This window comes from Dromiciops gliroides, chromosome X (assembly GCF_019393635.1).
Source record: "Dromiciops gliroides isolate mDroGli1 chromosome X, mDroGli1.pri, whole genome shotgun sequence".
NCBI lineage: Eukaryota > Metazoa > Chordata > Mammalia > Microbiotheria > Microbiotheriidae > Dromiciops > Dromiciops gliroides.
The window spans coordinates 69,093,518-69,165,606 of record NC_057867.1 but is presented as its reverse complement, the minus strand read 5'-3'; the positions used below and the strand labels follow the sequence as shown (position 1 = coordinate 69,165,606).

General features: G+C 42.4%; 1 protein-coding gene across 2 annotated transcripts; it reads left to right on the top strand.

Moving 5' to 3' along the window:
- The first annotated feature begins 42,178 nt into the window (after nucleotides 1-42,178).
- On the top strand, nucleotides 42,179-51,652 carry HMGN5 (high mobility group nucleosome binding domain 5). 2 transcript variants are annotated; one of them, XM_043974443.1, is made up of 6 exons: nucleotides 42,179-42,384; nucleotides 44,107-44,136; nucleotides 46,789-46,818; nucleotides 47,120-47,173; nucleotides 49,866-49,997; nucleotides 50,994-51,652. In XM_043974443.1, exons 1-6 carry the CDS (start codon nucleotides 42,370-42,372, stop codon nucleotides 51,039-51,041), a joined length of 309 nt encoding a protein of 102 aa, XP_043830378.1. In that variant the 5' UTR covers nucleotides 42,179-42,369; the 3' UTR covers nucleotides 51,042-51,652. The 2 variants fall into 2 exon arrangements, 1 of the variants encoding a protein (XP_043830378.1); XR_006353949.1 differs by lacking the exon at nucleotides 42,179-42,384 and adding an exon at nucleotides 43,682-43,846.
- The last annotated feature ends 20,437 nt before the right edge of the window (nucleotides 51,653-72,089 follow it).

Sequence of the window (72,089 nt, the reverse complement as noted above, 5' to 3'; positions counted from 1 at the left end):
TGCTTCCATATACATTCACTAACAACAGGGAGCAAACTTCAAGTCACAGGACAAGGGATAAAAAAGAAAAAATCCCTTGAGAATCCTCTGGCCCATGGCCACAGAAGACCAGCCCTATCCATCATTCTAATAGTTGATAGAGCATATTAAAGAATCCCAAGTTCTCTGTTGGCCCTACTCATCTTCTTGTGGCCCAGCTGGTGGCTAGTGGCAGACTCCTTAGTACCCTGGCCCTGGAGTCAAGAAGACTTGGGTTCGAATCCCACCTCCGACACTTCTTAGCTGTGGGACCGTGGGCAAAGCACTTAATATGCCTGTGCCTCAGATTCTCCATCTGTAAAATGAAGGGGTCGGATTCTTTGGTCTTCTAAGTTCCCTTCCAGCTCTGACTCTATGAACCTCAGACCCTAGGTGAGTCACTTTACCTCTATAAAAATGGGGGGAGGTGGTGATATAAAGACTATATAGTGCCCACCTCATGGAGCTAGGGAGAGGCTCAATGAGATAACATAAGTAAGACGTTTTGCACATTTGAAAGTCCTAAAGTGGCAGCTATTATTTCCGAGAGCTGAGCATCACTGTGATCCATTAAGGCCTCCAGGGGTAAGAGTGGAGCATCCCTTTGATTAGAACAATATCTAACCCAGTAGAGGGTTTAACAACTGTCATCATCAGTAGTTCTTTCATTCGAACATGGCCCTGTTCTTGATTGGGACTTTAAATCTATTTTGGCTTCTATTTCTTAGTGAAGAGAAAAGAGTTCACCACCACCCTTTCGATAATTGTCTTTCAGATGTTGAAGCCTATTATTAAGTCATCCTCCAGGCCTGCCTAAGCCATCTTGATTCTTTTAACCATTTCCCATTGGTCTCAGTTCCCAACCCTTTCATCACCCCCAATGCTCTTCTCAGAACCTAGTTATGAGTACTCAAAAGGGAGAGCGGGAAAATGGCTTGTCAGCTGGATGCTGCCTGAACATCTTGCACCTGCTCTGGCTGACAATGAAAACAAGGTCTTTAATGAGCCAGATGCCGCCACCATGGAAGCCACTACCTGTGTGAGCAGCCCTCAAGGGCGCAGACTTCTGACAGGATGGTACAACTGGGAATCCAGCCTCCTTCAGAATAGTGATGCTCTGCATGACCCATAGACTAACAGAACAACAACAGAAAGGACAGGAGAATGAAGCCAACATCGCAGGAATGGTCTCCAAGGAAAATTAATGGCAAATCAGAAGAAATGAACAAGTGAAAGAGAGGCCCAGATACATTAAACAAACATTCCGAGGCAAAAACAATGAGACCCCACAAAACCAAAACAACAAGGAAGCTCCAAAAAGAAGGAAGGAGAATGCATGTACACTAACTGCTGCCCTAGAGAGCAAGTGTCCATTTGGATGGGCCTACTCTCTTGTGCAGAGGAAACAGGGCATACTTAGGCTGCTGGTGCTCTAAGCTTCCAGGACCATGAGAATTGATCCAGCCTGCTTTGACAGGGTAGTCTAACCTGGTTGGATAGCTTTAGAAACCACATTGACTCTTCCAGTAAGTATGCTGGGTTATTATTTAGTATAATCATGTCCTCAGGTGGGGAAAGGGGGTAGATACTTCCATATACAAAATGGTGTAACTTTTTCTTAGAAAGAAAAAAAATAGTTTCTATTTAGCTAGAGGGGATTTAAATTTCTAGTACCTACTTTTTTGGAAGGCAGTTAGGTAGCATAGTGGATAGAGTGCTGGTCCTGGAGTCAGAGAGACTTGAGTTCAAATCTGTCCTCAGATACTTCCCAGATGTGTGACCCTGGACAGGTCACTTCACCCTGTTTGCCTCAGTTTGCTCATCTGTAAAATGAGCTGGAGAAGGAAATGGCCAACCGCTCCAGTATCTTTGCCAAGAGAACCCCCAATGGGGTCACAGAGAGTTGAGCATGAATGAACAATGACCACCTTTCTTCCTAAGGTTATTCTCCATCTATTCTGTATGTATCTTATAAACACAAACACACACACACACACACACACACGTTACTACCCCAATTAGAATGTAAGATCCTTGAGGATGGGGACAGTCTCGGCTTGTTCTGTATATCCCAGAGGATAGCACAGTGCCCAGCACCTAGTTAGCACTTAATAAATGCTTTCTAATTGTTTGGTTGATCTAATCTAACCTCCTTATTTTATAAGTCATAGAATCACAAAGAGAATATAAACTGGAAGGGGCCTCAGTAATTATTTCAACAAAGTTACACATTTTATAGATGAAGAAACTGAGGCCCAGAGAAGTTCGGTGATTTGGTGAGTCAGCTAGTGAGCATCAAATCCAGGGATCTGCTGCGTCATGATTTCACACTGCCACTCAGAGAAGGCAGTAGAAGTAAGGAGGAAACAAGGACAGGGTGCCTCGGCCTTCTGAAGAAGGTAGGATCTGAACTGAGTCTTGAAGGAAACCAGAGAAGTTTGAAGACAGAAGCTAGGAAGAAGAGCATTCTGGGTATAAGGGACATCCAGAGAAAAGGCATGGAGTTGGGAGATGGAGATACAAGGCCAGGGCCACTGGATTGAAGAATATTTGGAGGGGAGAAAGTGTAAGAAGACTGGAAAGGTAGGAGGGGCCAAGTTATAAAGGGCTTTAAAATCCACACAGAGGACTTTATATTTGATCCTGGAGGTAACTGGGAACCACTAAAGCTTAATAATAACAGCTCATGGCTATATTGCCAGGTACTGTGCCAAGTACTTTATGATTATTATTTCATTTGATCATCACAAGCTTGTGAGATAGATGCTATTATTACCCCCATTTTACAGAGGAAGAAACTGAGGCAAACAGAGGCTAAGTGACTTGCCCAGGGACATACAGCTAGTAAGTACATGAGGCTAGATTTGAATCCAGCTCTTCTTGATTCCAAGCCCAGCATTCTAATCCACTGCACCACCTAGCTCCCACTACCACTGTATTGAGGAAGAAGGTAGCATGGGCAGATTTGAGCTTTAGGGAGATCAGTTTGCTAGAAGAGTGGAGGATCGACTGGAATGGGGAGAAGTTTGAGGCAGGGGGACAACCGGCAAGCTAGTGTCATTGTCTAAGTGTGAGGTGATGATGGCCTTCAGCAGGGTGATGGCAGTGTCAGAGAAGAGAAGGGTACATATACAAGACATGTTGTAAAGGTAGAGATGAAAATACTTGACAAGAGCAAGGTGTTGAGGGCCTGCACCAAGCAGCAGCTGTGGGAAAAGAGAGAAAGCGGACATATAGGAAAGATTTGGTGAAGGTAGAAACACCTAGAAGTGGCCACAGGTTGGATATGTGGGGGGTGGCAGTGAGGAATCAAGGATGACACTAAGGTTATGAGCCTGGGTGAGTAGGAAGATGGTGGGATGGTGGTACCCTCAATAATAATAGAAAATTAGGAAGAGAAGAAGGCTGGGGGGTATGTAATGAATTCAGTTTTGAACATGTTGAGTTTGAGATGTCTACAGGACATCTATCTTGAGACTGCCAAAAAGACAGTTGGAAGTGCAAGACTGAAAGTCAGGAGAGAGGTTAGAGATATAGATGCAGACACACATATGTACACACACACACACACACACACACACACACACACACACACACACATAGAAATGATAACTGAACCCGTGGGAGCTGATGAGATCATCAAACAGAATAGTATAAAGGAAGAATAGAAGAGAGCTTAGGCCAGAGCCCTGGGGGATACCTAGCGTTGGTGGAGGAAGCTCCAGTAAAGGAGTATGGGAAGGTGGAGACAGGTTAGAGCAGAAACAGGAAAGAACAATGTCATAAAAACATGGAGAGTGACATTGACAGTGTCAAAGGCTTAGGGGATTAGGTTTGGCATTCATCCATAACTTTAGTTTTTGGTTTGGTTTTTTTTTTTTGGCCGGGCAGTTGGGGTTAAGTGACTTGCCCAGGGTCACACAGCTAGTAAGTATTAAGTGTCTGAGGCCAGATTTGAATTCAGGTCCTCCTGAATCCAGGGCCAGTGCTCTATCCACTGCGCCACCTAGCTGCCCCCCATCCATAACTTTATAGAGAGGGCAGTTTCAGTGCAATGAAGAGGTCAGAGGCCAGACTGCAGAGGATTTAGAAGAGAGAGGAAGTGGAGGCACCCACTGGAGGCTGCCTTCTCAACAAGTTTAGCCACAAAAGAGAAGAGAGATATGTATGGGGTGATAGCTAGGAGGGATGGACAGATAAAGTGAGGATTTTTTAAGGATGGGGAAGACGAGTGTGCTTATAGGCAACATGGAAGCTGCCAATAAATAAGACGATACTGAAGATTAGTGAGAGAATGGAGAGGACAGACCACTTCCCTACTGGAGAGGGGCAGATAGGTGGTGCAGTGGATAGAGCAGTGGCACTGAAGTTGGGAGGAACTGAGTTCAAATCTTATCTCAGATACTAGCTGTGTGACCCTGGCTAAGTCACTTAAACCCAATTGCCTTAAACATCCAGGGCCATCTCCAGTCATTCTGATATCTATCTTGCCGCTGGACTCAGATGGCTCTGGAGGAGAGAGTGAGGCTGGTGACCTTGCACAGCCCTCCCTCATTTCAATCCAATTCACTGCAAGTCATGACATCACCTCACCCTGTTATGGTCCTCTTCAAGAAAGGACAAAACGACAACTGGAGAAGATGGTAGGAGAGGGTGGAGACACAGGTGCCACTGGGAAGCTCCACTATTTTATCATCTACTCCTATGTTGTGGTTGACTGCTTTGGGGTTTTTTCTTGATATATGTGGGGGGGGGGATCTTCAGTTTGTATTTTAGATAAAATCTGTCAGAGACACATTTATTAATGTACAGTATGTTCTCCTCCTACTCGTCTCATTGCTCTTTCTCAGTCTTCTGCTCCTCAAAGCTCTTTCTAGGCTTCCTCTTCTTTTCTCTAAACCATCTCCCTGGGTGACCTAATCAGTTCCCATGGGCTAACAATCATGTCTATGCCTATGACTCCCAGATCTATCTCTCTAACTCCAATCTGTCTCCTGAGTTTTCAGTCCCATATCCCCACTCTCAAACTTAATGTCATGGACGAATAGCACATTCCCCATGAACAAAATGGAACTCATCATCTTCCCCCCCCCCCCCGCCCAGTTTCCCTTTTACAAATTACTTCAATTGAAGGCATCACCATCCCTCTATTCTCCCTAGTTCATGATATCAATTCCTCATGCTCCCTCACCCCAACATGCAATCTGTTACTACAGCTCTCCCATCTATTCTCTTCTCTTTTCTCTACCCCCCTCCAGATGCCACCTTGGTTCGGGCTTTCATCAGCTTTTGCCTTGATTATTAGACTAGCCTTCAAATAGATTTCCCAGCGACGTTTCTCCCCACTTAAGTCTGTCCTCCACGCTGCTGCCAAACAGATTTTCCTTAAGCACAGACCACATCACCCCCTCTTCAATAAACTCCAGTGGTCTCCTATTGTCTCCAGAATCAAATACAATTTTCTCTGTTTAGCTTTTAAAGCTTTTCACAACCTTGACCCTAACCTATCTTCCCAGCTTCATATATTAATACTCCTCTCATAATCTGCAATTCAGTCGACCTGATCTGCTCTCGGTTTCTCACAAATAACACCGCCTCCATCTCCGTCTCCATCCCCACCCCTTTGCCTTTTCACTGGCTGCCCCCATGCCTGTAATACACTCCTTCATCACCTTTGCCCCGCAGAATCCCTATTTGACTTCAATACATACCTCAAGCACCACTTGCTCATGATCCTTTTTCCTGGTCTCCTCAATTGATAATGCTTTCCTTTTCAAACTCCCTTGCAATTATCTATACTGGACTTCTTTTCTTTCTATTTATTCTGTTCATACTTATAAATGTCCTTGTCGTCTTCCCTTTTAAGATATAAGATGTTTGCAAAATGATGTCATTCTTTGCACCTGTATCCCTAGTGCCTAGCACAGTGCCTGGACAGACAGTAAATGCTTAATAAATATGTGTTGATTGAGAATATGGCCAACTCCATTCCTTCCACTAATCTCAGAATCCTCTGAGTCAAGCAATGTTGTTTGTTTGTCTTTCATCTTCAAAGAGGACCAATGACATCATGGAGCAATGTCTTAACTTGCCCGGCAATTGGAGCTGTGAGGCACAGTTGCACAAAGTGTCAGCCTCACTCTCTCTTCCAGAGTCTTCCAAATCCAGTGGCAGGACAAAAGTCTAGATGCCTGGTGATGGTCCAGGATGCAGTGGATGACCTTGGCATGTTTGATGCCTGACCAAGCTTGAAGCACTCCACAGTGCCTGCTTCAGCCACCTTCATGACCATAGGAAGACATTGTTCTCATCTGCCCATTCTGCCGGAGAAAGTCTTTACATGCTTGGGACATCCCCCAACTCAACAACAGGTCTGAAGCCTGTGGTTACCCTCCATCTTTTAGCCCCTCTGCTGAGACAGTTTTACCAGGTGTGGGTCATGTGCATACTTCAGCCTCTTGGAGCCACAGGTCAAAACTGGGGTGAATCGGGTAGACACCAAAGGTAGGTGAACAGTCCTGAACAGGGCTCGGCAGCCAATGCCCTCACACATAAGGTGCTAGTAATGCCCCATCCACCCTTGACATAAACGATAGTCAAGTCACATTTTATAGTCATTATAGAACACGGATAGAGAAATTTCACAGCGATAAAAGAACAAAAGGACATCTTTTCAGTCTGGCATTTAGCTTATGTATTTACCAAGGGCACCAATAATTTGGGCACACCCTTGGAGAAGACTGGACTCCTTGGTACACTCCAACCACTCCCTCTCTGCATTTGGCCTGTCATTTTACTCCCACTCTCCAAGGTCTCCACCCTGGGCCTTTCTTTTTTTTTTTTTTTACATATAAGGTATTTTATTTTTTCCATGACATGTAAAGATAGTTTTCAACTTTTGTTTATACAAGCTTTACAATTTCAGATTTTTCTCCCTCCCACCCCTCCCTCCCCCCCTCCCCTAGACAGCAGGTAATCTGATATAGGTTATATCTACATATCTATATACATATACATATATATATATACACACACACATATATATCCATAATAACATTAATCCTATTTCTGCATTAATCCTGTTATAAGAGAAAAAATCAGGGCAGTGATGCAAAACCTCAAAATAGAAAAAAAAAATAACAGCACCCAAAACAAAAGAAATAGTGTGGTTCAATCAGCATCTATACTCCACAGTTCTTTTTTTTCCCTTGGATTTGGAGATCCTCTTCTATCATGAGTTCCCTGGAACTCTTCTGTACCATTGCATTGGTGAGAAGAATATAGTGCATCACAGTAGGTCAACACTCAATGTTGATGATACTGTGTACAATGTTCTTCTGGTTCTGGTCATCTCACTCATCATCAGCTCACGTAAGACCCTCCAGGTTTCTCTGAACTCCTCCTGCTCATCATTTCTTACAGCACAATAGTATTCCATTGTATTCATATACCACAACTTGTCCAGCCATTCCCCAATGGATGGGCACCCCCTCAACTTCCAATTCCTTGCTACCACGTAAAGAGCAGCTATAAATATTTTTGTACATGTGGGTCCCTTTCCCCTTTCCATGATTTCTTTGGGAAAAAGACCTAAAAGTGGAATTGCTGGGTCAAAGGGTATGCACAGCTTTATCGCCCTTTGGGCATAATTCCAAATTGCTCTCCAGAATGGTTGGATCAGTTCACAGCTCCACCAACAATGGATTAGTGTTCCAATTTTCCCACAGCTTCTCCAACATTTATTATCTTCTTTTTTTGTCATTTTAGCCAATCTGATAGGTGTCAGGTGGTACCTCAGAGTTGTTTTAATTTGCATCTCTCTAATCATTAGAGATTTAGAGCATTTTTTCATATGGGAATAGATAGCTTTGGTTTCTTCATCAGAAAACTGCCTGTTCATATCACCCTGGGCCTTTCTAATCTTCTATCTCTGGGGCCCTCCACTCTCACTACCTCCAGACACAGAGCCCAGCAAGCTCAGCAGCTTCTGGGGCTGCTGTTGGCTCCCCTTCCTATAGTTCTGTGGTGGAAGAAGTCATTTTACTGTTGTTTCTCATTGAATTTCTTAATTATTCTTAGGTTTGGTAAAATGTCAGATTTTTGTTGGAGGAGGGGGTATATGGGAGTTGGCAGTCTATAGTTATTTGGTAGTTCGTAGTCATTATCTTGGTCAGAAATCCCCACTCAGTTTCCAAAGTGATTTTCCTAAGGTGACCATGTCACTCCCCTACTCAATAAACTCTAGTGGCTCCCCATTACCTCTAGAATGAAATAGCAAATGTTCCATTTGGCATTTAAAGCCCCTCACAACCTTTCCAGTTTTCTTCACATTTGACTCTCCCCAACATAGTCAATGAGGCAACAACACTGGCCTTTTTGCCATTCCTCACACATCCTCCTTCTCCCATCCCTGTCCCTTTGTGCTGTCTGCTATGCTTTTGCTATTCACAGCCCTGGCTTTCTTCAAGACCCAGCTCAAATCCCACTTTCTGTAGGAGGTCTTTCCTGGTCCTCCCTACCGCTAATTTCTTCCCTCTGAGATTGCCTTTCATCTATTCGGTATATACCTTGTATATATCCAGTTATTTGTATATTATTTCCCCAATGAGAATGTCACCTCCTCGAGGACAGGGAGAGTGTTTTTGCCTTTCTTCGTATTCCTAGTGCTTAACCAGTGTCTGCCTCAGTTTCATCATCTGTGAAATGGTGATGATCATCATAGCACCTACTTCTCAGTGTTATTGGGAGGATAAAATGAGATAATATTTGTAAAGTGTTTTGTAAACCTCAAAACACCATATAAATGCTAGTTGAATCATCATCATCACTGTTTCTGGAAGATAGCAAGCATTTAATAAATGCTTGTTAATTGACTGATTGCATCAAGGGACCTATTATAACATTAATCCTAGGATAAGGGGAGTGAATATTACATATGTCCAGACTCAATTAACACAATAACTAACAAGATGCCCTACCCCCTGATCATCTTTATCATGCCTTTATCAAGTGAATTACAAAACTAAGCACTCATCAGACACGTAAAATAGGTGTGAACGATTCCTAGCCACTGCTACTGAATCCATCAAGTAAAGGCAGAAACTAGATGCAAACAACCTAGTTATACATGAGTAGTCATGGAAAACATCTCCACATAAGCTAGGTTGTGAGAGAAAAAAAGATAAAAACAAAACTTCAGATTAAGGCATTGTCAAAAGAAAAAAATTATGCTTCAATCTGTTTTCAGATACCATCAGTTCTTTCTCCGTAGATGGATTGCAATTTTCATAAGTCCTTCAGCATTGCTGAAAATAACCATGTGCTTCCCAGCATATCATCTTACACTATTGCTGTTATTTTGGTAAATACCCCTTTCTAAAAGCAAATTAACTCTGACAGGCTAATTGATAATCAATAGGGAACACACCAGTGGGGGCTCAGGAGCAACATTACTGGAAGACTGCCCTTACCCCCCTCTAGGTTACCTCTAGAATGCCCTTTGGAGACTCAACTTGCCTATAGGAAGACAAATTGAGAAAGTAAACCCAGAGAGAATTGAATTGAATTTTAATTTAACTTAATTTTTGCAACATGATTAAGAACCTAGTGCTGTAGGCTTCCAAATGTACATATAAATATAGAATATGTATATTTATATACATACATGTATATGTATTATCTGTGTGTAGGCATATATGATATACACCTAAACACACACACACATATGTATGTATGAACATACGTGTGTATCTCAAAATGAGGCAGAATCAGACCAAAGCCAGACAAAATAAACCCCAAAGCCCAAACGTCATTATGTACAACAGTTTGAAATGACCTAAAGCTTTCCTGGAATGACCTCAACTCTCAAGGTGGCCTGAAGACAAGCTAAATAAATAGAGTCAAGGAGGACTGTGAATGCTGCTCTCTGTCTGCTCTTACAGTCCATATTTCAAGGACATGTACAACCAGCTCTGGCAACTAATTATTTAATTAAAAGCTGGGAAAATTTTCAGTCAAAAAAAGGCAATTACTAGGAGTTCCCAAGAGTCTTCCAATGTTTTAACAGAAATAACTACAGTATCTGCTTGTACGGCACTTGGCCAACAACCCAAAAGTTGGCGAATCGGTTTCCTTCCTGAGCTTCAGATTTTCCTAGGGAAATTAAGAATACTACGTTGGCTGGCTTTTTCTTCCCTCCCTGGTCCAAGGCCTCAGGGATATGAATTCTAATACTAATCGCTTCCAGCTTTCAAAGCCCCATCACATATATTATCTCATCTGAGGCTCTCAAAAGCCCCCAAAGCTAGACAGGAACGGAAACCCAACTGGCTTATTTGCACCAAGAAGCAGCCCCAGAGTTGGTGGATAATATGCTGGGTTTGGAATCCAGGAGATATGGGCTCTGGATTTGGAGTTAGAAGGGACCTTTAAAGGTTATCGAGGACAATTCCTTCATTTAACAAATGAGGAAACTGAGGCACAGAGCAGTTAACTAACTTGTCTTGGGTCACACAGTTAATAAGTGTCAGAGGTGGAATTTGAACCCAGGTGTTCCTGACTCTATGTCCAGGGCCAAATTCACTGCACCATTCTGAGGATCAAATGAAATGATGTGTGTAAAGCACTTTGACCCTTTAAAGAACTATATAAATGTGAGGTCTTATTTAATAACCAAGAAAAACCCAGCAAAACAGAGAAATTCAATCAACTTATTATTTTGTCTGTTGTTTTGTTATTTGTTTATGTCCGACTAATGGTAACCCCATTTGGGGTTTTCTTGGCAAAGATACTGGCATGGTCTGTCATTTCTTTCTCCAGCTTATTTTACAAATGAGGAAACTGAGGCAAACAGGGTTAAGTGACTTGTTCAGGGTCACACAACTGTCTGAGGCCAGATTTGAACTCAGGAGGAGTCTTCCTGACTCCAGGTCTGGCACTGTATCCACTGCAGTGCCACCTGGCTGTTTTGTCTACCATATTGTTAAAGAAAATGTATTTGAGTGACTTTTTATTTTGAACAACAATAAAAAAAGTACTAAGCTTTTACAATATGCCAAGCACTGTGCTAAGTGCTGGGGAAACAAATACAAAACCAGACCAGTCCTTGCCCTCAGGAGGCTAACATTCTAATAGGGGGAGACCACACTTACAAGTGAGCCAGTGGCAAGGAAAGAGTTGTGGTCTGGGAAGTCCCAGGGATGGGGAGTAGAACAATGGGCAATCCACTCACACACCCTTTTCAGAGGTAACAGTAGTGGTGATTTAATTACAGTCATTGCAAGGCACTAAAGTTTAATGGATGTCTTTTGTTTTTACAATCCATTTCCCAACATCTCCCCAACCAATGAATCCTCCTGTAGAGGTCTGGCAAAGCAATCTCAACAGCTTTCCAGTCACCCACAGTCCCTCACCTCTCCACAGAGAAGAGGAAAGGGTTTCTCATCTATTCTCCCCAACCAAGGTTATAATTAATCAGGCAGCATTGCCAATTCCTTGTACTTGGCAGGTGTTTAATAAATGTTTGTTGAACTAAATTGGCCCAAATTTAGTCTCCTCTTGGCATTGTTTGCCTTTGTGTCACTGTAATCATTGTGTAGTTTTTGCCTGATTCCCTCTGCTTTGGCCTTCAAGTGTTCCCATGCTTCTCTGGGTACCTTACACTCATCTTTTCTTAGGGCATGGTAGTATTTCATTACATTCATGTCAGTCAAGAAATAAACATTTATTAAGTGCCAACTATGTGCCAGGCACTGTGTGTGCTAAGGGCATATGCATAGCACAATTTGTCTGGCCATCCCTAAATCAGTAGGCAGCCACACTATTTCCGGTTTTCTCTCTATGAATATTTTGGCATTTTTAAGACTTTTCCTTCTATCTTTGACCTTCTTGAGATACATACGCCCAAGAGTGGGATCACTGCACAAAAGGCTATGAACAATTTACTGTTTCTTCTCATGTGATTCCAAATTGTTTCCAGGGATCAGTCCGACCAATTGATTTGACTGACTTAAAATACAAACAACCCAACAGCTGAATTTGCTACTTGTCTTGCTAAGGTTACATTGACATGTTTAGACACAATCTTTAGTTTAAAAGCATTATAGGCCCTAGATGGCGCAGTGGTTAAAGCACTGGCCCTGGATTCAGGAGTACCTGAGTTCAAATCCAGCCTTGGACACTTGACACTTACTAGCTGTTTGACCCTGGGCAAGTCACTTAACCCCCATTGCCCCGCAAAAAAAAAAAAAAAGCATTATAGGCCTCAAAGGTGACTCACAGGGGAATGGGAAGTTACATGATGAATGGAAGTATATTCCTAATGATGATATACACAGGAAAAGGGGCATGAGGCATAGTAACATCAAGGACATGAATGAATGACCAGGGGCAGGGTGTGTGTGTGTGTGTGTGTGTGTGTGTGTGTGTGTGTGTGTGTGTGTGTATGTATGTATGTATGTAATAACTTCACAAGAGTAAACAGTATGAGGGCTACATCATCATTCATGAAATTGAGGAAACCACCATGGTATCCTATAGAATCTCCAGTGAGGCAATTAAGTGGTGTGGTGGACAGAGTGTTGAAGTTGGAATCAAAAAGATCTGAATTCAAATACTACCCCAAACACTTCCAAACTGTGTGACTTTGAACAAATAATTTATCTATGCCTCAATTTTCTCATCTATAAAATGGGAGATAATAATAATAATAATAATAATAATAATAATAATAATAATAATAACAGCTTCCACCTCATAGGGTTTTTGTGATGATGATATGAGATGCTACACATAAAGGGCTTCCCAACATTAAAGGGCTACATAATGTTAGCTATTAGTATGATCCTGTGGAGGGGATTTGTGGACATATTTAAAAATCATGCCTATTGGGGCGGCTAGGTGGCGCAGTGGATAGAGCACTGGCCCTGGAGTCAGGAGTACCTGAGTTCAAATCTGGCCTCCGACACTTAACACTTACTAGCTGTGTGACCCTGGGCAAGTCACTTAACCCCAATTGCCTCACTAAAAAAAAAAAATCATGCCTATCATATGAGCTGCAATCTGTATAGGCAGAGAGAGTCTTCATGCCAATGAGATCCCAGAACTACTCAAATATGGAACTATAATTTAAGGCACAAGCTTTCCAGGTAAGGGCCCAGTGAAATTTATCTTTATAATTCAATGGAACTTGGGACATGATGGCCACAGTCAGAAAAAGTAATTAGCCTTAGAAATGTAGCAAGATACTCAATAAGAATAGGGCAGCAATGTGTAATCTAGACATTAATTACTTTCACTTTGTAGTAGTCATGACCTTGGTCTTGGTAGAAGATTTCCAGATATACAAATTACTTAGCTTGTGTGGTTTTAAAGACTATATCAGAACTGAGTACCTTTTTAAAGGAAGGAACCCCTTATCTATTTTATACAGTATGATTACTATGCTTGCTTACATCTTTGGGGCAGCTGGGTGGCACAGTGGACCGGGCACTGGTCCTAGAGTCAGGGAGACCTGAGTTCAAATCTGGCTTCGGACACTAGCTGTGTGACCCTGGGCAAGTCACTTCACCCTGTTTGCCTCAGTTTCCTCACCTATAAAATGAGCTGGAGAAGGAAATGGCGAACCACTCCAGGATCTTTGCCAAGAAAAGCCCAAATGGGCTCATGAAGAGTCAGACATGACAGACCTTCTCCAGGTGAAACAAGCCAATGATATTGAAGCTCACAGTAAATTGAGAACTGAAATAGAAAATAAATTCAGAAAGGAGAAAATAATAACTCTCTTTTCCTTTCAATTTAAATCCACTAAAGCAAAAGACCTGGGTTCAAATCCTTATTGCATTCTTTATGGCCAAAGTGATCTTAGATAAGTCACCTAAATCTCTTTGGGTTGCAGTTTTCCTATCTGTTAAATGGGGGAGTTGGATTAATTACCTCCAAGGAAGCTTTCAGATCTAAATTCTATGATTCTTATGAGCCTAAGGATTCCAGTCAATGAGTCCTCATATACAATAGATGAATCACTGTAGTATCCAATGGTGTAGACTGTGATGTTTAAAATCTAAATTGTGGTCGCCTTAAATTAGAAGCTTTAGCACCAGTCCTTGGGCATTAAACATTTATTAAAGCATACAGATTTTCCCATGGAGTTCAGAAAGTTAAGAAAAAAGCCTATTTAGCCTAGAGTTCCAGCCTGGTCTGGTCTGGTCTGGTCTGGTCTGGTCTGGTCTGGTCTGGTCTGGTGTGGTTCTTCCTCAAGTCCTCTGCCACAAGCCTGCTTCAATCACGAACTCTCTCCAGCAAACTAATTGTGGAAGCTTTTTATAGGTCTGGAACAGAGGTGGTCCTTACACACTGCTTCAAGCTGATTGGTTGGCATCATCCAAATCCATTGGTTCTGAAGGTGTTCTCAAGGTGTGATTACAATCCAGTTAACTTGAAGTAGGCTAATCAGCAGTTAATCACTCTCACTTGATTCAATCAGTCTAGATTAATCTCCAGGTGGGCCTTTGAGTATCTGCTAAATCTCATTCTTTCATCACAAGAGCAAGGGTGTCAAACTCAAATAGAAACAGATCCTTGAGGGTTTCAGATTGACTTAGAAAACTATAAATTATCATTATCTGTGTCATATTGTATTTTTATTTATTTTGTTAAACTATATCCAATTATAATTTAATCTGGTTCTGATTCCACTCGGGAGTTTTGCAGGGGTTGTGAGTTTGACGCCTCTGTATAGACTATTGTTTTGGGGGTCTGTGGTTTCATTGGTGTGGGAAATTCCCCATGTAAAAATTCTCTCTACCAATGCAGCTCAGCAGCTCGGTCTGCAACCAATACATAATCTTTTTTTTTTCCCTCTTAATTTTTTTTTTTAATGTATGAGGTATTTTATTTTTTCCATTACATGTAAAGATAGTTCTCAACTTTTGTTTATACATGCTTTACAATTTCAGATTTTTCTCCCTCCCACCCCTCCCTCCCCCCTCCCCTAGACAGCAGGTAATCTGATATAAGTTATATCTATATATCTCTATACATATACATATATATACACATAATAACATTAATCCTATTTCTGCATTAATCCTGTTACAAGAGAAAGAATCAGAGCAGTGATGCAAAACCTCAAAATAGAAAGAAAAAAAAAAAAACCAACAGCACCCAAAACAAAAGAAATAATATGGTTCAATCAGCATCTATACTCCACAGTTCTTTCTTTCTTTTTTTTTTTCTTGGATTTGGAGATCCTCTTCTATTATGAGTTCCCTGGAACTCTTCTGTACCATTGCATTGGTGAGAAGAATATAGTCCATCACAGTAGGTCAACACTCAATGTTGATGATACTGTGTACAATGTTCTTCTGGTTCTGGTCATCTCACTCATCATCAGCTCACGTAAGACCCTCCAGGTTTCTCTGAACTCTTCCTGCTCATCATTTCTTACGGCACAATAGTATTCCATTGTATTCATATACCACAACTTGTCCAGCCATTCCCCAATGGATGGGCACCCCCTCAACTTCCAATTCCTTGCTACCACGTAAAGAGCAGCTATAAATATTTTTGTACATGTGGGTCCCTTTCCCCCTTCCATGATTTCTTTGGGAAAAAGACCTAAAAGTGGGATTGCTGGGTCAAAGGGTATGCACAGCTTTATCGCCCTTTGGGCATAATTCCAAATTGCTCTCCAGAATGGTTGGATCAGCTCACAGCTCCACCAACAGTGCATTAGTGTTCCAATTTTCCCACAGCCTCTCCAACATTTATTATCTTCCTTTTTTGTCATTTTAGCCAATCTGATAGGTGTCAGGTGGTACCTCAGAGTTGTTTTAATTTGCATCTCTCTAATCATTAGAGATTTAGAGCATTTTTTCATATGGGAATAGATAGCTTTGGTTTCTTCATCAGAAAACTGCCTGTTCATATCCTTTGACCATTTCTCAATTGGGGAATGACTTGGATTCTTATAAATTTGATTTAATTCCCTATATATTTTAGAGATGAGGCCTTTATCAGAAGCACTGGCCTCAAAAATTGTTTCCCAGCTTTCTGCCTCCCTTCCAATTTTGGATGCATTGCTTCTGTTTGTACAAAAATTTTTTAATTTAATATAATAAAAATCATCCATTTTGCATTTTATAATATACTCTATCTCTTGTTTGGTCAAAAACTGTTTTCCTTTCCAAAGATCTGATAGGTACACTATTCCTTTCTCTCCTAATTTACCTATGGTATCACCTCTTATGTCTAAATCATGTATCCATTTTGACCTTATTTTAGTATAAGGTGTAAGATGTTGGTCTATGCCTAATTTCTGCCATACTCTCTTCCAGTTTTCCCAGCAGTTTTTGTCAAATACTGAGTTCCTATTCCAGAAGCTGGAGTCTTTGGGTTTATCAAACACTATATTACTAGTGTCATTTACTACTGCATTTCCTGAGCCTAGCCTATTCCATTGATCTACCACTCTATTTTTTAGCCAGTACCAGATAGTTTTGATGACTGCCGCTTTATAGTAAAGCTCCAGGTTTGGTACCGCTAACCCACCTTCCTGTGAATTTTTTTTCATTATTTCCCTGGATATTCTTGATTTTTTGTTTTTCCAGATGAATTTTGTTATTATTTTTTCTAGCTGTATAAAATAATTTTTAGGTAGTCTGATTGGTATGGCACTGAATAAGTATATTAATTTAGGCAGACCAATACATAATCTTAGAGAGTTGTTTGGGGCACTAAACAGAGAGGTTGTGAGATGTCCTTGGCAGACAGCCAGGCTAGGTCAGAGACAGAACTTTAACCCAGATTCTCTTGACTCTGAGACTGGGCCTACCTACCATAGCATACAGTCTCTCTATGAAAACTATCAAGCCAACATATTGATCAAAATATCAATTGTCCCATTTGCACCAGGAAATTTAACGCTGAAGTCAAAGGGTTGATCCTCTTGATACCAAAGATATGTGTGCTAGTCAAAATAAGGAAGAACCATAAAAAGTTTCTATTCTCTGGCACTGACACTTGTCCTGAGCACCTTGGCTTACCCATTTCCCCTAGTGACTACTTGCGTCAATATCCAGGGTGTCCCAAAAGTCTTAGTGCAGTATGATTGCACTAACGATTGTCAACAAGAGAGATGTCCAACTCCCTTTTGGGATCCCCTGTATACAGTACTTTCCCAGGTTTTAGATACAAAAGAAGGGGGTAGAGGTGGAGAAGAAGTGGCCTATGTTCAAATTGTGTCTTGTTCTAGTGCCCCTGACCACCACCACCCCCTTCTAGTCAGGATGGTAAATTTATAAGCTAACAAGAACAAGAAGTGAGATTGCAAAGGGGAACCCCAAAGTCAAGTCCAGACTGGCCCAAAGATCAAATCTGTAAACTGTATCTCATATTAACCAAAACTCATCTCCTGAAAATCTGTGCTAAAGCAAGGGAAGCCATCCAGGGCTTGATGCCAGGGCCTTTTGGCCCAATCCTATCGACATCTCAGAGAAGCTTCAGACATCCACAGGAAGACCAGCAGAAAAACAAATGTAACTGATAACTCTGAGGTGATTTGGATATGTTAATGAACTAACCCTAAGGTGGCATGAATAAGAATTAGTCCATGCCCCCAAAACCCTATAAAAATGAAACCTTCAACCCTAGCCCAACCTCCCACCTCTTAAAGGCCCATGCTGCTCAAGGGCTCCCAACTCTGATCAGTAACTTTCCCCCTCCCCACAGCTGCCACACTGTCTGCTTCTGGATCCCCTACCTTCAGCCACCCTTTGCCCCCTTGTGCTCAGTGCCTTCTCAAAGGGTGACTGAACCTTCATTCCCTGATGCCACTCCAGTCTTTCCTGTGTGCTGTCCCATTTCATGATTCCATAATTCCTGGGACAATGGCCATCTGTTCTCCTGGATACAGACTGAACCTGATCCTGGCTGGGATCCCTTCCCCATGGAATCCTCCTTCCTCATGTGCTACACTATCTACTGTCTCACCTTCCTCGCTGTCCCTTTTTGTAGCCCTACCCTTTATTTTTCAAACATTTTGGGGTCCAGCAAACTTTGAATAAGCATTCACTATGTGCAGAACCCACTGCTAGGGTCTGGGGAAGAGCAGAAGTTTGGCTCGGTCCTTGTCCTCATGAAGCTTATCATACAAAAACAGGTAGTAACTATGGATGGTAGCCTGGGAGAATTTGCTTTGCCTATTATTTTAGTGGTCTAGGGAATCCCTCTGTAAAGGAACGTTCTTTACCTATATACTGAGGTCCTCACCTTCTCTGCAACTTAATCTTAGAGAATTGTCTAAGGCACTGAGAGGGTAAGTGACTTATCTGAGGTCACACAGTCAGTACATGTTAGGTGTGGAACTTGAACCCAGATCTTCCTGACTCTGAGGCCAGCTTTCTATCCAACAGGGCACTCTGCCTCTCCTTGCCCTTTCATCCCTCTAAATGATGTTCTCTTTTGTGCCTGGAGAGAAGATTACTGGGAAAAAAGGTTGTCAGAACCATTTCTGATGATCTTGGCACAGGAGAATGGTTACCTTTGCCCCCTCACCTAGAGTTTTGGGGGCAACTTGTCATACAGTAGGAAAAAAAGGATGGCAGCTTGCCATATGTTTCAATGCCCTTTTTATCTTCCTCTCTTTCTTCCTCTGCCAAGAGGGAGGCCAAAGGGGCTAGGAACGACCGGGGACCATGTAAAGAGACACAGGCACCAAGATCAGTGTCAGTCAGAAGACTGGGCATCATGAGAAAAGCTTCAAAGCCTGGAATGACAGACATAGTCTATCCAGGGTCTAACATAACATAGTCTAACCAGTCCATGATCCAGAGAATGGGGCAAGTGGTTAGGATTCCTCCTGGCTACACCAAGGAGGAAGGAAGAAAGTGAGAGGGCAGCTAGGAAAGGGTTGAAGGTGTATGTTGCCATGTAGGAGTCTTTGTTATAGTTTTCACTTAACTTAATTCTATGCACAATAAACTGTGTGATCATAGCTTGCTAAGTCTCTGAATACTCACCAGTGGGTGATTGAGTGGATACCAAATAGAGTAAGAACTAGACACAGACAGCAAATCCCATGATTTCATATTTAAAAATGTTTAACAATACTTCATTGCATCTCCAAGACTAATTTTGAAGCCAGAAAGGGGTTAATCAGAATTGTTTGAAACCAGTATGGTACACGGGACAGAATGATGGATTTTGAAGCAGTGGACCTGGGTTCAAGTCCTGCCTCTGCTTGGTAATGCCTTGTGACCTTGGGAAAGTCACTTAATCTCTCTAGGGTTCAGTTTCTTCAGCTAAATGAGGGGGAATGCTAAAAGGAGAAGGATGAACTAGCTGGTGTAGAAGGTCTCTTCCATCTCTAAATCTATGATCCTAAAGCCAGATGCCTCCTTTTGGAGGGGAGGAATGGGAAAAGGGGCACCCAAATGAAAAGCAACTTAGGCATGATCTTAGTACCCTCTGCTGACCTGGTTCCTATGAGAAATTGATCTAGTATGATGTAGTTAGTACATGAGCCAGAGAACTATCAAGATGATGCAAGTAGAGTGCTCCCTGGTGGTCAATTCCGATATTGCACTCAGGTAATGAACTGACTCGGCTCCATCATTTAAGTGACACACTGACTTTCTGTAGGATTAAGGCTCTCAGCACCATAAGTTTAGAACTAGACAAGACCTTCAAAGTTATTATCATAGATATCCCTGCACCTTTTGTGGCTAAACTCCTTGAGAAGGCCATCTACAGTAGGGGTCTCTCTTCTCTCTTCTAAACACTCTGGAGTCTGGCTTTGAATTTCATTACTTAACAGAAACTATCCCCTGGGAAGTTATCCAAGTTATCCAAGACCCCTTGATTGCCCAATATAATGACCTTTTGCATTCCTCATCCTTCATGATCTCTCCACAGCCTTTGATACTGCTGATTACCTTCTCTCCCTTGGATACTCTCTTCTACCTAGGTTTTCATTACACTTCTCTCTCCTGGTTCCTCTCCTTTCCACCAGTCCTCCTTCTAAGTCTTCTTTTCTGGTTATTTATCCATACCATCCATAGCCACTAAGGATTGGTGTCCATTAAGACCCTCTGCTCTTTTTCAATTTTATTTTCTTACTTGGTAACCTCATCAGCTCCCATGGATGCAATGATCATCTCTATATCATCCATATGATTTACATATCCAGCTCTAGTTTCTCTCCTGAGCTACACTCATGAATCATCAATAGCCTATTAATCTCAAATTGTTTGCCCTCTAGGCATCAAAATTAACATGACCAAAACAAAACTCTTTATCTTCCCTTCCACCAAACCAAATCTGACCCAAACGTCCCCCTTGTTATTGAGGGCACTACCCAAAATATCATCCTGGCATCTTCCCAGTCACCTAGGCTCATAACCTCAGTGTCATCCTCAACTCCTCATTCACAATCACCCAACAAAGCTTACCTGTTGTCAGATCTTGTCATTCTCTGTCACAGATATCCCATATTCTTCACTCACAGTTACCACCCTAGGTCAGGCCCTTATCACCTCTGACCTGAATTATTACAGCTTTCTTCCTTCCTCAGGCCTGTCTTCATACAAATCCATTCCCCACTCTGGGGCTAAAGTGAATTTCTTAAAGTACAAATGTGACCACGTCACTCCCCTACTCAATAAACTCCAGTGGCTCCCTCTGATCACCAGGATCAAACAGAAATATTCTTTGGCATTTTAAACGTAAGCCCTTCACACACCTTTCTAGCCTATACTTTACTCCCCTCTATGCACCATATGAATCAGCTACTCTGACCTACTAGCTGTTCCTAACATACAACACTCCATCTCTTTTCTCCATGCCTTTGTACCCACTATCCCCCAGGCCTAGAATGCTCTGCCTCCACCTCTTAGTTTCTCCAAATTCCTTCAAGACTCAAAGTCCACCTTATTTAGGAGGTCTTTCCCTATTCCCTCTACCCCTCCACTGCAAGGGTCTTCTCTCTAAAATTACTTCCCATTTCCCCTGTATAGATCTTGTATGTACATCGTTCTTTGCATGTTGTCTCCCATATTAGAATGTAAGTTCGCTGAGGTCAGAGACTATGTTTTTGCCTTTCTCTGTATCCCTAGTGCACAGAGCCTGGCAAACTGTAGGTGCTTAGTAAATGTTTTGGGGTTTTTTTGTGAGGCAATTGGGGTTAAGTGACTTGCCCAGGGTCACACAGCTAGTAAGTGTCAAGGGTCTGAGGCAGGATTTGAACTCAGGTCCTCCTGAATCCAGGGCTGGTGCTCTATCCACTGTGCCACCTAGCTGCCCCAGTAAATTCTTCTTGACCAGATGATCTAGTAAACCCCCTCCCGTTTGATGAAGGCAGTGCTCAAACCACACAGTGAAAGGCATCCCATGTCAGGGGATAAAATTTCATGATAAAATATATAATATTATGTGTTAAATGTGTTAGCAATACAGTAATGATAATCAACTGAGAAAGATTTAGCTAATCTGATCAAGACAATGATTCAAGACAATCCCAAAGATCCCATGATAAAAAATGCCATCCATCCATCCATCCACTTCTAGAGAGAGAACTGATAAACTCAGTACAGATTGAAGCATATTTTTTCACTTTATTTTTCTTGCTTTGTTTATCCTGCAACATGGTTAATATGGAAATATGTTTTGCATAACTTCATATGTATAATGGGTATTGTATTTCTTGCCTTCTCAATGGGTGGGAAAAGGGCTGCAGGAAAAGAGAATTTGAAACCAAAAACAAAAAATTGATTAATATTTTAAAAATAAAGTATATTCCATTACTTATAAAATACATCTTAGAGAGTTGCAAAACAAAGTACTATGTGAGGCCTGAAGAGAGGGAGTTGTTGCAAACAAGGAACATGAGGGAAGGTTTCACAGAGGAGTTGGGTTTTAAAGGAATGGTAGAAATTCACCAGGTGAAGAGGGGCAGGGAAAGAAAGACATTCCAGGCACAGGGAAAACCTTCAGCAAAGGTCTGGAGATGAATAAATGCACGGTCAGGAAGTCATAGAACCTGGCCGGAGCTTTGAGTATATGGAAGAGAAAAACATGAGATAAGGTCATAATCACAGTGTGTCAGAATGAAGATGGACCCACCCTTGGGGGGCATCTGCTTCAACCTGTACCTGAGCAGGATTCCACTAGGTCTTCCCATGATATATGATCATCTGGCCTTGGACGGAACACCTCCAATAATGGGAAAACTAACCACCTACCCAGGCAGCCTATTCTGAATTTGAACAGCTCATGTCATCATAAAGTTGTGTCTGACATAAAACAGAAATCTGAAAGACGGAGATGTGTCACTAGATTGTGAAAGCCCTTGAACACTGGTCAACTCAGCTTGGCTTTTTAAGTCAGGGAGCAAAAGGGAGCCAATGACGATGTCTAAGCAGTCACTCAACAAGTATTTAGTCGGAGTGACATAACCAGTTCTATTCATAAGGAATACCGGTTTGTTGGCTATTATGAAAGATAAATTAGAGAATTTGAGAAAATCCAGCATGAGTGGCAAGAGCACTGAATTCAGAGTCAGAGGATCTGGGTTCAAGTCTCAGTTCTGCTGCTCATGTGACCTTGAATAAATGGATTTTATTTCTCTAGGCCTCAGGAAGGGCCCTTCCTATTTTAAATCTATGATTCTATGTCCTGTTAGAAGGCCATTACAATAGTTCAGGAAAATGCCTGTTGGCCCTTGAATTTCCCTATGCTGCCCCTACCTCTGTGCTGATCCCCAACTGCCTCAGACATCTCAAACAGGATGGCCACTATGCATCTTCAATTTACCATGTCCAAAACAGAACTCACACTCTTTCTTTCAGATCTCTCCCCAACTCCTACCCTCCTATTACTGTAGAGGATAATACCATCTTCTCAGTCCCTTGGGCTTGAAACCTAGGAGTTACTCTCACATCTACACTATCTTTCATCCCCTCCCCATCTAAGCTATTGCCAAGGCCTGGCGATCTCACTTTTAGAACATCTCTCATGGTCCTCTTCAAGAACGAAGGAAAAAACAACAACATCCCTTGAGTAGCCCCTCTGACACTGCCACCACTCTGGGACAAGCTTTCATCACCTCCCTCCTGCATGGTTGAAATCGCCAGCTGGTGGATCTACTGGCCTTAATTCTCTCCTCACTCCAATCCAGCCTCCATTTAGCCACCGAAGTGACTTTCCTCAAGGACAGGTCTGATTATGTCACCACATATACATGTATACATACATGCAAACATACATACATGAACACACTCACTCACTTACTAAACTCCAGGGGTTCCTTAGGGACTCCGGAATCAAATACAAAATCATCTCCTTGATATTCAAAGTCTTTCTAACCTAGCACTTCCTACTTTTCTCCTCTTCTTACACCTCACTCCCATCCAGTGGCATTGGCCTCAGCGATCCCATGAACAAGACTCGCCATCTTTTGGATCTAGGCATTTTCTCTGGCTCCTGTCTTGCTTTTAAGACCCAACTCAAATCCTCTCTTCTAAAGGTAGCCTTTCCCAACCCCTCTTAAAGCACTATAATAGTGCTTTCCCTCTGTTCATTATTTCCTGTATATCCTATATATAGCTTGTTTGTACATATTTGTTTACTTGTTCTTTCCACCATTAGATTGTGAGCTCCTTGAGGGCAGGTCCTGTCTTTTGCCTCTTTTTGTGTCCCCAGCACTTAGCACAGTACTTGGCATTTTGTAGGTGCTTAATAAATGTCTATCAATTGTTTCATTTCTTCTTATAGGATAAACAGGTCATAGATTTTGAGCTGGAAGGGACCTTGGAGGCTCCTCATTTTACAGAAGATGAAACTCAAGCACAGAGGTTAAGGGACTTGCCCAGGGTTATAAAGTTAATATGTATCTTAGAGGGGATTCAAACCCAATTTTTCCTTACTCCAAGGCCAGTGCTTCTCAAATTAGTAAAGATGTCATTTTCCTAAAATAAGAAAATATACTCGGTTCATTTCCACTGCACTACAAAACAAATATCTAATAGGAAACAACTCACTGAGGTGCATACTATGTGAAAAAGCACTGTACAGGGTGATATGGATTTAAAGATGAAATGTGACAGAGTACCTGCCCTCAAGAAACTCCCAGTTTAGTAGTATGGATTCAACCTGAGGATTGGGTTAAAATTGTCAAGCATTGTAGTGTCATTTGTCTACATAATACAAAATGTTGTTATAACAAATACCTCTGGTAAAGGTCAAGTGAAAAAGTATAAACACAGAAGGTAGTTCTTTTCAACTAAAGATGCATCATACAATCCAAAATTTTACTAATCAAACTGACTGTCTCTCTGCCGGTGTTGACATATAGTTAACAAACTAGGGGAGGAAGTCTATGTATGAGATAAGGCCCAGAGTCAAAGATTAGGGGAAAAGTCAGGCAGAGAAAAATTTTATAATCGATTTTGAGCTATAGATAGGAATTATAACAAAATAGACATTCAATAGCTACAATCTAATCATTTATGTTAAATAGAGTTCTACCTACCGAGTTTGGAACCTTTGAAAACTCTTTACTAGTAAATGGTGACACCTACTGGCACAGTTAGAAATCTCCAAACGACGTGTAGCCTGATGAGGTCATTAACCAGTAGTTCCATTTGAAGGTTATGCTCTAGCAAATGGAAGAAGAGAATGGAGACAATTATTGGGGTGCTTCAAAGTCTAATCATCACTTTTCCCTTTAGTCAAGAATGAGTTACTCAGATGAAGGTTTCCATCTCCCCGAATTTTCAAGTGGTGGAAACATGCTTACATTTATTGGGATCGTGGCTAAAAGTATGCAGTTTGGCCAGACCAGCAAGATAGTGCCATACTGAATACAGGAGAATGAAAATAGAATGAGTTTCTTTTAGAGACACTAACAAAACTGAATGGTTTTAGAGGAGGTGAGGGACTCAAAACCATAGCACTGATTGATTCATTGTTGGTGGAGCTATGAAAAGATCTAACCATTCTAGAATTCAATTTATGATGATGCAAGAAGAGCGGCTGGTCCATTCCCTTTGACCTTGAAATCCCACCCTTGGGCAGTTCCTTCCCCAAGGAAGTCAAAGATAGCAACAGAGGTCCAACATATACCAAAATATTCATCACGGCACTGTTGGTGCTGGCAAAGAATTGGAAACAAAGTAGAGGCCCACTGACTAGAGAATGGCTGCAAAAAACTATATGAATGTAATGGAATATCGTTATATGTGATGAACATGAGGAATTTAGAGAAAAGTGGAAAGTTTATTATATCAACTGATTTGAAGTGAAGACCCAAGAGAATAAAGCACATGGAGATTACAACAATGTAAGTGAAAAGATCTCTGAAAGGAAATTGAACTCAGTAATGAGAAATACATGAAGACCCTAGAGAAGAGATAACAAGGCATACTTTCCTCCTCATGGCAGATGAGTGGTGAACTACTAGACAGAATTCCCATACATTGCCTGAAACAGGCTTTGTATCAGACACTTTGGCTTAATTGTTTTTCTTTGTGACAAGGAAAGCTTAAGTCCAGGAAATAGGTTTGACAAATGAATCTGATGGAAATAAAAGACTCCAAGAAAACATAATTGTTAAAAGGAACCTAAAGAGCACTGGCCTTGGATTCAGGAGTACCTGAGTTCAAATCTGGCCTCAGACACTTGACAATTACTAGCTGTGTGACCCTGGACAAGTCACTTAACCCCAATTGCCTCACCAAAAAAAAAAAAAACTAACCAAAAGGAATCTAAAGAATGGTTGAAAGAACCAGGGATATTTACCTTAAAGAAGAAAAAAAGAAAGCAGGGAGAAGGTGGGGTGGACATGATTGTTGTCTTCAAATATTTGAGAGACTGGACTGTCATCTGGAAAAAGCATGAGATTCATGGGTGTGATTCCATAGGGCAGCCAATCACTCGACAAACATTTATTAAGCAGCCACTATGTAGCAAACACTATGCTAAGCACTAGGGATACAAAGAAAGGTAAAATATAGTCCCTGCCCTTGAAGAATTCACAATCTAATGGGGGAAACAAGATGCAAACAACTATGTACAAACAATCTGAATACAGGATAAATGAGAAATAATCAACAGAAGCAGGGGGCAGCTAGGTGGCGCAGTGGATAGAGCACCAGCCCTGGAGTCAGGAGGACCTGAGTTCAAATCTGGCCTCAGACATTTGACACTTACTAGCTGTGTGACCCTGAGCAAGTCACTTAACCTGCATTGCCCTGCCCCCCCAAAAAAAGTAATAAACATTTGGGCAGCTAGGTGGCGCAGTGGATAGAGCACCGGCCCTGGAGTCAGGAGTACCTGAGTTCAAATCCAGCCTCAGACACTTAACACTTACTAGCTGTGTGACCCTGGGCAAGTCACTTAACCCCAATTGCCTCACTAAAAAAAAACAAAAACAAAAAAACAATAATCAACAGAAGCAAGGCAGTCAAATTAAGAGAGAGCAAAAAAGGTTACCTGTAGAAGGTAGAATTTTAGCTGGGATTTGAAGAAAGCCAGAGAAGCTAGGAGACAGAACTAGAACCAATTAATTGAAAATGGAGGGAGGCAGGTTGTCATCCAAGACTATATAAGATAAAACTTTCTGGAAATTAGAAGTATAAAAAAGGGTGTTCAATACACTGTTGGTGGAGTTGTACACTGACCCAGCCACTATAGAAAGTAATTTGGAACTATGTATTCAAAGTCACGAAACTATCACCAAAGAAAGACCCATAGTTACACAAATATTTGTAGCAGTTCTTTTTGAGGTGGCAAAGAAGAAGAAACCAAAGGGCTGCCCTTCAGTTGGGGAAAGGCTCAACAAATTATTTATGTGGATGTAATGGGATACTATCATGTCATAAGAAATTATGAAAGGGACAGTTCCGGAGAAACCTGAGAAAACTTGTATGAACTGGTACAGAGGGAAGTGAGCAAAACCAAGAAACTCACTTATACAATAACAACAACATTGTAAAGACAAATAATTTTTTAGTGAGGCAATTGGGGTTAAGTGACTTGCCCAGGGTCACACAGCTAGTACGGGTCAAGTGTCTAAGGTCATATTTGAACTCAGGTACTCTTGACTCCAGGGCTGGTGCTCCATCCACTGCTCCACCTAGCTTCCCCCAAGACAAAGAATTTTGAAGACTTAAGAACTATGATCAATACAATGACCAACCACAATTCCAGAGGACTGAGGCATGCTACTCAACACCTGACAGAGAGGTGACATCCATCCAGACATAGAACAAGACATACATTTTTGGACATGGCCAACATGGGAATTTTTTTTTCTTGACCATGCATTTGTTGCAACGGTTTTGATTTCCTTTTTTCCCAGTGGGGAAAGGAGGAGTGAGGGAGAGAAATCTATTTATCAATTAAAAGACAAATTTTAAATACATGTACAGTGTGCCTGTCACTGAAAATTCTGGATGATGCGAGGTCAGAGAAATTACAGAAGTAAAACCTACTCAGGGTAATAAGCCACGCTAGATGACCTCTGAGATCCTTTCTGAGCCTAGGCTCCTAGGATCCCATGTCTTTACTTGAAATAAGGCCACCTATCCAGCTGACCTTATGGGTTCTGTATGAGAATCTCTCCAGGTATCTGTAAAATGAGGGTGTGGGAAGCGATGGTCTCTAAGGGTCCTTCTTAGCTCTAAATCAAAGGTTCTAATATCCAATAAGATGTTGTGCATGAAACAACAACAATGTAATACAAATGCAAAGGATTATTATTAAATTCACTAAGCATGTATTAAGCAGTGACTGTATACAGAGCATTGTGCTAGGGGCCAGAAGAAGTAAGGATTGTACGGAATAATTATGATAGCTAACATTTATGTACCATTTCAAAGTTTGCAAGGCTCTTTACAAACATTTTCTCCTTTCATATTCATAACAACCCTGGGAGGTAAAGCAGAGAGAGGTTCAAGGACTTGCTCAGAGTTATACAGCTACTAAGTGTCTGAGAACAAATTTGAACTCAGGTCTTCCTGATTTCAGGTTCAGTGTTCTATCCATTGAGCCACCTAGATAAGAACTATCCTAGACCTCATGGGACTTACATTCTAGTAGGAGGATATGACATAAACGCAGATAAGTGTCCTGTAATACTTTCAGGATTTGTGGCTTTAAAGGCACAAGAACTCCTTCTGTAGATGCAAATTACTCCTCCTCTGGCATTGGCATTGGCATTGACACTGGCATTGGCATTGGCACTGGCATTGGCAGTCAAGCTTTATGAGTTCCTGAATCTGAAAAAGTTCAATAGCCTGCAGTTAACCTGGTGATAAGTCTCTGGAACTTAGCTGGTCTTTGGACCAGCTTAGACTGGACTTTGGACAACAGATACCTAACCCACTATTGGGAGGAGGAGGAGAACAAGACCAACTGCACCCAGTAGGCCCTATGCTGAACTCAGACTCAGCCCTGGACACCAAGCGACACCCCCTGCTGGCTAGGGACCATCACACCCCACCCGCAAAGCCTTGCCTCACTTTACCAGCCACCCAGATCAAGGAACAGACCCAGATTTGGCCTACCTATTTAGCAATACCCCTCAGAGATGGTGAGCTTCTCTCCCCATATTCTACCCACTATATTACCCCTGTAGCTTCTTTTGTTTCTCGCCCTATCCTCATAATAACTTGTCAGCTTCCATTTGAGAGAAAACAGTTCTCCATTGCCTCATCATGTTCTCTCATCCCTATAGCCACATCAACCTGCCCCTCTGGTGGAGTTCCTGCTTCAAAGCAATCAAATGCCTCCTTCACCCTGCCCTTCTTTTTCTCCCTCTCTTTCCATCTATTATTCCATGAGCTGCTTCCCCTCAGATAACACCGTATCTCCAGCCACTCTCTCCAACACTAGATGTACCTTCTCTCATGCCCCCATTACATGGATCTGAAAAGGAAAGTCATAGCACTCCTTATTTCCCATTATCATATCTACATCTTCACTTTGAAACATTTCCTCTTTTAGAGTCCACAAAATTACAATTACAATTTTCCCGTGGCATGCCAACTGGATGCCCCAGGGCATTTTTGTTCTTTCCTCAAAGAGTTCGGTTCTTCTCCTCGCCAACTCATGCCCTTACACTAGGAGACTTTCAACAGCCCCTTACAAACTTGCTCAAATACCAAACATCCCATTTCCTCGACCTCCCTAAGTTCCATGACCTACTCCTTCACCCGAACTCAACCACACATTGGGATGGATGGACACAAACTTGATTTTGCTATTATCTTATACGTGCCCCACTTCCCTATGACCATAATCTCCTATTGTTCCACTTTTCCCCTAGACTTCCCTCCTCCTAACCCTATTCTTCACTTTCATGAAGAGCTAGAATCCCTCCACTCAGTAGTTTGGCCATTAACCCTGCTCGATTTCACATTCCCCCTTCTCTGACCTCAACCCAATAGCTCGCCATTTCATGCTACACTATCTTCTTCTCTCAAATCCCTCGCCCCCTTGTCCTGTCACCACTCATCCCTTGCCAAATTCCAGCCCTGGAATTTGCTTCCTCCACTCTTACTCACAAACAACTGAACAAAGCTGGAACAAGTCCCACAACTGTGCTGACTAGGTGTTATTGTTTAATCATGTCTGATTCTCCATGACCCCATTTGGGGTTTTCTCAGCAAAAATACTGGAGTGATTTGCTATTTCTTTCTCCAGTTCATTTTAAAGATGAGGAAATGGAAGCAGACAGGGTGAAGTGACTTGCCCAGGATCACACAGCTAGTAAGTACCTAAGGGTACTTGGACTTAGGTCTTTCTGATTCCAGGCCTAGAGCTCTATTCACTGCTGACTAGATTGATATTTATGTTCCTCAACTCAACTAGACCCTCACTTCTGCAAAGCTATCCTTTCATTCTTCCCTAATTAATTTCCTATCTCGCTCCCCTCAGAAGCTATTCCAAACCTTCTCTTACCTCCTAAATGCCCCCAGCACTTCCTCCTCCCATCATCTCTCTGATGAAGATGTTTTCCTCTTACTTTGCTAAAAACATTAAGGCCGTTCAACACATTCTCCCTCTTCTGTCATTCTCTTCATCTCAAACCCACCTTGGCATCATCTGCTCTTCTGTCTTCCTTTCTCTCAATCTCTTCTTCCCAAAGTCAACCCCTTTTTACAAACCCTTGATTTCATCTTTTCATTTGTCTTTAACATGTATCTTCAGTCATACACCACTCTCTCAAATCTTCAAAGTCTGGGGCAGCTAGGTGGCAAAGTGGATATAGCACCAGCCTGGAATTCAGGAGGACCTGAGTTCAAATCCAGCCTCGGATATTTGACACTTACTAACTTTGTGACCCTGGGCAAGTCACTCACCCTCATTGCCCCGCAAAAAAATCTTCAAAGTCTTCTCCAGCACCACAATTTGAAAGTGTCGGTTCTGTGGTGCTCAGATTTCTTTATAGTCCAATTCTCACAGTCATACATTGATTGCTATTAGAAAAACCATAGCTCTGATCATATGGACCTTTGTCAGCAGGGCAATGTCTGCTGTCCACACTTGCCATAGCTTTCCTTCCAAGGAACAGGCATCTTTTAATTTCATGGCTAGTCACCACATACAGTGATCTTTGAGCCCAGGAATACAAAATCTGACGCTCCTTCCACTTCTTCTCCCTCTATTTGCCAAGAAGTGATGGGACCAGTTGCCAAGATCCTCATTTTTTGATGCTGAGCTTCAAGCCAGTTTGTAGTCTCCTCTTTTGCCCTCATCAAGAGGCTTCTTAATTGGTCTTTACTTTCTGCTATCAGAACGGTATCATCTTCATATGTGAGATTGTTGATGTTTCTCCTGGCAACCTTGATTCCAGCTTTTGATTCATCAGCCTGGCATTTTGCATGATGTCCTCTGCATAGAAGTTAAATAAATAAGGTGATAATATACAGCCTTGTGCCTCTTTTTCCATCTTAAATGAATCGGTTATTCCGTGTTCAGTTCTGTTTGCTATAAACCACTACTGATTATTGCTGTTGGTCAGTCATTTTTCAGTTGTGTCTTATTCTTTGTGACCCATTTAGGTTTTTCTTGGCAAAGATACTGGAGTGGTTTGCCATTGCCTTCTTCAGCTCATTTTACAGATGAGGAACTGAGGCAAACAAGGTTAAATTTCTTGCCCAGGAAGATGAATCTTCCTGACTTTAGGCTTAGCACTTGATCTGCCAAGTCATCTAGTTGTCCTACCATTGATTAGAGAAATACAAATTAAAACAACTCTGGAGTACCACCTCACACTTATCAGAAATAACAAATGCTGGAGGGCTTGAGGGAAAAGAGATACACTAATAAACTGTTGGTGGAGTTGTGAACTGATCCAACCATTCTGGAAAGCAATTGGGAATTAATCCTAAAGGGCTATAAAACTGTGCATACCCTTTGACCTAGAATACCAGTACTAGGTCTGTACCCCAAAGAGATCAAAGGAAAAGGACATAAAGGTAAAAAAATATTTATAACAGCTCTTCATGGTAGCAAAGAATTGGAAACTGAAGGGATGCTCATCAATTGGGGAATGGCTGAATAAATTGTGAATAAATTATGGCATATGATTGTGCTATAAGAAATTATGAGGGGGTAGTTTCAGAAAAAAAAACATGGTAAGACTTATGAACTGATGCAAAGTGAAGTAAGAAGAACAGAGAGATCACTGTGCACAGTAACAGCAGAAATGATTTAGCTGTTCTCAGCAATACAATGATCCAAGACAGTCCCAAAGGACTCATGAAAAAATGCCGTTCACCTCCAGAAAGAGAACTGATGGACTCTGAGTGCAAATTGAATTATAATTTTCTCGCTTTCTTCATTTTTGTTGCTTTGTTGCTATGTGGCTAATATGAAAACATGTTATGCATGATTTCACATGTATAATTAATTGATATAATTTTTGCTTGCCTTCTCAGTGGGTGGGGGAGGGGCGGGAGGGAGAGAATTTGGAATTCAATTTTAAAAAACGAGAATGATAAAAATAAAGAATATTTTTTTAATTTAAAAAATTATTGTAAGGGGAACAAAGGCTTTACCAGACTGCCAAAGATGTCCATGACAGAAAAAAGGCTAAGAACCCCTGCTCTCTACCCTCTCTCTTGGTAATCTCATTAGTTCCCATGGGATTAACTAGAATCGCTAGGCAGATGACTCCTATATCTATGCATCTAACCTCATTCTCTCCCCTGGGTTTGAATCCTGTATCACCGATTACCTATTAAACATTTCAAAATACATGTACTAGGGGGCAGCTAGGTGGCGCAGTGGATAAAGCACCGGCGTTGGATTCAGGAAAACCTGAGTTCAAATCCGGCCTCAGACACTTGACACTAGCTGTGTGACCTTGGGCAAATCACTTAACCCTCACTGTCCTGCAAAAAACAAAACAAAACAAAACAAAACAAAACCAAAACCAAAACCAAAACCAAAATACGTGTACTAGAAACATCACAAAGTCCATACATCTAAAATCAATGTTATCATCTTTCCCCCTGAACCCTCCCTTCTTCTGAGCTTCCTTATTTCTATCGAAGCCATCCATATCTTTCCAGAGTCTCAGATTCATAATCACATCGTGGCATTATTCTGGACTCCTCCGGTGTCCTCACCACGCATATCAATTACTTGCCAAATGTTAGGGTTCCTTCCTTCCCAACATGTCTCCCATCTGACCCTTTCCCTCCACTCCCACTGCTACCACCTTAGTTTAAATCTTCATAGGCTTTCCCCTAGATTATTTAAGCAGCATCTTACTTTGTCTCCCTACCTCCAGTCTCTCCTCCCTCCAGCCCATCCCACACATTGCTGCCAAAGTCATTTTCCCAAATTTCAGATTATGACTACATGACTCCTACTCAACCAACTCTAGTGGTTTCCTATCGCCTCAAGAGTAAAATATAAACTTCTTCATGTAGCTTTTAAAGCTCTTCACAATCCAGCTCTTGTCTACCTTTTAAGGCTGACTTTGTGTCACTCTATACCCTAGATACTAACATACTTGCTGCTCCCCATCCGTGACATTCCATATCCTCCCCGTAAGCCATCCTCCATGACTAGTATGCACTCCTTCCTTACCTCGGGATCAGAGAATTCCTATTGTTCTTTACGTTTTTGCATGCAATTGAGAAAGTACATCTTTGAGATGCATCTCAGGTACCATCTTCAGCTTAAAGCCTTTCCTGATCCCCCTCAACTGTTAGTGCCCTTCTTCCCAAACTAACTGTATTTAACTCCTTTGTATATGTAGATAGATACACACACACAAAGACATACACGTGTGTGTTGGTCACCTTTATGCTACATAGATTTTATATGCCCTTTTTGTCTCTCCCACAAGAATGAGAGTGGAGATCGATTCATTCTTTATAATTATTTCCCCAGCACCAGGACAGCGCCTGATACATAGTAAGCACTTAATAAATACTTGTTGATTGACTGGCTGGTTGCTATGCCTAACTGCAAGCCCATCCAGCTTAGAAAGCCCTTCAAGAGCTGGAGCTTCACTGAGACCTCAGAGTAAGACATTACTGAAAGACAGAGAACTAGGGGGGGCGGGGTGGTGCAGCAGATAGAGCACCGGCCCTGGATTCAGGAGGTCCTGAGTTCAAATCCGACCGCAGACACTTGACACTCACTAGCTGTGTGACCCTGGGCAAGTCACTTAAGCTATTGCCCTGCCCCGCCAAAAGACAGAGAACTAGATATACAGGACAAGGCTGTTGGGGCATGTAAAGCAAAGTGTTTTGGGGAATGGGGGGCACACTCAGTGAGGAAACGATCTTTACTAATTAGGAAAATCAGATTCACTAGAGAGAATCTAGTACAATAGAAGCTATGTTGTGCAGTGGATAGAGCACTGGGCCTGGAATCAGGAAGACTCATCTTCCCGAGTTCAAATTTGGCCACTCACTAGCTGTATGACCCTGGGTAAGTCACTTTACTCCACTTGCCTCCACTTCCTCATCTATAAAATGAGCTGGAGAAGGAAATAGCAAACCACTCCACTATCTTTGCCAAGAAAACCCTAAATGTGGTGACAGAGAGTCAGACACAATTGAAAAACGACTGAACAACAACAAAAAGAGGCTTTAATCTTCCTTCCCGAGGCTATTTCACAAGCTCAGAAACTAACCTGAACTCTTCTTGGTCCTTGCTAAACGTACATGCTGAATCTCTTGAATTTTGGGAGTGAAGCTGGACATCTCCCCCAAACACTCCCTCTTCTGCACTTCTATAGTACCTGAAGACTACTCATAGGCATGTTGTGAAGATTAAATGAGAGAACATCAGGACAATGCTTTGGAACTTAAAGTACTAGCTAAATAGTTGCTGCTGTTAGTAGGATGTGATCATAGACTATTAGAGTTTAAAGAGCTCTTTGAGATTATTTAGTCCAATTTCCTCCTTTAACAGCTGAGAAAACGGAGGGCATGTCAAGCAGCAGAGCTAGAATTTGTACCCGGGTCCTCTGCCCCAGAGTAGATGCTCTTTCCACAGCACCACCACTTCCCATGGTATCACATATTGCCTTGTGTTATAAATATATCATATATATGCATATATGTGTGTGTAAACACATACATATTTTTCTTTCTTTCTTTCTTTTTTTTAGTGAGGCAATTGGGGTTAAGTGACTTGCCCAGGGTCACACAGCTAGTAAGTTGGCAAGTGTCTGAGGCCGGATTTGAACTCAGGTCCTCCTGACTCCAGGGCCGGTGATCTATCCACTGCACCACCTAGCTGCCCCAACACATACATATTTAAATAAATATGTGCAATACATATACATTCACATATCACATATAAACATGTGATGACATATAGGTGATAAACATATATAATATATATGTATTGTTTGCTAGTGGATTGTGGGTTATTTGAAGGTAAAATGTATCCTGTCCAATCCCATATCCCACACAGCACAGATCAGAATGCCTTGCTCACAGTAGGTGCCTGATGTATTTTTCATGAAAAGACTTCTATGAAGTGACATATAAAGTGAAGAATGCAGAGCCAAAAGAATGATATCCACAGTAACTACAATGATGTAAATGAAGACAACTCAGAAGAGCCACAGAACTTCTCATACGAAACCGCCAATGTTGGCCCCAAATTGTTCGGATTGAAATGCTCGCTCTCCGAGAATGGAAAACCACAAGGTAGGAAGTTCTGTGTCAGTGTTTTCAGGGAATGTACTTTGGGGTTGGGGGTTCTATTGTTCATTGGGGAGTCTGCTCTATGTCAAAACAAGGTGTCATTGAGAAAGAATTGTATCCCTTGTGTATCACAGTCCACTGGAAACTACTTTTATGAGACTCAATGTATAACAAAATGAATACCCAGTTACCATGAAGAATGGGGAGAGAAGGGGAAAATCTTGACCAAAAAATCTGCTATTAATAGCAACACTTCATATCTCTATAGCACTCTGAGGTTTATAGAATACTTTGTTCACTAAAAAAAGTCTTATAAGGTAGTTGATCCAAGTATTGTTACTACCATTTTACGAGCGAGGACTCTGAAGCCAAGAGAGGCTAATAGACAAAGCTAGGAAACAGCAGATTTCCATTGGAACTCAGGTTTTCTGCCCTGCAATTCTGTGCTCCTGCCACCGTATCATACACTGGCTCTGGAAGGATTAATGGATGGATGGATGGATGGATGGACGGAAGGATAGATGGGTGGGTGGATGGATGGATGGATGGAGTATGGGTGAGTGGATGGGTGGGTGGATGGATGGGTGGGTGGGTGGATGAACAAATGAATGAGATGTTTCAAGGCTCCTCCTCTTCATCCATTTTAGTTAATCCCAACCCTGAGCCCAGTGTTTTGCCCAGATCTTCTCTACTCCTTCCACTTAAAAAATTAAATTCACATATTGAATTATACATATCTTGGCCCAAGCAACATGGTCTTCACCATAAGGGAGAAAAAACAAAAAAGAGGTACTGAATTCTGGTTTCAATACTTATGCACAGATATATCACCTGGAATTGGTCCCAGTTTGTATGTGTTTATGTTTTAATGAAATAGACACTCTCAAATTAAAATTCAGAACAGTGGAGTCCAATATTCTTGGAAGGTGGGGAAGGGGAGAGCTGATAGGAAGTGGGAGGCGAGAGAAGAGGTTTGAGTTGAAGTAAGCAGGTTTTACCCTAATCTGTTTTATCCCATAATGTAGATACACAGGAAATCACTGGGCTGGGGAAGAATGGTCACGTATCCAGGGGGCTTGATTAGGCCCTATTTTAGTTGGATGGGATGGTAATGAATATAGCATGAAGTCTGCTATTCTGTAGTGGTCACGGGCATTTCCCTGAACTGATAAGGAATCCTATTTCTGAACTACTGAAGTGAAGCTGGAAGTCTTTTCAACACAATTAGCTTTTCCAGTAGCTGATGCAAAGCATGTGGGATGATGGACTGTGGGTACCCATCTCTCTCATGAGTGTCAGCCTCATAACTCCAACTGCCTGCTGGGCATCTCCACCTAGGTGTTCCATAGGTATCTCTAATCCAATGTACTGAAAACAGAATTCTTGCGGCAGCTAGGTGGCGCAGTGGATAAAGCACCAGACCTGGATTCAGGAGGACCTGAGTTCAAATATGACCTCAGACACTTGACACTTACTAGCTGTGTGACCCTGGGCAAGTCATTTAACCCTCACTGCCCCACAATAAACAAACAAACAAGCAAATAAATAAATTATTAAATAAATAAATACATGAGTGGATAGATAAATAGATAAATAAAGAAAAGAAAACAGAAGTCTTTCCCGCCAACCACCTTTCCCTCCTTACTTTCCTCTTCTCTTGAGGTTACCACCATTCCAGTAGTTACCTGGGTTTGCTACCTAAGAGACTAATTTGACTCTTCCCTCCTACTCACCCCCCCTAGCCAATCTGTGGGTGATTGGTGGTTGATTCTACCTCTTCATCGTCTCTCATGCCTGGCCTTTCTCTCTACTCACATCACAATCAACCTAGTCCTCATCACCTCTCACCTGGACTATTGCAATAGCTTCCTTATTATTCTTCATGCATTCAGCCTGTCCACTCTCCAGTCTGTCTTTCATGCAGCTGCCAAATAGATATTTCTAAAATGTAGGTCTGGCCATGTCATTCTCCAGTCCCTTTGTTTAATTTTTTACAATTTGTATTGACATACTGTTATTTTACCACTCTTATTTACACACAGACACACACAAACACACACATATGTGCGTCCTGCCCCCCCCAATGAAATGAATGCATGAAGAACAAAGAATAAAAAAGAAAGAGAAAAAAGAAAGTCAGATGTAAAAACTAAACCAATATGTCAACCGAATCTAACAGTATATGCAGTATTCTGTACCCATAGTTAGTCCACCAATAAGCAATTATTAAGTCCTTTCTCAATGTGCTAGCACTGGATATTTAAAGAAAAGCAAAATATGATTCCTACTCTCAAGGAACTCACGTCCTAATGGAGAGACAACATACAAATAACTATATGTATACAAGATATAAACAGGGTCAATGGGAAGTAATCTCAGATAAAAAGGGATTAAGCATAGAGGCAACCGGAAAAGCTTCTTGTAGTAGAAAGAACTGTCTCCCACCTCAAAGAAGAAAAGAGGGAGAGAGAAAAGGAGATATGCTTTCTTGTCTCTTCTCTGGAACCAAGTTTAAAGTCTTCATAATTACATACATTCTATTTCGGTTGGCTGTTCTTTCCGTTCATATTGTTGTAGTCAATGTGTAGGCTATTTTTCTGATTCTGCTCACTTCACTCTACATTAGCAAACATAAGTCTTCGTAGACTTCTCTGAATTCTTCATATTTATCATATCTTATGCACATTCACCTTTAATTACATTCATGTACAATTTGTTCAGCCATTCTCCAATCAATTGCCACTTTTCCCCACTTTCCCAATTTTTTGCTAAGACAAAAAGTGCTGCTATGAATATTTTTAGTATGTATGGTACCATTTATTCTGACATTGACTACCTTGGGAAATATGACTAGCAGTATAATCTCTGAGTAAAATAGTTTGGACTTTGATTTCACATAATTCCAAATTGCTTTCTAGAATGATTAAACCAATTTCCAGCTTCACCAACAATGTATTAGTGTGCCTATGTTTCTGTAGCCGTTACAACGTTGATACTTCCATCTTGTCATCTTTACCAATTTTATGGGTGTGAGGTGAAACCTTAGAGTTACTTTCATTTGTATTCCTCTGATTCTTAGTGCTTTGGAGGGATCTTTCATTTGGTTGGTAAGAGTACGGGACTCTTCTTTTATGAACTATTTGTTTATTCATATCTTAACAACTCATCCATTGAGAAATGGCACTTTGATCTCCTCATTTTAAAGATGAGGAACTCGAGGCCTGAGACTTTCTGAAGATCACTCAGGCACTAAGTAGCATAGTTAGGATTTGAACTCAGGTCCTTTTGACTCCAAATTCATAATGCTTTCTAATCACAGGATCAGAAATCTAGAAATGGAAGGCATTTAATTTAACATTTAAGAGATGAAACCCAGAGAGGTTAGGTGATTTGCCCAATGTCACATAGACAATAAGTAACAGGGGTAAGACTTGAACCTAGGTCATCCAACTTCAGAGTCCATGCTCTTGGCAGTGGACCACACTGATTTCAATCTTTCCATTTAAAACCCTTCACAATTTACCTCCAGCCTCTTTCCAGGCTGATTATACACTACACACACACACACACACACACACACACACATTTTATACTCTAGCCCAGGGATTCTTAACCTAGGTCTACGGGCTTAAGGATAGATTTCAAGGAGTTTATAAATTTGAACAAGAAAAAATTTACATCTTTATCTCAACATAATTGGTTTCCTTTGTAATCCTTTGTATTTTATTTTATTCATTATTCTAAGAAAGCATCCATAGGCTTTACCAGATTGATTGCCCAAGGGGTCTGACATACACAAAAAAGGTTAGGCGCCCATGTGGTCTAGCCAATTAATCTTACTTCTTGTTCCCCATATGGAACATCTCCATCTCCATGTCTTTGCATAGCCATATACCCCCACCCCTAGAACACTCTTCTTCCTCATTTCTCCATCTGGGAATCCTCAATTCCCTTCACCAACTCAGCTCCCATACCAACTCCTTCAAGAGAACTCTCCCGATTCCCTCAGGTGTTAGTACCTCCCCATCACCGTATGTTTATTTTTAATATAGCCTATACTTATGTGGGAGCATGCAGTATCCCTCTTGCAGAATGTAAGCTCTTCGAAAGTAGGGTTTATCTCACTTTTTCCTAAGTATCCCCCGTGCCTAGCACAGTGCCTGGGACATGATAGGTGCTTGTTGGTTGCTTGGGGTCAAGGTTCTGTTCTTCTCACCATTTTTCTGGCTAACAGTTATACAGCGTTTTAAGAGTTGCAAAGAATTTTCTAAACATCTCATTTTATACACACACCAACTCTGGGAGGAAGATGCTATTATTATCCTCACTGTACTGATGAAGAAACGGAGGCAGACAGACATCAAGTGACTTACCCAGGGTCACAACACAGTTAGTAAATGTCCAGAGGCAGATTTAAATTCCAGTTTACCTCACTTGAAGTTGAGCATCCTATCCACTCTGTCACTCAGCTACATCTAGTGTCCTAATTCTCCTTCCGTTCCCGCCCCCATGTTGTTCCAGGGAGTGGATTCAGAAGGAAGCTGAGAGTCAAGCAAAGCAGATTTAATTTGTGGGAGAAGCTTGTTTCCTCTCCAGCCAAGAAGGTTAGGGGCTGCCCTGTCAACCCTCCTGAAGGAGAGCTAGTCAGCTGTCCAGAGCAGGCTTCAGGTAGCTCCACACTATGGTTTGTCCTGAAGGTATTCCAATGGAAAGACCATCTGGAGCTTCTTCAGATAATTGCACAGGGGGAAGGGGCCTTGGAAGCCAGTTAATAGAACATAGTTTTCCTCTCTATCCCAGAACTGAGGAGAGTTCTTTTTCACACAGTCCATGATTTCATATCAATGGCTTACATTACTCTAGTTCAAACCCTTTCCCTTACAGATGAAGAAAGAGAGAGGTCTAGGGAATGAGAGCAATATCTTTGCCCCGGGTCACAAAACTAGTTAGGGGCAACACAGAAACTAGACTCATAGACTCAGGGAGGTGTCAAAGAACAGAGAACAGAGAAAACTCAGAGTTGGAAGAGATTTTAGACCAAAGAATGTCAAAATGGAATGGGACCAGAAAAAAGAGAATGTCTAAGATGCAGAGAGCCTTGGAGCTGGTCAGGGTTGGGCGGGTCCTTTGAAAATAGGATGTAAGAGCTGAAAGGTACCTTACAGTAGAGATGGTCAGGAATGGATTGGAAAGGAACTTAGAACACAGAATGATATAGCTGGAAAGCATGTGAGAACAGGGAGTGTGTCAGGGCTAGATGGGACCTGAGAAAGAAAGCATCCTAGTTGGAAAGGAACCGAAAACAAATCATGTTGGGGCCAGAAGGCATCAGAACAAAGATCGTCAGGGCTGGAAGGGAAGTTAGAACAGAGCTACCTAGAAGAGTCCTTTGATCCTAGAACATGTGGGCTGGAAGGGTCTTTTGAACACAGAATGGCAGAGCTGGAAGGAGCTGGAGGACAGAGAATGTCTGAGCTTGTAAGGGGTATGAAAAAGGAGACCATCAGAAGCAGAAGGGATCTGCATGCAAAGAACGTGGGAGCTGCAAGGGACTTGACAACAGACAATGTCAGAGCTAGAATACAGACTGGTACAGGTAGAAGGGACTTGAAACCAGAGAATGAATGGCAGAGGTGGGGGAGACCTGGGAATCCAGAAGGACTGAGCTGGCAGGATCACAGAGCGGCAGAACCCCAAGGGTTCCTTTAAAGACAAAATGTGCGAGCTGCAAGAGACTTGGGAAGGGAGAATGACCCAAGTGGAAAGGGAGCCGGGAGGGACCTGAGCACCGAATATCCAAGCTGGGTGGGGTCTTAGAAGGTGGAATGTGGGAGCTGCAAGGGCTCGCAAAGCACAGGATGGCAGAGCTGGAAGGAGCCCGACCCCCAAGAATGGTAGTGCTGGGAGGGACCCGAGAACACAGAATGCCAAGGCTAGAGGGGACCTGAGAAGAGAGAATGGCAGAGCTGGCTGGAAGGACTTGAGAACAAAGAATGCCAGCGCAGAGAGGGACCTTCCAACGGAGCCTGGCAGCTTTGCTGAGGCTTCTGAGCACAGAGCTGCCCGAGCCGGGGCGGGGGCCGGGGCGGCGGCGGGGGCGGCAGCGGGGGCTAGGAAGGGAGACTGCCTGAGCTGGGACCTTCAGACGGAGAACGTCAGGGCAGGGGGTTCTGGGACACGAAGGGAGGGCGGCGGACGGACTTTAGAACGCAGAATGCCTGCTTAAAATGGCAAGGGCCCCAGGCGAGAAAATGCCACGGCCGGCGGGGGCAGGAGATGCTATCTAGTCGAAACCCTCCATTTGCCGGGGAGCCGGGTGGGAGGTGCGGGGAAGCTTGCCCAAGGTCACACAGGTAGTGAGCGACAGAAGTCGGCCCGAGCCGCAGCCCCTCGGCCACCCACTCCAGCCCAGGACTTGGGAGGGCACGTCCAGCACGAAGTCGCCCGCCTGGCTGCTGCCCAGGGGCGGGGGCGAGGGCGGAGGCGGGGCCCCTCCCTCGGGAGTCGGGCCCGTTAGCCCCACAGGGAGCCCTGGCCGGGACGACAGGTTTTCCCAGGTGCCGCCCCTGGACGAGCCCTCCCGCCCCCTTCCCCGTCGCGGCCGTGTTTGGGGCCCCCGATTCTGCATGAGGGGGAAGTCGAGGCCGAGTGGCGGGAGGGAAAGGGCGAGGCTCTGTGTGCATTCATTCCCGTCCACCTGGTGGGCGCTGCCACCTTTGCCCGGGTACCAGGGAGGGCAGGAGAGAGCGGGGGCGGTTCCCAATCGCCCAGAATGGCCCCAGGGCAGCACGTCCATCCCTCTCCCGCTCCCTCCCGCCAAGCGTAGCCCTCCAGCACTTTACGCCGACTCAGTCCCCTGGCTCGAAGCGAGCGGCCAGCGCGCCCCGCGTAGGAGAGCAGCCCGCACGTATCCGGGCCCCGCCCCCTGGCCGGCCTACTTACAGCATTGGCCGGCCCGCTTGTCATTCCCACCGTGGCTCCCATTCATGCTGTTTGGTTGCGTGTTGGTGTATTTGAGTGTTTGCAATAAAAAGGGCTTTTAATTTTTGGAGGTGCAGGTCCAGCTGCAATTAGTTCAGTGAAAAGTCTACCGCCTTGCAAGCAGCCGACCGCGGCTCGCTTGAGCTCTTATTTCTCCCTTGCAATCGCAAGCCACTCATTGAGAGGTGCAACTATGCCCAAAAGAAAGGTAAGTGCAAGGGAAGAGTGGAGAGGGCATTAGCCGCCCGCCTGTCTATTTGATCCTGGGCAGCCAGAGATGCTTCTGGGCTTAGAGGCTGCCAGGAAGCTTTGGTGCATGTGCTGAACCGAAGGAGGCAGAGGAAGGGAAGGCGAAGGGGGCTCGGACTAGGGTTCGGGGCTCAGGCTCAGGCTCGGGCTCGGGCTCGGGTTCGGGGCTCGGGCTCGGGGCTGGGACCCGAGCTGGGCTCGGCAGGCGCCTGTGTGTGCGCCTCGCATTTCACTTCGGACGGTTCGGCTTGCCGGGCTCAGAGCAGCGGGACCGGGGTCTCCATGCTGGCTTCCTTACAGCCATAGATAGCGCCGCTGCCTCCTCCCCTGCGCACCCCCATTGGCGAGCCGGGGCTCCCAGCAGCCGCCCTGCCGGGCACTAGTCCCCTCCCTCTGCCTTGGGCTTTTCTCGGGCAAGCAGCCGGATCGTCCGGGAGGCAGATTTGGAGAGCGATCGCTGCATCTTCCTCTACTATTTGCCTTTGTTCTCCCTTTTTTCCCCCTCCCTCCCTCCTCCACTTCTGGTCGTGCCAGATGGCTGTGCAGTGGTAATTCTGGACCATTAGGCGGCGCAGATTTTGCAACTGTCCTCGAGCAGGGAGAGATTCACAACCATAATTAGGAACTTCGGGGGGAGCCGAGCCGTCTCGGAGCCTCCTGGCAAGTTCAGGTGCTCTTGGAGACCGCCCAAAGGGGCCAAGGGAACGGAGACGAGAGCGAGGCAGGGAAACGCTAGTGCTGCGGTCTGGGGGAGCCCGTTCTGCAAGAGCACTGAGTTTCTTGCCAACTCTCTCCCCTAAACTCTTGCCCAGGTGATTCCCCGGCTCGACCCCGAGAGGAGACCTGAGATTTGGGCCGGGTGCGCCCGGCGCGCTCCCACCAGGGATCTGGCTACCTCGGGAATGAAGGCAGGGACTGTTGTTGAATCGCCCCCTCCCCAAAGCCTCCGTCCCTTCCCGGGGGTCCCGAGGCTGTGGGCGTAGATGGGAGGAGTGGGGCGCGGGGCGCCGACAATCCTGCTCTTCTAACCCCGGCGGCCCCAGCCGCCTGCTGCGGAATCCTCTATAGGGTTCACTTGATGGGAGCCATCCTTGAGCCGAAATTGACAACAACCTGGTTGTTGCAGATAATCTGGCGGGAAGTTTTTAAATTGCCCGACGTCTGGCTCGGTGACGCACTGACGTTGGAACCAAGGGGCTTTTTTTCCCGAGGCTTTGTGGGACTTGTAGTTCTTTAGCGCAGTACTTGGAGGTGAAGGTAGGGCTAGGGGAGCGGGCCCCTTCGGGCTCAGGTGCAGATGCACCTTGGAAGAGGGAGAAGGAAGCGACTTCCTGTAGAAAAAGTGCACAACGCTGTCCTTTCCTCCAACCCCCAACAACGCTCCCCCAACCCCCTCCTGTTTTTTGGCTCGTACATTGCAGGTAAGTGCATGAGGAGAGGCGTGTCCTGGGAAAGGTTTAAAGACATGGTTCGTTTTAACTGGGGAGCAGAGAGACGAGATTGATCTGTACAGAAAAAGTTCTAGAGTTGGCTTTGGAGTCATATTGCATGTCTACACATCAGCATTGCTGCAAAGGGCTGGACCCCAAGTAATAATCGGTGTGTCACTTTCTTACCTTCCAGCGAGACTGAGCTGGGAATATTTTCTGATGTTGCCCTCCCTCCCTCTTTTTCTTTACAGGCAGCCGTTGAAGGGCAGGTAAAGGAGGAGGTGAGTTTGTTTTGTACTTACACTTTAAGAAAAAGCTGAATTCATATACACAAGTGGGTAGGACAACAGGCATTTATGAAGTGCATTAAGCACTAGATACACAGTTTAGCTGAGAGAAGCCCTCCCCCAAAACACAGGAACCCCAAGTCTAGGAGGGTAAGATGATGCTAACATAAGCATAATACACAGATAATACATGTTAATGTGATGTATTGTCATATAGGTTGTCTCATGGTCCAGAATTGCCATTGTACAACAACTTGGCATTCTGAAAAGTTGAGGGGAGAAAGAGAAAAATTAGAGATGGCAGAAACAAAAGTGAGATCCGAGGGGGCAGATGGAAACTGATGGGGAGGAGGTAGGTGGGTCACACTTCACAGGCGAGCAGTTGTGTTGACAATTTGCCAGTGGAGTAGGCTGTGTGGTGGCACCCAAGTTGGCCTTTAAAGAAAGGGTAGGAATTCAACAGAGAAAGAGGAGTAAAGAGGACATTCTGAAGATACAGATGACTAGCAAAGGCAGAAAGGTCTGGGGGGCCCAGAGACATTTAGGAGGGCAGGGGAAGCCAGGCAGAAAATTGTCCAGCTTGGCTAGAGTGTAGATTATGAAGGAGGGAGTAATAAGTCATAGGGCTGTAAAGGTGGAGTAGAAATAGAGTAGAGAGAGCCTTGGATTCTAGCCAGAGGTATTTAACTGGCTGTCAGCATAACCAACTGACGTGGGCCAAATGGCCACCAATTGTTCTTAATATAGCACAACTGATTAATAGGAGCTAACTGTCCATCAGTTATCCCTCGGACAATGGAAAGATAGTCACTGGACAGCCAGCACTTTCTACTTTAGCCACACAATGTCAAGAGAATGTAAGAAAAGTTCCCCCCAGAATGTCAGGTGGACTTCAAGTAGTAAATTTATGAGACGATGTAGACAAGAGTCACACAGGATTAGGCAAGGATGAATTGGCATCTTCACTGTAGGTGGGAGAACCCACATCTCCAAAATTAGAGAATTATTCTATTATGAGCCAGCTAACAGTGTAACAACAAGATTTCTTAGAAAATATACCTGGCATTAAAGCCTCCAAATTGCATGGCACTGGGGAACTTTATTGAGCTGCCATATTAAGATTTGAAAAGAACATGTTCTTTACATCAAGGGGGACTGTTTGTTACTAATCATAGTGCTAATTTAAACCAGCAATTATGAGGTAATTAGTATCATTTCCAGATTATTGAAGTGTCATGCCAAATTGAACTCATTTCCGACTCTGAATGCTGTAGATAGAGTGTGGATTTCAGCAAAGCGTTTGACTGAGTCTCTCATTCTATCCTTGCAAACAAGATGGTGATATTGTGGCTAGGAGGAAGAGTTAGACAGATTCAGAACTGGATGAAAGACCAGACCCAAAGAGTACTCATTAGTGAGTCAATGTCAGCTCAGAAGGAGAGCTCAAGAAGTGTCCAAAAGGCTTTCACTTGGCCTCTGGTTAATTAACATTTTAATCAATGACTTGAATCAAGTAAAAAAAAAGCATGCTTGTCAACTTGGCAAATGACACAAAGCTTTAAGAATTGTTGACACGGATGACAGTATTCAAAAAAAAAATCTTGACAGGCCAGAATTTGGGGCTGAATCTGACTGGATGAACTTGAATAGAGATTAAGGTAAAATCTTACTCAGGTTGAAAAAAAATCCACTTTCCAAATACAAGTTGAGGAAGGCATGACTAGACACCACTTTGGTGGAAAAAATTTGAGGGATTTCGTGGATCTGAAGCTCAATGTGAGTCACCAGTTATGATAGCCAGGAAATCTGATGCCATCCTAGGCTGGATTAACAGAACAGTAGTATGTAGGCAGGTGACAGTCTCACTGTCCTCTGCCCTGGCAAGACCGGATCTGAAGTAGTATGGTGCTCACTTGTAGGTTCTGCATTTTACAAAGGGCACTGTCGGTCATGGTGATGATAGCCCTCAAGAAAATACCACATAAAAACTGATGAAAGGAACTGGGATTCTTTCATTTAGAGAAGTGAAAATTAAAATAGCTATCTTCAATCTTCAAGTATTTGAAGGGCTAGCAGGACAGAAGGATTCACTTTGCTTTCATTGGCCCAAAAGGGCAGACCTAAGAAGGAGTAGTGGGGGGGGGGTGCAAAGAGGCAAATTTAGCCTTGATATGAAGAAAATCTCCCTAATAATTAGAACTGGTCAAAAGGAGAATGGGCTGTTTTAGGAGGGAAGAAGTTCCCATTCACTTGAAGTAACCAAGGAAACCCTAAATGTCCACCTGTCAGAGGCATATCATAGGCGGATTCCTGTCCAGATATGAGTTGTACTATCTGGCCTCTGCTATCTTCCAGCCTGGACAGTGCATGATTCTCAGGCCACAGGTGATAGGGGAAATCCTAATTGTAATTGCCCTCATATTTTTTTTAAACCCTAAATTCATAGTTTATTTGGGATACCACAGAATCTCAGCATCAGAACAGACCTCAAAGGGCATCTTATCCAACCCACACCTGACCCCATTTTCTCCTGAAGCAATCCATTCCACTAGTAGCAAGCTCCAATTTGTCACATTTCATATCATTAGGAATAATTCTTGCTTGGTGTAGATCTTCCTTTAACTGAAATACTTTTTTGTTTTATAGCCAAAGAGACGGTCACCTAGATTATCTGCTGTAAGTATTGCCTGTTTTCTCTGGTAATAACAGCCTCTTTGTGACCTGCATTTTAAACAAACGGTACAAATGAGATGATCACATTTAGTGTTGGGCTTACTTGGGAAATGATAAGAAAACAACACCACTTGGGAAAGCTATCATTTCACTTGTGTTTTAAGTATATACATTCCAGTTGGTGGAACAGTTGGATTCCCTTGTTTGTGAGTCATCCTTTTACAGTCACAGATTTGTTTCTACATTTCTCTGACCTCTGGGTTTTTCTTTGTGTGTGTGTATGTATATGTGTGTGCCTGTGCAGAAGCCTGTTCCTCCTAAATCTGAGCCCAAAACCAAAAAGGCAGCAGCCCCAAAGGTAAGCACTGAATTTTGAATCTCCAAAGAGAAAGATGCCCCCCCCAAAAATACAATATCAGAAAAACACTGGCAATTTGGCTTTATTTCGTAAAAATATACTTTCTTCTTCTATTCAGTGTTCAAGTATAAGCCCCTTGGACAAGAGCGATTCCTTCTTCCATACTTCCTTTTGTGTTCACTGTGTTTTGGCACTTTAAAATAACGCATTGACCTTTTCGAGGAGACAGATACAAATGGAAGCTGGAAAAGACCCATTAAGTGATCATGTTCGTGCCTTTGGCAGTGTATGGGAACACTGAGGCCATACAGAGGAGGAAAAAGAAGGGGAAGAGCCAAAACACCAGTGGACATTGCACATGGGCACTTGGGTGATGTGGCTACAGGGTCAGGTTGAATACTTGCCTTAGTCCGAGGAATATTTTGAGGGTTAGTAGATCCATACTTAGAAGGCATTCTGAGATTCTTGTTGAAAAGATATTGCTTTTATTCCCAAGAGAGAATGTGGCTGAGATATTTGGCACAATAGACTACTTCCTAAGAACAAGTTTGGGAAACCAGTACTCAACTGGTTGATCTTTTATAAGTACAAGTATCTATCATACATGAAAGTATCACTGTCACTATTTCACCATTTGAGTTACAGTCTCAGGGCAAAGAATACGCTTTCAAAATCACAGGTACTGCCTCTTTACTAGACTGAAACAAAAGGTGGTTTGGTTTGATCAATTCATTGAAACAACTGGTTAATTCAGTGGAAGAAAAAAATCAAGTCAGCTGGTTATTTGATATTGTGTAGACAGAAACATCTGGTTTTCTTGGTTGAAATTTTCCTTTTTGAACCAGTTGTTCTGGCATCATGAAAAACCCAGCATAGGAGCTTCAGAAGAGTAGACGCTCTCAACATTATTCTAGGATCTTATGTTTTTTTATTATGAGGTTAGCTGGGAAAACATGGCTTTGGGTCAACTTTTTGGTTTTGATATTGCTCATATACCCAGAATGAGCTTTTCCGCTACTTCAGCATTCCTTGGCACATGTTCTTTTTTGCCAGTGGTGGCACAAAGCCTGACGTGGCCCTGCTCCCAAGGCTCCCATCTTAACTCATTTCTTTTTAATACTGCCCACCTGTGCTCCCAACACTCAAAAGAGCTCTGGGACTTATAACATTAGAGGCTCATAGTTTTTTTTTTCCCAATTTTCTATAACTTTCCAAAGAGACTTAGAACTCTCTGAATTTTGCTAAAAATTGATCACTATTACATTCAATTCAACATATGTAATAAGTTTACCCATTATGCCTTAGGCATTGGGATGGAGATGAATGAGAGTCCCCACCCTCAAGGAAGATAAGGTGTAGAAGGGAGAATAAGGTAGTACACAATAATTGCTGAACGTGGCATGATATGGTAAATGTAATACAGGTAAAAAGAATTTGGTAGCAATGTTCATAGAAGGGAGAGCTTTCTGTGGTTATAGGGGACAGAGAGAGGGGAAGAGCATTTCACGTGAAGAGAATAATGTGAGCAAAGGCATAGAGATAGGAAAGTATGGAACATGTTTAGATAATAGTGGGTAGCACAGGTTGGCTGTAACATCTGTACTTTGGGTGGAGTAGTAAGAAGTAAGGCTAGAAAGGTAGCTTGGGGCCATACTGTGGTGAGCTTTTAATGCCAGGCTACTGATTTGGACTTTATTCAGTAAGCAGTGGGGACCAATTGAAGACTTTTGAGTAAAGGAGTAACCTAATCACAGCTACACTTTAGGAAAATTCATCTGGCAAAAGCATGAAGAAAGGATATATAATTAGGCTGTTACTGCAGTAGTGTGGGCAAGAGACAAGGAGAGCCTAAACTAACATGGTAGCAGGGAAAAGAAAGTAAGAGACAAGTACAAGAGGGATTTTAGAGGGAGAATTTCTAGGACCTGGCCGACTGGTTAAATGTTGGGAAAGGGGGAAGTCAAATAAAAAGAAGAATCAAAGATGATGCTCGATATTCAGGAAGATGAGATGCTATTGACAGAAATAGGGAAATCAGGGAAAAGGCAAGATGGTTTGAGAGGGAAGATGGGATATATTCAGTTTGATAGATTGACTTTGAAGCAAAGCTATCTGGCTGGCAGTTACAAATAGCTAGAAAGGGGGGTGGCTAGGTGGCACAGTGGATAAAGCACCGGCCCTGGAGTCAGGAGGACCTGAGTTCAAATCCGGCCTCAGACACTTGACACTTAATAGCTGTGTGACCCTGGGCAAGTCACTTAACCCCCATTGCCCCGCAAAAATAAATAAATAAATAAATAAAATAAAAATAAAAACAAATAGCTAGAAAGCACGATTGTGGATGATATCTCAGGGAAAGAGTAAAGAAAGAAAAAACATTTGGGGGCATGGTCAACGTGGGAATTTGCTTTTCTTGACTATGCCCATTTATTAGAAGGGCTATACTTTTTCTTTTCTTTTCTTTTTTGTCATTGTTAAGTCAGGGGCAGGGGGAGAACAATGGAGGGGGGAGAAAAATAAATACTTTTAAAAAAGAAAGAATGAAAGAGGACCCAGGGCTGACTCTTAGGTAACATCTATATTTTGGAAGCAAGAGGATAAAGAGGAGCCAACACAATTGTTTATGGAGTATACGATGAACAGGGAGTTGAAATTTTGTATTCAATATTTGTCCCTGTGTGTTACTGGACAGAAAATGAACGTGGCAAATGATAAGAAGGAAATGAAAGGCAAGAAGGTGGCGGCCAAAGTCAAAGTGGAAACCAAGCAGGAGGAAATGAAAGAAGAAAACCACTCTGAAAATGGAGAGACCCAGACTAACGAGGTATCTTAATGCTCTTTTAGAATCAATGTGTAATAGAGAAAGTTTGCTGGCTGTGTCTAAAAACAGTCGTAACAGTTGAAGGGATCTCAGGGATCTACTGATGTCTCTGAGGATTTATAGGAATGCTGGTTCTCTTGTTGAATCTCATTGGGGAGGGAGCCATTTGAGATGGGAAGTGGAAATTTAGATGGAGATGCGTAGAAAAACCTGAAGCTCGGGACATATCGTGGTATTTATCCTGCTACTTTGTGACCTTGGGCAAGTGATTTAATCAATCTGGATTGTAGTTTCTTCCTCTGTAGGTTAGGGTTGTTGTCTTAATTATCAGCATTTGTCAGACCCTCTTTGTTAATGGAACTTTGAGCAAGTTCTCTTTTAGAAGAGGTGTTTGTTTGTTTATTTATTTTGCCCACCCAAACAACCACAGGAGCTTAGCTTTAGGAAACCTCACATTCCACATTGAACAATGGCTTACTGCTAAAGTTTTATTGTTTTGTTGGATTCCTCCAAATGTGCTTGTCAGTTTTCTATGCATATCAATAGGAACCTCCGAGAGTTTTAGGCCAGAAGGCTCTTTCCCCTGAGGCCAACCTGCAGACTCTGCACGTGGCCTGACAATGCTTTGTGTATTGTCACGGAGCCTTTCCGACTTGGTAGGAAGTCCACAAGTTTGTTCTGGAAGCCCAGGGTCTGAATCCAAGCTGTGGTTTTATTCTCATTCAAATTCCCCATTTTGTGCATGTGATCTTTCCCATAGAGCCAGGGTCCTGGAAATTACCAAGCAAAACACACCTGTTTGTGAGATAAGCCTGGTTATTTGCAAATGTAAAAACCATTCTTAGCTCATACTAAACTAACTGGTAGTTTGCTGCCTCTTGCTATAGAGAAATGAATCTGGTATCTTCCGAAAGACCAGGTAAGGTCGGATGTAAATATTTTGGGAAAATGTTTCGAAACTTCCAATTAAGATATTTTTCTTTGTCCCACTACAATTAGGTGCCAGCTGTGGAGGAACCTGAGGAGAAAGCAACCAAGTCTGAGTAATATGTAACACTGCCCTATATCTCCATCGGTTTGGTATCTGTGCCTCCATCCTGTATTGTTAACAGAGGAATATTTTTATCAACTATTTTCTAAATGCAGGTTTTTTTTAGCATGAAGTTAATTCTGGAACGTCTCCATCTTGGTCGCTTGGGTATGATGTCGACAACAAGATATCACTGTCTCTGCATTTTGTGATTGTAATCGTTTGATCTATGGGAACAATAAGTGGTGGTAGCTTCTGACTTTTGTCACTGTGTCCCTTCTTGCTGTAAGCTATCCTTTCTGTCCTTTGGATTTTTCTTTGGCCCTGGTACATGTTTGATTCAGTGAAGTGGGGAGGTCCCAAATGGAAAGTTCTTGCAACGGCCGGTCCAGGGTGTCTTGTGGGTTGATTTTATAAAGAAGGTGAGCTATTTTCATGAAATTCTAAGAGTTGGAAATATCTTTCCCAAATATAACTTTAATATTAGTTTTTGAAAGAAAGTAAAATGTAATCATGTTTTTAAACAAAATACAAATGTTTATTTCACAAGGGCAGGTTGATTGTATGTGTAGCCACTATTAGAAATTTTGCTGGATTTATCTTAAAAAAATAAAGACTCCTCAAAATATGTTTGTGATTCATTGCATCTATTCCAAAAGTAGAATTAGCAGAAAATTAAAATTCTCATTTCACTGCATCTGAATTCTCATTCCTATGGTTCCTCCCTCTACTAGTGCAGATTATAACACATCCATGCCTTCTCTTCATACATGACTCTTGTCCACATCTTGCCCAGAGAAGAATCTCCCTGGTGTACTAGCTGCCCTCTTCTGCATGTTTCACTGGTTCATGGATTCTATTACAGTAGTTGAATTATCCAACCGGGGCTCTTGATATACAACTAGACCACCTGTTTTGCCAGTTATACACATCCTTATACTTCCATGAGTATTTATCCTTAAAACAAGTTTTGGAGATGTCATTTAAAGAAATTATAACTAGTTGGTTCATTTAGTTCATGTTGCATACTTCAAAGATCTATCATTTTTTTGGTATAGGCCCTCCCTACAGTAACTTTTAGTATATGGTCTTTGAGAGTCAGAGGAGCTGAAAAATTCATAACCCAAGGCCAGCCTACTGATGTGTCTTTCTAAACTTCAGCTGGTTCCCATGTGACAGACACGCAGTCCATACTCGAGGCCTTTCCAATTTGGAGGGACCTAGCAGGGCATGTCATCTGCTATGTTGCCTTATAGAAGCAGGGATCACCTCTAAGCCACCATGAAAAATTCAAGTAGATCTTTAGCTCACCCATGAATCCTTCAAGGTTTTTTTTGCATCCTTTGATGTGGGAAAAATATCTCCTAAGTTCATGTGGTGGTTAACTGCTGCCAAAGATATATTTACCACAACACAGGGATTATGGAGGGAAAAACTGAGGTTTTATTATTTATTATGCTCAAGCATAGGTTCAGGCCTGCAAACAAACCAGAACCCCAATTACAAGTCCTCTTCTAGACAAAATTACATCAGAGGGACAGAGAAAATAATTCTTTTACATATTACAAGCATTTCTTAGGCCACAAAAGTTTAAAGAGAAGATAGATCCATAATTTCATATTTCCTTCAATATCATAAAAGCTGAACAAACTTAGAGCCATAATTTCATACATCATATATCCCCCAAGGAAACAAGTTTCATCAAACAAACTCTAAAGGTAAACCAAGTCAGGTTACAGGTTAAACTACATTTCCAAGGTTCACAAATAAGCTGCCGGAGGAGGGTGGTTTACATGTTGCCAAGGAGTCAGGGACACCTGAAATTCTTTCTCTGGCTTCTTATCTAGGGAGTCTTCAAGACTCTAAGTGAATTTTCACATCCTATGAGATAGGTTTTGGTCAGATGACACTAATATTAAGGCAAACTTTAGTTAACCAAAATGTGCAGGAGTGATAGCTCTAAATTCCAAATAATAAAGGGAAATCCAGGATTCCCTTAATACTTGGATAGGCCCCTTGAGCAATCAATCTGGTGAAGCCCAGGGACTCCTCAGAATTATGTTTTGTTTTGTTTTGGTTTGGTTTTTTTGGTTTTTGCGGGACAATGGGGGTTAAGTGACTTGCCCAGGGTCACACAGCTAGTAAGTGTCAAGTGTCTGAGGCCGAATTTGAACTAAGGTCCTCCTGAATCCAGGGCCGGTGCTTCATCCACTGCGCCACCTAGCTGCCCCAGAATTATGTTTTTAAATGCATAAAATTAAATACATAGTTTTACAAAGGAATGTCACAAGGGAAAGTTGGGGGGCCTTAAGTATTCCTCAATAAAGAATTACAGGGGCAGCTAGGCGGCACAGTGGATGAAGCACCCACCCTGGATTCAGGAGGACCTGAGTTCAAATCCGGACTCAGACACGACGCTTAACACTTACTAGCTGTGTGACCCTGGGCAAGTCACTTAACCCTCATAGCCCCGCAAAAAAAAAAAGAAGAATCAGTGGATTAAAGAATAAATTATAGAAACAATATAAAAAATAAAGAATTAATTACACTCTCAAACACAGTCGAATTAGAATTAAAGTGGTCTTTTATTTGGCGCTAGAGAAAGTGAACAAGTGGGAAGTCAAAGACCACCCCTCAAGGAGGAGTGCTTAGAAACATTCTCCTCCTCCCAGAACAGAAAGAAGGCAAAAGCTTTTATAGAGGATAGAAGAGTGTCCACTTGAAAACTGGAAAGTTATCTTTTGGGGTGGGGTAGGGAAAGCTTGGATGCTTGTCAAATTCCTGAGAATTGAGGGGGATTTTTTTGGAATGATGGTCCTGACCTTTGGGGTTATCTCTGTCTCCTAGCTCCCGTCAGGTAGTAGCCACACCTAATTGACTTTCCTGCTATAGAATTTTCTCTCCCCTTCCTTCTTAGGTATGTCTGATCTGATATCTAGTTGATCAGTCTAAACTTTAATGCTCCCTGGATTCCTCACTATGTCTGTCCTGTCATCTGGTCATCTTTGGTTTTGCTTCTCACAGGAGAAACTTCTGATTTATCCTAAGCCCCATGTCAAAACCCTATATACTGAAATATGGTTATCAAAATATTTTTTAAAAGTCCTTGTCTCCCATTTTAAGAACCCCTGACTTAGAGAATTGACAAGATAAGGTAGGGCGAGCCCAATTCTGAGCAATAGTAACCTTTTATTATAAGGGAACCTTGCATTTGTACATCATTAAGTGGTTGCTGAGTGCTGAGTGCTGAACAGAGGAAACAATGCTTGGCCTCAAGGGATTTCCATTATACTAGGGGAATATAACAGGTATAAAGATTAGTCAAGTACAAATTAAATTGAGGAGGGAGGGGGCAAAGAAAAGGGGTGTGTGTGAATCTAAGAGGCTTCCTTGGCCTAGAAACCCTGAAGGAAGACAAGGATTTTGAGAGGCTGAGATGAGGGAGTGTATTACAGACCTGGGGAACAGCCTGTGCATGAAGGTGGGAGACACTGCAGCAAGTCTGCATATGGCTATGAGTTCAGTTTGGCTGAAATGCAGAGATCGGGAAGAATATGAAACAACACTGGAAGCCCTCCCATGGCCCCGATGCATCAGAGGAGGCCTGGATATATCAGCCTAAGGAGCTTGACAATGGGGAACCGCCAAAGAGTGTTGAGAAGGGCAATGATCTGGTTGGATGGGTACTTTACCTAAATCTGTTGGCAATCATGTGGGAGGTGGATTGGCAAGGGAGGGAGTCAGGAAATGGGAGACTTGTTAGTCCAAGCAAAAACTGGTGAGATGGGGGCAGCTAGGTGGAGCAGTGGATAAAGCACCGGCCCTGGATTCAGGAGGACCTGAGTTCAAATCCAGCCTCAGACATTTGACACTTACTAGCTGTGTGACCCTGGGCAAGTCACTTAACCCTCATTGCTCTGGAAAAAAAAAAGATGGTGAGATACTGGAACTAGAATGGTGACGGTTGTGTGAGTAGACTTGTTCAAAGCTATTAGTATTCAGCTACTAAACAAAGTTCACTAAAAAACCAAAAAACCAAAAGTCTCTTGAATATGGAAACGCCTCTTTCTTGTTAGAGGCAATTGTCAGTTTGGGGTGCATGGTATGGGGGAAGAGATATTAGATCTGGAGTTGGGAAACCTCTGTTGCATTCACAGCTGTCACGGGGAAAGAGGTGGTCCTTAGGTATTCCTCTGTAAAGAATTACACTCTCAAACCCAGTCCATTTAGGATTACAACTGTCCTTTATTGGGCACTAGAGAAAGTGACTGAAAGGGAAGTTGAACACTTAGCCTCAAGGGAAGGAGATGGCTTAGAAACATTCTCCTCCCCAATGGAAGGGAGGCCAAAGCTTTTATAGACCATAGATGGGGCGCCCACCTAACAATGGAAAGTTCCCTGGGGGGGGGGAGATTCCCGAGAGTCAGTGGGATTTTCTTTTTTTGGAATGAGAGTCCTGAGCTCTAGAGTTATTTGTCTCCTAGCTCAGGTAGCAGCCATGCCTAATTGCTATAGAATTTTCTCTCCCCTTATTCTTAGGTGTGTCTGTCCTGATATCTAGTTGGCCAGTTTAAACCTTAATAGTCCCTTAATTCCTTGATATGTAGGTCCTGTCCTAAGCCCCATGTCACATCGCTATCACTTACTGGGGGCCTCAGTTTCCTTCTTTGCAAAATGAGGGACTTGGCCTAGATGATCCTTAAGGTTCCCTCCAGCTCAAAGCATTCCAGAAGTCTACATATTTGCAGTACAATAATGGACTTGATAGTTTATTTTTGGAGTTGTTTTTCTGTTGACCGTGGTTTTAAAAGGTTTTCCCTATTAAGTGTGGTTTTCTTTTGATGCCTTGGAAGCTTTTTTCCCCCTACAGGATCACATTTTTGAAATTATACTCTAAGTGGTAAAATAACCAATGTCCAAAAACTGGTGCACGTTTCTAGAGGAAGACATCTGTGGTTTAGAATAGGCACACCTGTAATACATCCCCTAATCCCGGCATTGTTTTAGCCTTTTATATATGCACAGTGTTCGGGGATGATAATTATTACTCTTCACAATGGCCCCAGGATTTAGCTTGGTATGGAGAAAGGCAGGTGGCATACATCAAGTGAGCACTGGAGCCTGACCCCAAGCTCATGAGCCGCTAGTTTCCAGGCTACTGCAGAGCCAGAGAGATGAAACAGATACGTCCTGACATGGCTTTTTAAATTAGATTTTAATAATCCTTAGGTCAAACAGTAATGTCGGTGTTCTGAAAGAACAGGTCTCTTGAAGATAATATTGCAATTCAAAGCTGCAAAATGGAAAAAAACAAAACTGTTCAAGCAACTTGGCCTACTCATAAAAGACAGCATAGAAGATCATTGGGGCTAGGGGGAGAATTGTCATCTGAAGACTCTCATGCTGAAACGAACCAGAAATTAGACTTTAAAAAAATCAGTAATGAAGAAAAGCAATATAAGCAAAACTGCATACACAAACGGGAGCTAAGAAATTCTGAATAATGAATGAATCAAAGAATAAATCATAGGAATTATAATGATGTTAAAGAAAATAATTACAATGAGCAGCATGCCAAAACCTATCATAGACAGTTAAAACGGTCCTGAGATGAAAATGTATGTCTCTGGATACTTATACTTACAAAATAGAAAAAGATCAATGGCCTGGGCATGCAATTAAAAGAAAGCTAGAGAACAAACACATCAGCAACCCTAAAACACATGTGCAAAAGAAGAAATCTTGAAGATTAGAGGAGATATAGCAAACCCTGGATATAAAACGACTAGAACTGATGAACAAAACTAGGAGCTGCTTTTGTAGAAAATGCTAACAAAAATAGCAAGCCACTAACCAATCTGATCAAGGAAAAAGAGGGGGGAAATCAAACTGCCAAAATAAAAAAAAGGAACAAGGCAAATTCACAAGTCGCAGAAATAAAAGAATTTGCAGCAAAACTGAGAATGCCAAGGAAATTAACCAGTAGCCACCAAAACACAAATTAGCAAAATAAGAAAGAGATTTATACAATCCAACCTCAGAAGAAATCAAACAATACTAAATTAATTGCCAATGACTAAAATGTGGAATGTTAAAAATTGTTTTTACATGAAATGGGGAAAAATAAAATACTAAGCAATTTTCAATGCAGGCAGTAAATAAATGACTTCTTTGAAAGTGACAGTTGCAGAACTAGAAGAACTTTAGCTGTGATATTTACATGTGGTATATTATTGGAGCATTTAGGTGGTACAGTAGATAAAGTGCCCAGCCTGGAGTCAGGAAGACCTGAGTTCAAATCCAGCCTCAAAAACTTGCTAGCTGTCTGATCCTGGGCAGGGCAAGTAACCGCTATCTGCCTCAGTTTCCTCATCTGTAAAATGGGGATAATAATAGCACCTATATCCCCAGGTTGTGGTGAGTATCAAATGAGTTAATAATTGTGAAGTGCTTAACACACTGCTTGACACATACTAAGTGCTATATAAACGTCACTCATTGGTGGTGGTGGTGGTGTTGAGTACCTTAAAACAAGGAGATTTCTGTGTATCTATTAATGATTAATAGTAGGTGTATGTGTTTCCCATCAGATCTTAGATCTGGGAGAGAGCCCAGAGATCATCTAGTTCAACCCCCTCATTTGACAGGGGAAGAAACCAGGGTCCAAGGAGATTTTAAAGGGACTTGTCCGAGGTCACAGTAATCATAATGAACTGACCCTGGATTCACACCCAAATCCTTGGACTCCAAATGCTATGCTCATGCCACTGCACCAGATTCATGAATGAAGACATCTATCCTACACATTAGTATTGGACTCATTCATTTGGAAAATAAACCTAGCTAGGCTCAAAGGCAATCTTTATCTACAATAATAATTGCTAATACGTTTTATGTCTGTGCTTCTGTAATTTATTGTGATTGCATATTAAGGATTTTGTCATCTCTTCCCAAATTTTATGTTCTGTGTGAGCATTAACATTGATTGATCAAGTACTAAGCAATAACTTACATGCTTTATAGATCAGCCTTCTCTAAACGTCTCCTCCCGTGCCTCACTGTGGTGATGGGATGACCCAAGGCGCTTGCTGGCCAAGCCAAGACAGCAGAAGCCCTGGCAGGTCCTTCCTAGCTGGAGAGCTTTCCAATATGAGTCTGGTAACGGAAGGTATGTCATCGGAGAATCAACCAAGCCCAGCTCAGAGAATCTTATTACTGAGTTGGTCACAAGCAAATGAATTTTTTGGCTGCAGCACTTCCAAAAGTTGTGCTGACTTGTAAAGGGGTCGGGACTTGTATCAATGGAAGGACCCTCATACCAACAGAATTAGGATGTATAGATGTATTAGTGATCACAGCTGTGATCCGAGAGACACTAAGGAGTAGTCATTAAGCTTTTGCTCAAAGGTCTCCTGTCAGGGGGAACCACCCTGCTTGAGGTAAGTTATTCCACTACTGGATAGCTCTTATCATTAGGAAGATTTTACTGCTATCAAGCCTCAATTTACTTCTCTGTAACTTCTACCACTTGTTCCTAGTTCTGCCCTTGGTGGGTGAGGGGTTGCGGGGCGGGGGGGGGGAAGTGCCAATTGGAAGGAGACTAATTCTTCTTCATGAGACAGCTTTTGAAATACCTAAAGATAACTACTGCCTCCACATGTTCCCATGAGTCTTCTCTTGTTTGGGCTAAACATTCCCACTTTCTCTAAGTGATCTTCACACGGGGTGAACTCAAGGGCCTTCACCACTCTGGTGGACCACTCCGGACCATCTCTGGCTTATCAATGTCTTTCCTAAAATATGGATCTCAGAAGTGAACTTCGCTCCAGGTGGGCTCTGCTCGGGTCACAGGGCAACAGGACTATCATTTCCCTAGTCAATGCAATGCAATGCAATGCAATTCGATTCAATTTCAGCCAATTCAACAAGCATTCATTAAGTACCTATTGCATGCTAGGTACTGTGCTAGTCACCAAAAAGAATGCTTCTCAATGAAGCCTTAATATCTCATTCACTTTCTGTTTTTAATTTTTTAATTTTTTTTGTTGGTGAGGCAATTGGGGTTAAGTGACTTGCCCAGGGTCACACAGCTAGTAAGTATTAAGTGTCTGAGGCTGGATTTGAACTCAGGTCCTCCTGACTCCAGGGCCAGTACTCTATCCACTGCGCCACCTAGCTGCCCCTAATTTTTAAATTGTAAATTTTTTTCATTAACTTTCTGAGGTAACACGGCACTATTGAGTTACTGATCCCCCCAGATGTTTTTCAGTTGATCTGCCACTTAGCTACAACTCAAGTTGCTTTTCTGTAACCTTAGCAGGAATTTCCAAATCAATGAAATCAGAAGTTTGAACTAGGTAGACAGACAGACACAGACAGAAAAATCTATTGCCACCCATATCGATATAGTCTATAGATATGTATCTATAGATATAGATACCATATCTATCTTCCTATCTACCTATCTGAGGAAGGGTGGTCTAGTGGATGGAGAGTTGGCTATGGAGTTAAGAAAACCTGAGTTCAAGTTCTGACTCCTTCACATACTGGTGTGACCCTGAGCAAATCACTTCCCTTGTCAGTACCCTGGATAATTCTCTAGGACTCTTAATTACAGAGAAGTTACATCATCAGTAGAGACCAAGGAAATCACAGGTCTGAAAGCCCCCTCTGCCAAAAAAGATATAAATATCTATATACATACACATATACACACATCATATGTATAGCAGTGGTGGGGTGGGGTAGATATTTGTATTTTTTAAGATAAAAAACTTCAAGGGAAAGAAGTACCCCAGCCCAGTGAGCAGATCCTCTTTGGTAAAACATGGCCAGGAGTCACACAGGATGAACAGATACAGAAAAGTCGTGATCTGTAAGTATCCATACTAAAGAGGTCGTGGATTACTGCAGAAACCAAAAGGAATCCTAACAATATTTTTGTAGCTCTTGTTCAGTTGTTTCAATCACGTCCAACTCTTTGTGACCCCATTTGGAGTTTTCTTGACAAAGATACTGAATGAAGTAGTTTGCCATTTCCTTGTCCAGCTTGTTTAACAGATGAGGAAACTGAGGCAAACAGGGCTAAGTGACTTGCTCAGAGACACCCAGCTAGCAAGTATCTGAGGCCAGATTTGAATTCCAGTCTTCCTGACTCCAAGCCTGGTGCTCTATCAACTGTGCCACCTAGTTTCCCTTAACATACCATTTACTAGACTATAAATCCAGAAAAATTAAGTGGTTATTAGTGCTATATGTTTCTTGACAAAATCTGCCTTTAATCCCTAGCAGTTGGCTTGGCTCCCCTTGGAGGTGCAGCTCTGCCTCTGTAGACTCTACATGGTAACTCCAAGGATTTGGGAGAGATTGGATTTCAATAACAAATTTGTAACAGGTTTTTTTAGGGCAAAAAGAAAGGGCAAAAGTGAGAGTAGCAATGTTGTTTAATCTTACTGTAAAACAAAAAAATAATAATGATAATAGCTTATGTTAATAGAGCACTGATGGTTCACTTACTAGTCCCTTTTACACATGGGGAAACTGAAACCCGGCCAGGTGCTAAGGTCAGTAAGCTAGTAAATGGCTTTGAAACACAGGGTTCTGATTTTAAAACTAGGGCTCTTTTCCATTAAAACATGGTGTCTCTTCAAAAAAAAATAAATTGACTTGGGGGACTCTGGCCAAAGGCTGAATGACCACTAACTGAAACCCACAAACTAGTAACCTCTGACATCCCTTCCAAATTTTAATGCTGTGATAATGTATCTGAAAACTTGGTCCTTTTTCTAGAAATGCACAAAATTCAGCAAGATGGGGCAAGCCATTTGCCAAAGGCCTTACTCTGAGAGACTATGATTCCATGGTTAAACATTTAGCCTTGATAATTGTAAACAAAAGTACAGTTCATTAATTTGTTATTTGTTCTTTACTTTGGGCATCAGCCAACATTCATATCAAACAAGGTACGGGAAGCAACTCAGGATAGTGGGTTTACAGGCTGAGCTTGGAATCCAGAAAGATGTAGGTTTGAAATCTTCCTCCTGAACTCACTGGCTATGTGACTCCAGACTAGTTACTTAACATTTCTAAGCCTCAGTTTCCTTATCTGTAAAATGGAGAAAATCATACCTACCGAGACTATCTCACAGAATTATTGTGAAGATGAAATGAAATGTGTCAGCTCTTATTATTACTACTATGTATCATTATTTGGATATAGAACAAGGCTGGAGTGGGGATTCCTTTTGTGTGTGTGTTGTACTACCCTGAGATCGCTCCCAGATCTCAAATTCTATGAGTCTGTGATTCAAAGATTCAAGATTAACTGGTATATCAATGTGGATACGGAGATTGCTATTCACCATGATCTCTGCCATTTGCCTATGAGTTCTTTAAGGACCAAGACTAATTTGTTGCCCTTTTTTTGTATCCCTTGTTCTTAGCACAGTGCCTAGCACATACTAAATGCTCAATAAATGCTTGTTGACTGACTGACTGACAGACTCAATGGGCCCATAATCTTTATTTTTCACAAGGAACTAGCCTGGGGGGTGAGGGTTAGGGGCTTCCGCCTTTGCCACAGGAGTCTGACTGCTTGCCCCAATCCCAATCCCAAGCGTCTCCACCCTATGAAGAATATTTCACTTAAGAGCTGTTTGAGGGCAGCTGGGTGGCACAGTGGATAAAGCACTGGCCCTGAATTCAGGAGGGCCTGAGTTCAAATTCAACCTCAGACACTTGACACTAGCTGTGTGACCCTGGGTAAGTCACTTAACCCTCATTGTCCGGAAAAAAAAAAAGAAAGAAAAGGGGAAAAAAAAGAGTTGTTTGAAATTTAGCAATCTCCAGTCTTTGAAATGTATTTGAATATGAAAAGAAAGAGAAGCTATTTTTCTTGGAGATAGCATGGTACAGTGAAAAGAGCACAGCCTCTGGTGTCAGAGGATCTTAGTTCAAATCCTGCCTCATGCTTTCTACTATAGTGATCTTGATCAAATCAATCTACCTGGGGGCAGCTAGGTGGCACAGTGAATAAAGCACTGGCCCTGAATTCAGAAGGACCTGAGTTCAAATCCAGCCTCAGACACTTGACACTTACTAGCTGTGTGACCCTGGGCAAGTCACTTAACCCCCATTACCCTGCAAAAAAATCAATCCACCTGTATAGGTTTCAGCTTCTTTATCTGGAAAAAACATCACATGATCTTCAACAGGCAAGGAAGGGGAGAAAGGACATTCCAACTAAGGAAGAGACCAAACAATGGAACAGAGGCAAAAGAGCACAGAATCTGTTCAGGAGAGGGAAGTCCAGGTTGGCTAAAGCACAGAGTCTATGGGAGGGAGGTGTGGTAGATGATACTGGAAAGATAAGGCAGCACCTGATTGGGGAGGGTGGCTTGGTCAGTGAATGGAGTGCTGTGCCTGGAATCAGTAAGACTTGAGTTCAAATCCAGACTCAGACACTTTCAAGCTGTGTGGCCTTGGGCAAGTCACTTAACCTCTGTTTGCCTCAGTTTCCTCAGCTGTGAAACAGGAATAATAATATCAACTACCTCCCAGGTTTATTGTGAGGATCAAATGAGATGATATTTCTATAGAACTTGGTAGATCACAAATGTGTAAGAAATGCTTGTTCCCTCTCTCCTCTTCGATACCAGACAGTAGGGAGCCACTGAAGATTTGGAGAATTTGTAAAAGATAGGACTAAATCCAGGCATAAGGAATAATAATGACAGATGACACTAGACAGGGCTTTCGAGTTGACAAAGTTCTTTACATACATTATCTCATTTGAAAGAGAATTCGGGCAGCTGTTGGATGGATGGAGTGAAATAAAATTCCTCAATCAACAGAACAAGAAATAGAGATTTTAATCCAATATCAGAAAAAAGAAATCAAACGAGCACTGCAGTGGGAAAAGCCCTGGGCCCAGAGTCAAGAAGCCCCGGGTTCAAATCCACATTGGGTGACCTCTGCTTCAATTCCCTCTTCTGTAAAATGAGGGGTTAGACTTGAGGTCTCTTCCATGTCCATCTCTATGATCTTAGAAGACCTCAGTGACTAATGGAGGATTTAGGAGAATGGAGATGATGGCCGTGGAGGTGGAGAGAAGGGGGACAGACAGGAGAGATGCCATGGACTCAGCTAATTACTGGCTAAGAGAGGGAAGAGTCTGAAAAAACCCTCGGATCATGAACATGAGAGCCTACAGGGTTCCAACAGCAGAGAGAATGAAGTCAAAAGGAGGAGAGACAGAAGGAAGGTGGGAGCCCCATCCCTTTGGGAATGGCTTTGAGGGTGGCCAAGTCACGGTACCAGCCTCTGTAAAGTAGGAGGCTCTGAGCTGGGCTTCAATGAGTCACACCCAGTTGGGCAGCAAGAGGTCCTCAGAAGCTAGGCGTGGCTTTGGCCTAGGTTTGAAGAAACATCAGTCAATGTTGCCTGATGGCCTTTTCAGGACTGGGGTTTTGTTACTTCAAAAGACATTGGTGTTACTGAGATCGTGCTCAAATTCACCTCTCTGTCACACTCAAGTCAAAGTTCTCCGAAGCAGAGTTCTGCTTAACTCAATGAGCTGTTACTGTTTCCACTGGGGATACAGAGACCAAAATGAACTGGATCCTGTCCTCAAATAGTGTACCTGAACTGTCTGGGGAACACGGAGCCAGGCGACCCCATTGAGAAACTCAATTCCCTTCTCTGCTCTGTAGGGTTTGTAAAATCTAGACAATGCAAAGGTTGGATTCTCCTTCAAGGTGTTTGTAAAGTTGAAAGGTGGAGGCCCACTCAACCCCACCCCCAAGCTTACCCTGGAATGAGAGAGTTGGAGAGGGGGCTGGAGGGAAGGCAGCAGCCATTTAAATTTACCTCTAAATGATGAACTCTAGATTCCTGGATTGTCTATGATCGAAAAAGTCTCGGGTCATTTTTCTGCAAAAGATTGATATAAATGGGCTAGGTGATCATTTAAATGGATAACTAGATAGATACTTAGATGGATCTGAGTCTGGTCAAAAGATCAATGTGTCAGGAGGTCTCTAGTGGGATACCCCAGGGATCTGTACTCAGCCCTTTGCTCTTTCACATTGTTCTCAATGACTTGGATAATGGAATAAAGGGGATGCTTGTTATATTTACAGATGACACAGTGCTGGGAAGGAGAGCTAATACACTAGATGACAGAGTCGGGATCCAAAAAAATAATGATAGGCTAAAACACTGGACTGAATTCAATGAAATGAAAAAAATCAATAGGGATACATGTGAAGCATTACACTTGGGCTACCTTCCCCAGTACAAGGTAGGTTCGTCTGAAAAGGATCAAAGAATCTAGAAGTTATTAATCCTAGACTACAAACTCAGTATGCGTCAGCACTGTGATATAGCAGCTCAAAAAGCTCATATGATCTTGGGCAAAAAGGCAAAGACTCCAGGAATAAGGAGATAATAGTCTTGCTGTCCCTTCCCTTGGTCAGATCAGATCTCAAGTATTGTGCTCCATTCTGAACACTAGAGTTTAAGAAGAACATTGATCAACTAGAGAAGATGTAAGAGGACCATCAGGATAGTAAAGGATCAGAAGTCCAAGGCATATGAGGACAAGTTAAAGGAGCTAGAGCTATTTAGCCTGGAGAAGAGACAACTTGGGCATTGAGCACCATGGTACGTCCGGCTTCGAGGTTTACAAAGTGTTACCATGTAGAAAAGGGATGAATTACATGGGCTCTTTTTGGTCACAGAAGGAAGAACCAGGAGGGAGAACGGGTAGACATTCCAAAGAAGCCACCTTTGCCTGGAGGTCAGGGAGAACAGCCTAACAGAAATGTAGAATGACTTGAGGGGGCAGCTAGGTGGCACTGCAGTGGATAAAGCACTGGCCCTGGATTCAGGAGGACCTGAGTTCAAATCCAGCCTCTGATACTTGACACATACTAGCTGTGTGACCCTGGACAAGTCACTGAACCCTCATTGCCCCGCAAAAACCAAACAAACAAACAAACAAAAAGAATGGGCGGCCTTGGGAAGTAGTGGCCTCTTTCTCACTGGAGGTGTTTGAGAAGAAGTCGGATGACTATTTGTTGGGTGTGCCATAGTGCAATCCTTTTTCAAGTACACGTTGGAATACTTGGTCACCAAGGTCCCCACCCCCTCTGCTTCTGGGAGTCTAATTGCTAACATGGCGGCTGGCATTATTATAAACAAGGACAGCAGCAAAGCAGCTATGCTACATCAGGCAGAAGAGAAACCATGCTAACTAGCAACAGCTGCCTTGGATGATCCAAATATTTGCATCAGTGTTTTCAAAAGGAAGTAGGCTTCGATCTATGGCTATTTTAAAACGGCTTATTCCTTCTCCCTGATGGATAATCACCAAGGTCAGCCAGGGCTTGCATAAAGAAGAGCAAACCTGTAATGTCATCAGACTCCCACCCACTCAGAGCAGTGGGGCCATCTGTTTCTAAGCGTGCAGCTGGTAGTCCCTTCATCTGAATCTCCCAGCAATGCTGAGAATGTATTCAGCCCAGACTGCAGCTGGCCAGCTGCAAGATCCAGGTTTTGCTTCCTTACACCCTTTTCTTAAGCACTTATCTAACTTCTCTTTCTCACCCTGGACCCAGCACACCGTGACATACTTGGGAGGCACTTATGAAATGATTGTTGAATCAAAATGAATTACTAACCCTTGATGAATTCTTACGCAGCTCACAAATGGAGAGAGGGGGAAAAGGGATAAGGCTTTCTGCTGAGCAATTCTTTGGGAAAAGTTAAAAAGTATTCTGGTCTAGAGACACAAGATAACCAACGAATGGGTTTGTTACAAACTGGCTGAGTGACCTTGAATAAGTCATTTATTGGGGAATTTCAGTGTCTTCATCTGCACTAGCTGCTCTCGAAGTTCCTCACCAGTTTTAAAAACTATGAGAATTTCTTCCCATTTTACAGATGGAGAAATGGAAATGGCTATAAAGGCAAGCTTTGGATGCAGAGCAGAAGCAATGTGTTAAAACACAGAAAACATGTTTCAGCTGCTTCCTGGACTTTCCTAGACACCCCTGAGCCTAGAGGCCTACTAAAACCTCTCCAATCACACACTCCCTCTCAAGTAGGGAACTTAAGAGTTTGCCATATTGCCTTTAGGTGGTGGTCATGTCTGAGTGTTTTCCTGTCTTGACAACTTTGAGTTGGCTGCATTAGGGAAAAAGAAGAGTTTGGGGAAAATTCCCTCTACATAATTAGAACTTAGCTTGGTGTCTTAATAGATGCACCTCAGACAATTTGGTAGATACAGAGGCAAGACAAGCAATTATAGTATATACTTTGAGCTTACAATAGATAAATCACAAATAGAGTCTATCAACTGACTGTATAGACCAAGCCAGGAAATCTCAAGAATCACAAATTCAACTCCATCCTCATTCAGGGAAGAAGGCAAAGTTTGTTTCTTTTAACTAGAAATTTTTTCAGGTGGTGTTTTTCCCTCCCTGAAGATTGAATCTAAAGGACTTCGGACAAGAAGGGCCTGCAGATGTCATTTCAATCTTCAACAAGTATTTATTAAGCACCTGCTGTGTGCCAGACATTTTGCTAGCCACTGGAAATACAAGGTGAAAGAATGAAACAAGGCCTGCTCTCCAGTAGCTTACAATCTAATGAGGGAGACTACGACTATGCATTAAAAATATAAAAGTAAGGCGAATAAGCACAAATATACACAATAGAGTAAATACAAGTTAGTTTCAGATGGAGGGAACTAATGGTTGGGTAATCAGGAAAGGCTTCATGCAAAAGATGGTATCCAAGCTGCTTTTTGTTTATTTATTTTTTTTTTTTAGTGAGGCAATTGGGGTTAAGTGACTTTCCCAGGGTCACACAGCTAGTAAGTGTTAAGTGTTGTAATGGAATTTATTAATTTGATCATCGACAATGCTATGCTAAGGTTTAGTAAAAATACAGCAATTCAAACAGTTAAAGAAGAGAATCCAGCTTTCCAGACCAGAGTCCAGAATCCAGTTTTCCAGACCAGAATCCAGTTTCCTCCTGATGACATCTTACCACTTCTAGAAGATAAGAGAACTCAGAGACTTTATATGTTTTGTTAGTTTTTACTATCTCCTTTCTGTTATAATATACACTATCTGTAACATGTACTCTCTGCAGAGGCTCTCCCTTTGCAAGACTAATGTCAAAGCGTCAGTTCATGAGGACAAAAAAATCGCCCCTCTGGACAAAACTTTCCTCTCTTCCTTTTCTATATTGTTGTTCACATATTATTAGTTAGCAATAGTTATTATATTCTTTTTACTGTTCCGTCAAGGAAATATTTTGTTTCTTGAGGAACAAAAGGGGGAAATGTGGTAAAAAGTTTTAACAGTCGGTTAGATAATGGAGAGACGCCAGTTTTTTTTAGGACCACCCTTTTGGGGAGGAGACCAACAGCATGAGCTATACACACCAGTCCGCCTGCGACGCACGCCAGATTGCCTGCTGAGCGCTCGACTTCCGGGGTGCGAGCTTAAAAGGCAAGGAGAGAATGGAAGTGGGGCCTTTTTTCCTGCTCTGCTGGTCTCCTGGCTGCGCTGCACAGACAGACGCTGACTGGAGTTCGACTCGGCACGGCTCTCGGTTAACAGCACACGCTTGACTCGGTCTCTCTCTCTCCCCAAAGGTGGCCTTCAGCTTTTGGTGAGTTTTATATAGAATATAGACTAAGCTTAGACTTAAAATGATTTGTATTGTATTTCTACTTTCCTATCCTTCTAATCAACATCACCTTGTGACTACCATACAATAAAAGCTCTAACTAGAAAACCAGAGGCTTCTTCCATTTACTAGTCTGGGAGATCAATTAAGGGAAAGATTAAAGAGGGGAGATTTATGATCTAATATTCAATTTTAAATCTCACAATGTCTGAGGCCGGATTTGAACCCAGGTACTCCTGACTCCAGGGCCGGTGCTCTATTCACTGCACCACCTAGCTTTCCCGATAATTCTTTTTTTTCTTTTATTTATTTATTTTTCAGGGCAATGGGAGTTAAGTGACTTGCCCAGGGTCACACAACTAGTGTCTGAGGCTGGGTTTGAACTCAGGTCTTCCTGAATCCAAGGCTGGTGCTTTATCCACTGCGCCACCTAGCTGCCCCCAAGCTGCTTTTTGAAGGAAAAAAGGGATCCTGTGATGTAGGGAGAGTGTATTCCAGGCAGGAGATGGAGCATTGCGTGTGAGGAACACAGAAGTCAGTTTAGCTGGATCCTGGAGGTTGGATGGGAGAGTAACATCCAGTGAGGCTGGAAAGGTAGGTTGGGGCCAGAATGTGTAGGGCTTTCAAAGCTAAACTGAGAAGTTTATTATATCCTAGAAGCCACAGGAAGCCAATGGAGTTGGTGAAGTAGGGCAATCATGTGGTCAGATTTGTGCTTAAGGAATATTAGTTTGGTAGCTATGTCTGGAATAGACTGGAGTGGGGAGAGTCTTGAGGTGGTGAGACCAATTAGGAGCCTACTTCAATAATCTAGGGGAGACGTCATGAGGGCCTCAACTAAGATGGCAGCTGTGGGAGTGGAGAGAAGGGGTTTGATGCAAGAAATGTGAGTGTAGCAACAGCAAGATTTGGCGAGTGATTAGATATGTGAAGTGAGGACAAGGAAAGAGTCCAAAGTAACACCATGCTGAGATTATGAACCTGAGGCACTGGAAGAATGGTGGTGCCTTTGACAGAAATGAGAAGGTTTGGAAGAGGGGAGGGTTTATTGAGAAAAGTAGCGAGTTTAGTTTTAGACATGCTGAGTTTAAGATGTCTCTAGGACATCCAGTTTGAAATGTGTAATAGGCAACTGGCCATGATACAAGACTGACACTCTGGAGAGAAAATGAGGCTGTAGATAGATAGATAGATGGATAGATAGATAGATAGATAGATAGACAGACAGACAGACAGATAGGTAGATAGATCTACAAGCCATTTGAATAGAGATTGTAATTAACTTCACAGGAGCTGAGTTGGTTACGGAGAGAGAGTAGAAAGAGCAAACTGAAGAGGGCCTCAGACTACGGGTGTGAGATACATTATAGCAAAATGTGCTTATTGCTTTAGCTGAACTGTTTTTTTTCCCTTTGGTACTCTGTTGTAAAGGATGGCTTTTGGAGTAGGAGGAAAGGGGAGTGATACAATGGGAAATATAGGTGGGCTAGGACAGAACCTTAGGGGAATGCTCAGGGTAAAGGAATGTAATGTGCATGATGAGCCAGCAAAGGAGATTGAGAAAGAGTTGTCAAACAGGTAGGCAGAGAACCTGGAAAGAGTGACATCCTCACAACTCAGAAAGGAGGGAATAGCCAGAAGGAGAGGGTGGTCAACCACATCAGATAGGTGTGAATGATTAAGACTGAGAAAAGGCCATCAGGTTTGGCAATTAGGAAAGAGATCACTAGTAACTTTAGAGAAAGCCGTTTCAGTTGAGTGACAATGTTGGATGCCAGATTACAAAGGGTTGAGAAGTAGGTGAAAAGAGAAGAAATGGAGGCAGCAAGTGTGGTCAAATTATTTCCCTAAATTTTAAATTAACAAAAATATTTAGTGGATAGAGCACCGGCTCTAGATTCAGGAGGACCTGAGTTCAGATCCAGCCTCAGACACTTGAAACTTAACTAGCTGCGTGACCTTGGCCAAGTCACTTAACCCCAATTGCCTCACCAAAAAAAAATTAATTAATTGTCAAGCATTTTTATCTCTTCCACCCCCTCAAATGAAAAAAGAAAAAGTGACAACTTTTGAAACAAATAAGTATAGTCAAGCAAAACAAATGTGCATATTAGCCAGATCTAAAATGTGTGTCTAATTCTACATGTTAATCCATCATCTTTCTGTCAGGAAGTAGGGAGACATTCTTTATCACTGGTCCTCTGAAATCATGATTAATCATTGCGTTGATTAGAGTTCTTAAGCCTTTCAAAGTTGTTTTTACAGCATTTAAGTTATTGTATAAATTGCTCTTGTTCTCACTTCACTGCATCAATGTAGAAAATTTTTTTTCAGGAGTTTGGCTGAGAAAGAAAGTAAAGATATAGTAGTTTGAGAGAATGGAGGATCAACGGAAGGTTTCTTTTTTAAGGATGGGGAAGGGCTTGAACATGTTTGAAGGAAGTAGGGAAGGAACCAGTTTATCAAGGGAGAGGTTGAAGATTTGAGGGAGTGGGGAACAATTGAAGATGCAATTTGCTGGATTGTGGGGGGGGGATAAAGGACACATGCAGAGGGAGCCACCTCTTTGTCAGACACTGGAGGAAAGGAGAGAGTAGTAAATGAAATCGAGGCATTTGGAAATGAAGAGAATGAGATGAGTTCATATCAAGCAGCCTCAATTTCTCCAACTCTCATTTTATAGATGAGAAAACTAAGTCTCAGAGAGAAATAATTGGCCTGAAATCATATAGGTAGTAGGTAGCAGTGCGACAATTACAAACCAAGGTCTCTGACTCTAAATGCAACGCTCTTTCCACTACACCAACTCTGAACTTTGTCTAGGTTCTCAAATGTTATGCCAGCAAAGCCTAAACCCTAGCAGGATTTACAAGATGGGCCAAAGTTTCAAGGACAGTCTCAGAAGCAGCTGAGGAGGGGACAGCTAGGTGGCGCAGTGGATAGAGCACTGGCCCTGGATTCAGGAGGACCTGAGTTCAAACCCAGCCTCAGACACTTGACACTTAATAGCTGTGTGACCCTAGGCAAGTCACTTGACCCCAATTGCCTCACCAAAACAAAACAAAACAACCCCCCCCCCAAAAAAAGAAGAAGCAGCTGAGGACCAGCCTAGTCAAATACAAAGAGCCTCATCACCAGTATGTTGGCCATCAGGTGATGAATTCTTTGGCCAAAGCAACTCAGGAAAGCAGATACCAAAACTTGCAGGTAAACAAACTCTAACCAAGCTCTACAGATACCCAAACTCCCAAACACAGTAGTGTTCTGAACTTTCTTTATTTGATCAAGGGAGAAAGTCATGTGTTGGAGGCTTAAATTCTGCTTGATCTGAAGTCCAGCACTCTTTTGTTACTTTATAACTGTGGACAAGTCAGAATTTCTCTGGGTCTCAGTTTTCTTCTCTGTAAAATGAGGGGATCGATGTACCACAGTAATCTTGAAATGGATACTCAGCCTGAATTTTTTTCTGGGGCAATGGGGGTTAAGTGACCTGCCCAGGGTCACACAGCTAGTGTCGTGTCTGAGGCTGGACTTGAACTCAGGTCCTCCTGAATCCAGGGCCGGTGCTTCACCCACTGTGCCACCTAACTGCCCCCCAAGGGTTTGTGTTTGGGGGAGGGGGTTGTAACTCAGCCTGAATATTAAAGCTCACATCATAAAAGCATTAGAAAAGGAGGCAGCTAGGTGGCACAGTGGATAGAGCACCAGCCCTGGATTCAGGAGGAACTGAGTTCAAATCTGACCTCAGACACTTGACACTTATTAGCTGTGTGACCATGGGCAAGTCACTTAACCCCCATTGCCCTAAAAAAAAAAGCACCAGAAAAGATGAGGTACCCTTTGTGGATACAGCTTGGGGAAGAGTTCTTAACCAAATACGGAATAGAGGTGATCATGAAAGATAAAAGAATTAATTTTGATTACATGAAATTGATATGCTTCTGCACAAGCAAAGTCAATGTACCTACAATGAGAAGGAAAGTTATCAAATGAGTAAAAAATCTTCACATCAAATATTTCCAATAAGAATCTGATAGTCAAGATACATAGAGAACTATCACATATATATGAGTCCAAGAGCTATTGCCTAACAGATAAGTAGTTAAATAATATGAACAAACAGTTCTCCAAAAAATTACAAACTATTAACAACCACATTAAAAACTGTTTCTAATCACTAATAAGAAGAGAAATACACATCAAAACAATTCAGATTTCACCTCACACCCAGGACATTGGCAAAGATGACAAAAGATGGAAACAGTTAAGGTTGGAAGAGCTACAGAAAGAGAAGCATACTAGTCCACTGTTAATGGACCTATGAATTGTTCTAAAAATCTAGAACAACTTAGAACTATGCTTTT

Bases quoted from the DNA above. Each gene is read 5' to 3' on its own strand.
- HMGN5 (XM_043974443.1), top strand. The intron at 46,819-47,119 runs GTAAGTATTGCC...GTGCCTGTGCAG, and splicing joins GGTCACCTAGATTATCTGCT to AAGCCTGTTCCTCCTAAATC. The intron at 49,998-50,993 runs GTATCTTAATGC...CACTACAATTAG, and splicing joins GAGAGACCCAGACTAACGAG to GTGCCAGCTGTGGAGGAACC.